Source organism: Malus domestica, chromosome 14, assembly GCF_042453785.1.
Source record: "Malus domestica chromosome 14, GDT2T_hap1".
Classification (NCBI taxonomy): domain Eukaryota; kingdom Viridiplantae; phylum Streptophyta; class Magnoliopsida; order Rosales; family Rosaceae; genus Malus; species Malus domestica.
Genome location: NC_091674.1, coordinates 21,632,281 through 21,704,369, shown reverse-complemented (window position 1 = coordinate 21,704,369; position 72,089 = coordinate 21,632,281). Strand labels below are relative to the sequence as shown.

Genomic DNA, 72,089 nt, shown 5'->3' with positions numbered 1-72,089 from the left:
AGCAAAAGTATCTCATATCACCAGGGTAGAAAGCAAGAGTATCTCATATCATGCGTTTTCTCTGTCCTTTCCTTTGTCCTTGTTCTTACCTACAAAGACAAGGATAAAGAAAACAATATGCCGGAACCTCCACTCAAACTCGGATGCCACATTTGCCTGGAGAACGGATAAGGCAAGTGAAAATGATACCTTGCAGCATGTGGAGACAACGCGCAGAAGAAACAAGCAAAGAAGAATGCAGTCTTCATAGTCAGCTCAGCAGAAGGAGTCCGAGCTGAGGAACTCAAGAAGCTGCCACATCTGCCTAAAGAAACAAGCAGAGAATAATGCAGCCTGCACAGTCAGCTCAACAAAAGGAGTCTGAGCTGAAGAACTCGAGAAGATGCTACATTTTGCCGGAAGAATGGATAAGACAAGGGAAAATGATACATTGAAGCATGTGGAGACAAGCACAACAAAGCACCTGCCGATTTATCCGCTACTTCTTCAAAATCAAAAGTATCTCATATCATCAGGTTTGCAATCACTCTGGGTGGAGGACTCGTTTTGACCCTCCAATTCTTGGGTCGACTTGCTAGGCGTTGTGGGCTACATGTGCCGTTTCACCACCCTTGAATCAAATCCTTAAAGATCAAGTTGAAGGGAAAATTATGAGCTTAACATGTGGGATTTCTATATGACTAGCATGCACATACAATTCAAAATTTATATACATGAGCTACGGAAGCAATTTATCAAATAAAATCAAAGCTATAGTCATGTAAATCCCCTTCAAGGTTCATAGGTTTATATATAATGCATCAAAACATTTTAGTAAAGAACAAAGTGAAAGTTTAGTCTTATACCTCTTGATCTAGACTTGAGACCAATGATGGACCACCTCCAAGCCCTTTGTTCCTTGAAGTCCTTGAGCCTAGCCTCCCTCCTTGCCTCCTCCACTTTGTTAGTAAGAGTGCTTCAAGGTTCTCCTTAAGTCTCCAAAGGAGAAGACCTCTAAAGATCCACACCCACTAGTGTAGTGAAATGGATGGAGGAATAACCAAAAGGGTGAAAGATTGTTAGTAAATTCACCCTCTAGGTGGCCGGCCTTTGTGGTTTTAGAGAGCTATTTTCTTTTGCCTCTTTGTTGTTCAAAACACACAAAAAACCCTAATGAACTTAGTGCTATAAAGTTCCTTATATAGACAAAAGAAACCTAGTCAACAACTTGACTAAATGTCTCTCCCAAAACCTTTAAGTGGCCGGCCCTATAGTGTTTGGTTTGGGCTTTGGGCTTTTATTATTTCAAGTCATCCTATGCTTGAATAAAAGCCCAATGGGTTTAGGCGCAATGGGCCCAATTAAACCGAACGTTTCTTTAAGCCCAAAACGATCCTTTATCGCTTTTATGATTTCTTTAGACTTTCTAAATTAATCACAACACTTAATTAATCCAATTAATTATTTCCATCATCCTTTAATTACTCACTACAAGAGTGTATCGGTGTACAATCATTTTAGGTTCTAATTAGCAAGGCAGTGAGGTGATTGACATCAATCCAATTGATTATATTTAATCCAATCACTTAGTGAATTAAAACTTCATTTTAATTCACCTTTCTTCTTTGATGACTACATTTAATCATCTAGAAGAACTCACAAGCTATGAGTGACATCTAACCATATGTCATAGCTACCCAAGCTAATGTAGAAGTGGTTCGGAGAACCTATTCAGTTGGAATTACAATGTAATTCGATCCTTCTCTAAAACAATACTCTCAATCACATTACTAGGGTATGGATATATTATGTCAAACCCCTAATGTGATTATTCCTTCTTATATGATTCAATTGAGTCGTATAGGAACGCTTTCCTTTATTACGCTCGATACTTCGGCCGAAGATTCCCGAATCATATCTTAGAGTATTCTTCCTCTCTAATCGAGGATTAGAGATTCCTTGTTGCGCATTCACTTGCCTTCATGACTAAGTGGCTTAACCCCAATTATGCCGTGGACATCCGCGAATGGGGTGACTTTGACATAATCAAAGATTAAGTACTTAGCCACAAGACAACGACGATGCCTCAGGTCAAAGGACTACTTACATTATTCCAACCATTAGAGTTACTTGCTTGACATGTGAGTAGACCTCCATGCAAGTACTCTCGTTCGATTGTGTTCAGTGAACTCATTCCCTTAATGAGCACCTACATACTTGTCTTAGTGTCACAACACGAATGGGATGAGACTTTCCATCCTTCCATTTGAAGCGGACACAGTATGTACCGGTCTAAGCATTGTCAGTTTCCCTCTGACAATCCAATGACTAGGAACCTTTTGGACATAATGGTTATGTGAAGAAGGTCTCTGTAGTCTAACATCATTAGATTACTTCTTCAATCAATCCATTATCCATGGATACACTATTTAGGACATATATCGTTTATTAAGATAGTCCTTATTCGTGTCTTTGCCATTTGATGTATAAGAGTCATCCATACATCGATTCATTTGTCCTGAAAGGTTTCTTCCAAAGATTGACTTTCAGGGCATATTTCCAACACAAGTCACCAACTGGAAGAAGAGCCCATCAATCTTGAAGATCATACCGTTGACCAAACTGCTCAGGTGTGAATTAGAAAGATTGAACAAAGCAACAAGTCGTCACCTTCACCTCGTGCCTGCTTGCCATGTGTTCAAGTCAACCTTCAAGAATCAGGCCTCAACGGCCCTTGAAGAAGTTTCCGGCCAAATTCAAGATCAAGCCTCGACGGCCCTTGAAGAAATCACAAGTCCGATTCAAGATCAAGTGTCTACCACTCTTGAATCAAAACCTAGTTCAAGAATAAGCTGTGGAAAATCAACAATTGGAGGAATCCAGAAAATCCTCCAACCCAGTTCAAGATCAAAGCTGTGGAAAGTCAACAAAGCACAAAAAACAAATACGTGCCGATTCATTCACTACCCAAGCCAAAGATCATCTACCACATGAAGCTCCTTGTGGTCCAATTTCAACCTTCAAGATCAAGCCTCGACGGCCCTTGAAGAAATTCCAAACAAATTCAAGATCAAGCCTTGACGGCCCTTGAAGAAATCTCCAGCCCAATTCAAGATCAAGTCTCGATGACCCTTGGATCAACATCTACATTAAGGGACTTCAAAAACGCATCTCCTACACGCGACAAGCACATGTATGTAATGCGTCTTGAAGTGGGGGCATTTGTAGACATCGAAATTTCGGTAAATAAATGTTGACCGATAAATCAAAGTTTCAACGCCCATGTATTACATAAATTTTACACATAGCGTGTGTCTAAACAAAAAATCAAAATAAGTTGGAAAAGTCATCAAATAGGACACGTGTCAACACCTGGCAGAAACGACTTATTTCATCTGGAATATTATATTCAAAATTAGGCCTTGGAAATTTCTATAAATAGAAGGCTAATTCATTCATTTAAGGGGACCAAAATCATTAGGCAAAATTCTTGAAGTTCTGAAGCTCTGAAACTCCGAAGCTCTCGAGCATCCAGGTTCCCGAAGAATCGAGAAAGCTTTCTTCGTTCTTCGTTCTTCGTTCATCGTTATTCCAAGATCAAGTCCCAATGGCCCTTTACACCAACAATCACCCACCAATTCAAGATCAAGCCCCGACGGCCCTTGGATCAACAAGCCACCGTTCTTCAAGATCAAGCCCAAAAGCCCTTGAAGATCTGTTCATCACTGTTCTTCAAGATCAAGCCCAAAAGCCCTTGAAGATCCGCCCATCACCGTTATTCAAGATCAAACCTCAACGGCCCTTGAAGAAACACTCATCCTCAAGATCAAGCCCCAACGGCTCCTTGAAGATTCGCTCAAATCCACCTTCAAAGATCAAGCCCACAACCCTTGAAGAAACTTCCAACAGTTCATCCAAAATCAAGCCTCAACGGCCCTTGAATCAACGAAAGATGCACAAATCAACACCTTACGGAGATCGAATCAGAGGATCAAAATAAAGAGAGATTGTAACCCAAAATTTTCAAATACAAATATTTGTTTGTGCACGTTGTTCTTGTCTCTTTCGTTTCAGGAATTTTCCGTGTTTACAATATTGTCCAAAAGAAATACAAGGATAGGTATAAGCAACAATTGCGCCTACGAGGACAACACATGTCACTTGTGTAGTTGTGCCCTACACCGTGAGAATAGTGCAACGGGCAAAACAACAACCTGGATAAGCTGTGAAGCTCGTGTAAGTGTCAATAACCCAACTATGTGATAATAATAAAACAGGTCCATAGATCACAATTTAGAAACATCAATGGTAAAACCATACTTTATAAAAATCATGAATAACTCGCTGAAAATCCTTAAGGAGTCACCTATACGTACATCGACTTTTCTAAATCAAACCACAAAGGTTTTCAAATCTCTGGTCTATGCTTATGCTAGAAACTAGACCTAGAGTTAAATAGTTCGGCTGAAGCCTACAACTTCTAAGTTTCCTCATTCCAGACCAACTCAAAGGAACTTGAAGAAGTAGAGAGATTCCGGACCACTCAACAGAATCCAACGAATACAGGGTTTCATACCAACTAAATGGAACCAGATATGAGTTGGGATTTTGGACCATTCAATAGAATCTAATAGAGATAGAGTTCTAGACTATTCAAATGGCAGTGGGTGGCAAAGTTGTAGGAAGAGGAAATTCAGACCACTCAATGGAATCCGAATCGAACACGTTTTCAAACCACTCAGCAGAACCTTGTCACGCTGATCCCGAGATACGCTAGGGATTGACACTTGGCAGCTGAAAGTAAGAGTACAATTATACATAAAGTCAGTTGGGACTCATACATAATATATCAAATAATCAACAGAAACAAAAATTACAAATAAGGGGAATAAACTTTATTCTCAAGTGCACTGCATACACCAACTACACCCCTTGAAAACCTCTTTATCTAACCGCTACATGTACTTTACAAGAAACAGCCATACACCATGAGAATCATGCACTAGGCAAAGCAAAAACTCGTATAAGCTGCAAAACTCGTGTGAGTGGCAATAATACAAGGTATGTGAGTTAAAAACAACATTTTACAATCCTTTATATATATAAAATAATCTTCACTCACAACTCTCGATTGAATCCACCTAGTCATCCAACCGTATTTTCATGATTAATTCACACATGCACTAAATCATCTTTTTCATATATAATAAAATCATAGGGTTAGATGCCAAATCATAAAGTTCCACGTTCCAAAACCTCTCATGGAATCATATAACAAGGATACAAAAAGTAGGGTTCCAGAACCTCTCATGGAATCAGATAGAAACTGTGCACAAAGTTCCTAAACCTCTCAAGGAACCGGAGTAGAATTTCAAAACCTCACATGGAATCCGACAGGATGTAGGTCCATAACCTCTCATGGAACCGAACAAATGTAGCATTCCAAAGCCATTTATGGAACCTACTAGAAGTCAAGCAGGATTCCAGAACCACTCATGGAATCAGGAAGCAAAGTAACAAACTAGGGATTTCATATCCCCACATGAAACGAGAAAAAAAGTATACAAGGTATCAGTCATTTACTAGCCCTCTCAGTTCGCAAACATTTCAAATATACATACATATACATTTTGTAAAGTATATCGGTACCTAGGTAATGACCATTTGTAAATCCATGTTATACACACAAAGTATATAACAAGAGTATTTCATATGCAAAATACTTCATCATATAATATTAAATTCAACTCACCTAGAATCCAACGCACTTCCAGAATCAACAGAATTGAATCATCATGCAAAACGAGATGCACGTCACTAAGACATCACATGTCTCTGATGAGCCAACAATGCTCTGATAGAACCTAACATCGTACACAACACTTCACTTAGAAAACTTATCAAGATTGACATGCAAAATGAGGCATAATATTACCTGCAAGTATATCGAGACATATGTAAACCAGAAACGACAATCATCATGATGAGTCAACTAACCTCCATCAAGCCTCAACAACATTCTATTCTAATTTTGCGACGATCAAACTATCAAATTGTTGTTAATTACGAAAATCGTACAGTAATATAATTATACCAAAGTCGAAAATCAAACCATCGTATCAAATTTCAATAAATGAACTTTGGATATAGGCTCAGGACATCGAGAACATCTTTCAGTCCAAAAGCCATGTTTTCAAGTTTTCCCACGCATCGCCACAAACCCATTTTTCCGACTACCTCTAAATTATACTAGACTTTATAGGCATGTAGAGCTCAACATAAGCAACAACTTTTATACTTGTGACGAAGTGCAAAAGTTGATGAAAGACGGTCAAGTCTCCAGTAAAAGTGGCGGGTGCCTAAAACTTTTTGGTGTCAATTGGTCCAATGACGTCAGGGTTAGGTTTTACTCTTGGGATGAAGAGCTATAAAACCCAGGTGGTGGTGCCAATCGCAGCTTTGCAGATTCATTGGAAAATAGATAAAGAAGCCGCCAAACTCGTGGGATAGGCTGAGGAAACCTCAAACTTCGCAACCTCTAACCGCCATGTATGGTGTTTCTTGGGTAAGTTTTGTAGGGGAAGTTTGAGCTTCACAATGGTGGTTGTGACGTCGAAAAAATTTGTCAGCATTGAATTGAATTTGCGTTGAAAAACGTCTAAGTAGCGTGGATCGATGGAGTCAGTGGGTCGCGATTTGGGCGTGGGATTTCTGGTATTTATGGTTTCCTGATATGGCGAGTTTCCAAATTACCAAATTACCAAATTGTCCTTCACCACTGAAGGTAATAACTTCTTTGTTTCAACTCTGATTTACGAAAGGTTTTTGCCTACATGCTCGTGGGATCGAGCTCTATCCACTTATTCTAAACTCACCTCCAAACACCGAAGTAAAATTTAAAATGACAAAAAACCCTTGAAATATTTTTTTTAACTGTAAAATAAACAGATAAATAAATAATTAAATTTTGGGATGAGACATCACACCAACACCACCCCAACACTATCCCTGCCACCATAATCACCACCCCTACTATATCCCCCCCCCCCCCCCCCCCAAAAAAAAAAAAAAACAAAAACCAAAGGCACCAACTTTACTCCCATCATCTTGCAACAATCACCATGTGCCATTTCTACAACTATATTGTCATTACCACCTCATAAGACCACTTGGTCATGATCATGATCACCATTTTAATGAAAACTTAACAATAATAAATGCTACTTAATAAAATGGTCATTAAAAGTCATGACAACTCACATAATTTATTAAGTTCTAGCTTTGAACTCTTTAGAATTATGCAAAAACCTATCATATAACTGTTTGGAACTCGATCTGTCATCTCTCATTCGAGTCAAGTGAGCGCGCGTTTGAGTAGAACGAGCACACGTTCGAGTCGAGTTGAGTGAGCGCGCAATCGAGTCTAACAACGTACTTCCAAATAATGAGCTACATTTGTTATCCCTTGTTCGAGACGAGCGAGCGTACTTCAACGTGTAGTTAATTTCCACGTCGGCTCACTCGAACACTTCTTAATCCAAGTGAGCCCAATTCATTTTCTTACCATGTTCGTGATCCAAATGAGTTTTATAAAGTTAGTGCTTGTCATGAAGCGAGAATAGAGTTTTTTTCAAATCTTAAGCGTGAACTATGGAGAATATCATAGCAAAAGAAGCATATTAATTCCAAATCATAGCAAAAGAAGCATATTCATTCAAACCAGTTACAATCTTCCAAGTCTTGATTGTCTCCATCAGCCTTGATTTGGAATTAATACATGTCTAACTTTTGCTACGATCTTCTTCACATTTCATGCTCAATATTGGAACTTTGAAAACTCTATTCTGCTTCATCACAAGCACTAACTATGTAAAACTTCTTTGAACCACAAACTTAGTAAGAAAATGAATTGTGCTCACTTGAATTAAGACGTTTTTGGGTGGGTCAACTTGAATTTTTACGGAATGATTGTCATTGAATTGAATTTAAAACCCCATTCCTTTGGTTATTAGAAAAAATAGAGATTTCAATTGGATTAAAAAATCACATATCAATTGGTTTAAGAACACTCAATTTTCATTTGATTGGAGGAATCCTCGGATTTGATAGGAAGTTGTGGCTCATAGCCCCTTGTTGTGAGTATATTTATAATTTGTTAAAAACAAAGAAAAAATTATTGATTAAGGAAATCATCGTTTATTACTATGGACAAGGATTGTCTGCCCTCCCACTTTCGGTGCCCTCCCATGCCCTCCTGTTTATGTGGTCACGGTTAAGCCACGTCAACATTTTATATTACTATTTATTTTTGTTTTATTATCTATATATAAAATAATATAAAATGTTGACGTGGCTTAACCGTGACCACACAAAACAGGAGGGCACCGGAAATAGGAGGGTACGGGAGGACACCGGAAGTAGGAGGGCAGACAATCCTTGTCCTATTACTATAGCACTCCAAGTTGGACAAGGATTGTCTGCCCTCCTTGTTCCCGTGCCCTTCCATACCCTCCTGTTTGTGTGGTCACGGTTAAGTCACGTCAACATTTTATATTACTATTCATTTTTGTCTTATTATCTCTATAAAAAAAAATATAAAATGTTGACGTGACTTAACTGTGACCACACAAAACAAGAGGGCAGACAATCCTTGTCCCTCTAAATCTCCAATGAATTGAGTCATGACCCCACCTCACTCCTTTCAATATAAATCATTGACATAGTACACTCATGGATTATAGAGTCAATAAATCGAACCACTCACACATAAGCCAAATATTTATGTGAGGTCTTATAAAGAGCTATCCTCACGTCAGCGACAACATCTGCACTATTCCTCATCATAGTTAGTAACTTAGTGATAAAAATAAATTCTAGTCCTTTGGAAACTGTGCATACTAAATTATGCTAAGTTAATATCATGTTTTATGGTGGCAATTGTGCTTTTATCACACGGACATAAATTACTCCATTTTGTGGATGTACGCGGATCTAAACATTAGAAAATTATATTTTAGTCCTTAAAAATGATCACTTTTAAATAAATACCGTAAGGAAGGGTGTTCATTGGGTTTCTCGGGAACGGCTAAGAATGTAGAAACACAATGGCGGTTTGGGCTTCAAAGACATTCAATGTTTCAATCTCGCCTTTTTGGCTAAGATTGGATGAAGGCTTATTCACAATCTAGAGTCCCTTCTTGCCACTGTGTTGAGAGATAAATACTTTCCGGGGAAGACATTCAGGGAAGTAGGTGGTGGAAGGGGAACGTCTTGGGGCTGGAAAGGCATTTTTGAAGCACGCAAGGTGCTAGATAACGATATTCGGTGTCGGGTGGGTGATGGAACTTGCATCAATATTAGGGAAGACCCGTGGTTTTCCAAACCTTCTACCTTCAAGGCTTAGACGCGGGAGGGCTTGCAAGGAATTATAGTCAGTGAGCTAATTGATCCAGTCTCAATGACTTGGATGACTGACATCATCTCTGCAGGATTTTACAAGGACGATGTTGCACAGATTCTCAGTATCCCCTTAAGCAGAAGCGGGCGCAGTGACAGGTTGGTCTGGCACTACTCTGAGAATGGGTCATAAATGGTTAGGTCTAGATATGGGGTTGCATTGGGGCTTTTGGAGAATGGATCACTGGGGAGGAAAGGAAGGGGATCGCCAAGTTTGAAAACGAACATCAACCAAGTGTGGAACAAGATATGGAGTTTAGAGGTCCCAAACAAAATGAAATTCTTTGTCTGGAAGTGTTGTAATAATGCTTTGGCAATCAGAAGAAATTTGAACAGAAGACATATGCATATTGATAATGTATGTGTGGTGTGCAACCAAATTCATGAGACAGAAAACCACATATTCTTCAGGTGTGAAATCAGCCACCTATTTTGGTTTTGCTCCCCAATGCAACTTAACTCCTTTGAGTTGGAATGTGCTGATTTCTTGGCAACTTGGGTGAGTTTTTGCAACCGAGTCAAAGGGAAGGAGAACGAAGGTGAAATTTTGCAAGAATTTGTTTTTGGGCTCTGGCGTCTTTGGAAAAACAAAAATGAGATGGTTTTCAAGGGTGGTCACCGACAACCTTTAGAGATTCTGGAGCTTTGGAAAAGGAATATTTCCGAGTTTAGAGATGCAAGAATGCAAGGGGACGAGGGTGCAAATCAATATGAGGCCACGAGGGTTGAAGCACCGACAAGATGGAGTGAGCAATGGCGGAAGCCAGGGTTCGGGACCATTAAGGTCAACACCGGTGCGACTTGGTGCAAGGGGACCCTGTGCGCTGGTGTGGGCTGAGTGGCCCGCGATTTTACAGGCCTGTTACAAGCGGTGGAAGGCTCGAGCGGTTTATTCTGTCACAATGCGGTTGCGGTTGAGGCCAATGCAATTCGTGACGCCTTGGAGTTTTGCATTAAGCAAGGTTTCAACACTATGATTGTTGAATTTGATGCTAAGGTTCTTATCCAAATGATCAGGAAGGAGCTTAGCCATGAGTTTAGTTTGGAATGTATACTTGGTGACATCGAGACTCTAGCATGTGGCTTGGAGTTGGTGACTTTCGAATTTGTTTCTAGATAAAGTAACCGTGCGGCTCACTTGGTGGCTAAGTATGTGTTTAAGGAGGGCCGGGGTTTTGTTTGGGATTTTATTGGGCCCGACTTCCTGTTTAACATCTTGGCACATGATGTAAATCTTTCTATCCGTCTATAAAATTTCTACCTTGAGTTAAAAATAAATAAATAAATATTGTAAGTAAGATTAAAAACTAATTTTAATCTTTTGACTCGTTTTCAAATCAGCATTTTGTATTCCACGTCATATTTAATTTCTTTTGTGTAATTTTATTGTTATGTTTTGTCTTCTTATACTACCCCTAAATATTGCTATTAAATGGTTTCACAATTGAATGAATTTTTAAAAAAAAAAATTAAAATGAGCATCCGGCATTTAAAGATGAAACATCAAAGGAATTAAAGATTAGGCTTCTTCTTTAGAAAACGAGATTAGGCTTCTGCAATTGAAAAAGAGATTAGGCAACCATCCATATCTTGGCTGATTTCTTCAGTTACATCTGCTAATTACGATTTTCCCCTTTTTTTCTCATCATTTGCATTAGGTCTCTCTCTATTTTCTTTCTGTTGGTTTTGAATGGCATATGCCTTGTGTATCTAGGTGGATTCCAACAATTTGCAATGAAGAGAATGTGTTCCAACTTCAGTAACTTTTTTGTGGCATTGTGCTTGTGATATTTCTTATTTTATTATTATTTTTGTTATTTTGTGTCTGTTGATTTTATTATCGGGTTTTGATCATTTTGTTAGTGTATGAATTGTTGAGTTTGGAGTTGGGTTTGATCTATTGCATCTGTATTCGATTAGGTTCGATAAGTTAGATACATTCAAATAGGTACAATAATTTAGATAAATTCGATTAGGTACTATAATGTAGATATATTCAATTAGGTACAATGATTTAGGTACGTTTAACTAGGTACTATGATTAAGTGTTTTCAACTAGATACTATAGTTTAGATGTGTTTAGCTATAGGTACTAATATTTAGATACATATACTTTTTTGGTGTATTATATACGTGTGATACCTTGACTTTTTTTATCTTGTAATTTAGGCATGATGATATAATGAAAAATCTTTCCAGGCACTATAATCATGGAAGAAATCAAGCACAAATTAATCAAAGTCAAAATTAGTTTCCTAATAATGTGGAATATACCAAGAAGGTCGAATGTGTAGGGAAAAATTCCATCTTCACCAATTTCTGATAAGTTTTTTGCAAATCACTTAAAGCCTAAACTTTTTATTTTTATTTTTAAAGAAACTGACTTAGACATCAAAGATCCATTGGCGAGATGGGCTCAAACCCTCTCCATCTCGTGTCTGCATAAGACTTTAGCCTTATTCAAAGGTGTTTATTTGTTTTGTAGCTACAATTATGTCAAGACTGAAGCCGGTGAAATTTTACTGCTAGATGACATGTATTCCACTTGTAAAATGCTTGTCCTAACAAAATGAAATGGCATTGTCAAGAATGTGTCAGTGCGACATTAGCCTTCTAGAAACGATTATCTTTTTTCTTAATTAACTGCCAAATAAAACATGTGGAACCTGATAGCTCTTTCATACTATATAAAACTTAGAGGCTTGTAATTTGAGTATCAAACTCAAAACCTAGTGATCTTTAGTAATGAGTACATGGCGCGGTGATGCAAGGAAGGGAGGGGCTAAACACTTTATAAGCCTTTGCAATTTTTTATTTTATTTTAAACTTTTCAATATTGGACAATTCTTCACATATGTAGTAATATAAACATCAAATGTTGTCAGACTACACATTTGGCTGTCACTTACAATCATATACAGTAAAATCTCCCTAAAAGTTATACAGTTGGGGCCAAACCAATTTTATAACTTTAGGGGTGGTTATTACTTAATACAGGTGTAGTTAATGTTGTATTTCCTAAATAGGATTCCTTGGGCTCCTCCAAGTATTTTATTTCTTGCATATGTTTGTAGTCATTGACAATTATAACTACATAGAGGCGTGTTTTCTTAAGATGGGACTAAAAAAAATTATAACTTATCACAATATGGAGTTTATTTCAATACCTAACTGGTCCTAAGTTAGGACTGAAATTTTTTATGACTTTAAAGCACTGTTCTAAAAATCCCCGTCCAAGCGCTAGGTAACTGGCCACTGCCACGAATAATCCCTAGGCATTTGAAAATAAAGAAATGATGCCTAAACCTACTTATGCACTTGCCTGGAGCGCTAGGTGCTCGACTAGCTCGCCTGGACCCACCTAGGCACCCCCGCCTAGGTCATGACTCTTACTTAAACAAAAAACAGATAACTTTCATTTGCAATTTTTTTTTTGATAAATTGTAAGAGACTTGTTAAATACTTAGATTAACACACATTATATGTTTGTTCCCCATGTTTTCATTATGTTCTAATACTTTAAAATCTATATGTCATTATATTTTGCAATTTATATATCTCAATGAAATTATGTATTTTTTAAGTGTAAGAAGGTACTTATTTATATGATATACAATAAATTTACTTAAATTTGTCTAGCCACCTAGGCGCTAGGCTCTAGCCTGCCGTATGACTATCGCCTAGCATCTTTTAGAACCTTACTTTAAAGAGGTTATTCCATTATAGAGTACTACTTTAGAGAGGTCTTAGTGTAACAAGAATGCTGCTTATTTTAATTAAGGGGGCTTTAATGAAAAAGGCTTGGGTTAATTTTATTTTAACAAAAAATCAATCTATAACTTTATTTAATGAAAAAGACTTAAACTTTAACGAAAATGACTTAAATTTTAATGAAAATGACAAAAGTTTAATATAATAAAAAATAAAATAGAAAAAAAATGACGTGCGCTCTTCCATTACACAGGATGTGGATCCTCTCCTGAGCCCAAGGGGACTCCCTGTTTGTTGCCGTTGGATGAAAATCCAACGGCCCAGACTCCTTGGTCAGGAGGATCCTCTCCTTGGGCTCAAGAGAGGATCCAAATCCCGTTACACAGACTGTTTCTGAAATTGAACAACACTACACTATTTCTGAAACTAAACGGTAATGCATTATTTCTGAACTGAACGGTACTACACTACTAGAAATTTTGACTTTACCGATAAAATGAATTTGTCGGCAAAAGTCAAAATTTGTCGATAAAGACTCTTTCACGACGAAAAAATTTGTCGGCCATTTTGTCACGCAAAGCATGTCGTGCAAGACTCTAGCCGACAAAATTCAACATTTCGTCGGCTATGAAGTGGTTCTTTCCCGACAAAACATATTTTGCCGGCATTCTTAAACCCCAACAAAAAATTCTGTCGGAAAAGGATTTTTAAGCCTACAAAATGCACCGTTTTGCCAACAAGATATGTTCGTCGGAAAAGATATTTTGTCGGCATTGCCTTACTCTATCGACAAAATTAGCTTTGTCGGGAAAGAATTTTAATTCATTAAAAAAAAAAAGCTTGAAAACACACAAAATAATTTCTAATAATGCTGCTTTGATTAGTAATATGTATATGTACAATGGTTATACAAAGTATTATATTATACAATAATCCTATTCTACTCCCATTCCTCAATTATCGGTTTAGCAGTAGCTTCGCAATAATATCCTGCAAAAATAATACAAAATCGTAATTATTATGTATGACAACATAAGAAAGAGCATCCTTAAAACCGAAACAATCAAATTGTAGCTAGGAATCTTTCTATAAGTAATAACATTATGGAGCTGCACTGATTCACATAACATCATGAAAAAGATACATTCAATTGAACATACTTTAACATAACAATCTGTTAGAAAATGGGGATGGGCTGCAATTAACACCATAGTTACACTAAACAATGAAAACTTAACCAATTTGTCAACAAGAAAGCATGTAATCCCGTAATCAAGCATATAGTCAGACTTGAATTTCACTTGCATCTTGGATGATAAAGCATGTACTCATGTAATCAAGCACATAGTAAAAGATATTTCAAACCTTGCAATCAACATCTCAGACCACCTGCCATTTGAGAGGTACTCTTTAATCCCTTAATAAGATGCAAATAAAAATGAATGAAAGAAGGTACAATAAGTTACGCAATAATAATTAAAAGATATTCAACTCTGGGATTAATTAGTAGCCCTCAAGAATACAAAGAAAATCCTCAAACATAAAAAATTTCTCACAACTTGATCAAATTGTATTAATGACGACAATTGTAACTTATTGGGGAATCAAAATTGCTTACACAATGCTCCTTGCTCATGTCTAGGATAGACATAATCAAACTATTCGTCCATGTACTTGGAATAAACACAAGGCAGAGAAAGCAAAACATACAATATATTCCTAGCACAATCAAACTTACCTGTACAAAGCTCCTTGCTCAGTGTGTTGTGCACAATAGGGGGACAAAATATACAATATATTCTTGTCATCAGCTGAATGGGAGAGTAACACAAGTTAGGAACCGATGAGAAAACATAACAGAGGGATAATTTATACGATATACTTGAGATAAAATTCACCATCACCAGCCTCATAAGCAAGTGCAACTACATTAACTTCAATCAGGCGCACCTGGAATAAAAATAACAAGACTAATTTAATAGTATTATTATTATAATTTTGATGAAGAGAAGACTAAGTTAATATAGACTTGCACATGTTACCACATCTACATATGAGTTGTGTAACAACTACATATGTTGGATTATTCAAAAGATTTGCAAACAACATGGAGTTTAGAATGGTTTAGAGAGATCCTGGCAAATAGCTAACATTGTACATGTTAACTGTCAATTTGAAGAAGGCATCACTTGCATAAACTAAAGGCATGTCTGGTAAGTGCAGATCAGTTCTGCAAGGCAACACAACCATATCAAAGCAAACAAAAAGTACAATCATCAGTAAGATTGTAAGAGATAAAATTAAGGCTGAACTGAGAAGGCCTACCCCTGATAAGCTGGATCTCTTCCCACAAACTAATATGGCCATTAACTCCGGACAAGATGTTATTAACTGCAGTTGCAGCTCTCGTCTTCTCTACATCACTTGCCTTGCAACATTCTTCAATGTCGGATCCTGCGTGTTACATAGTAAACTAAGACTCAACCACAACAAAATTTTGGTCACAATCAAAACCAGAAACCACGATCAACATAGCTAGAACACCAAAAAGAATGTAATTTAACATTAACATCACAACCAATCATAGATAACAGGAAGCCACAATTGGAAAAGTTATATATTACAACATTACTTGGAACAAAAGAATTGAGATGTGGCATTACACGAATCTTTACTATCAGCATCATCTAGTGCAGATTCCAAAACCTTCGCCCTGTTCCTCAATCCCTTCCACAAAACATTCGCCCCTCTATGTTCGGTCGAGTCACAAATAACATGTGGGGATTAGGAAGTGGATCAGCAATCAAAATTAATAATCCAAATTGTCGTATACACCAAGCCCTGCAACTTAAAAGGTTAAATTAAATTTTCCAACTTAAAACCCTATATTAAATTCTACAAATTGAACTGGCAGACATAGAATTAGAGAGGAGAAGGAAGATAATCACTTAAAGAGATCACTGACCTTCGAGTTCTTGGCAGCTTTGATGGTTTTTTTTTTATCCACCCTAATAAACATAACACACAATAGGCTCGCAACCTAATACAAATTCAAGCCCACAAATTCCATTTCAATTTTGACAAAACAAATCAAAAAAGAAAATTGAAAACCTTAAGAGAATTACAGAGACAACTGATGGGTTTATGCACCAGAACTAGAATTGAAGATGACAATTAGAAGGGAAAGAAAAAAAAAAACCTTTTCGAGGGCTTTGAATTTGACGCCGGTTTCGATCTCCAGCGGAAGGAGGCAGTCGGTCGGTCTGTGTATTTGTAGCGACGAGGGAGAGGGAGAGGGAGAAGGAGTGGGACGGAGAGACAACAGCTTCGTGTTTGACTAAAGCGCTTAATTCTTTTCTTTCTTTTTTTCTAACTCCGCGCTTCTATTTTGAAACCGCGCTTCCAATTTGAAACCGCGCTTTTATTCCGCGCCTCATTTTTGGTTAATAGTTTTACCCTCAGCCGAGGAAATATTTTTTGTTGCCCCGAAATCGTCGTCTAGTATTCTAAGATAGCAGGGAAGGACAATTTACCCGTCAAAATTAAACTAGTCGGGACATTGCATTTATGCCGACAAAATGAAGGTCGGTTAACATTCGAATTTTCTCGGCTAAAATTAATGCTATAAATTGGTTTTGGCTTGAATATTTAGTCGACAAATTAAAATTTTAGTCGGTAGAGGACTCTTGTGCCGATAAAATTTTACTCTGTCGGCTTAGAATTTGTCGGCAAAATAAGATTTTCTAGTAGTGACTATTTCTGAAACTGAACAATACTACACTATTTATGAAAACCGAACACTAATTATTTCTAAAACTAAACACGAGCACTACATTATTTCTGAAATTGAACATGAGTACTGCACTATTTCTGAAAGGTTGTCATGCACTGAGTATTTTTAAAACTAAATATTGTATCCTCCAAGAATTCTCACAACCATTCTTCTCTCTCATCTTCTTAAATTTGTCGGCACTTTCTGACCTTCCAAACACCTTTTATTCTTCTAATTTTCTTTGATTTTCAACCTATTTTTTTGAATCACAAACCCAATAAAGATGTCTTAATGTTGTAAAAGGGTACGAAAAATAAAGATGTAAGCGCCTATAAGCACAGCAAAACAAGGCCACGTTATACTATTACAAACCTATAATACCAAGAGAAAACTCAATAATTACGTTTAGTGACTAAGATATTTGTCTTCGTCCGTTAGGTTCCTAGGAGAATTCTGTCATCCGGCCCAGCTACCATGATCTGCTATGCATTTACCATTAATAATGTCTTCATCAATCATATAATATAACAAGGGACAAGGAAATCGGAGGGAGAATTCTACATGCATTACAAATTACAATTACTATAATGGGAGAATTTTCTTCGATTCTCATCTTTCTTCTTTTTGTCTTTCTTGGGTTTGTGATTCTTATTAGGATTTATTTTCTCGGTTTTTTTTTAGGGAACTTTAATGAAAAACTTTCGGTACTGTTCATTTTAACGAAAAACCACATTTTTACACTAAAAAGTTAATCCTGGTACTATTCACTTTACTCTTTATTTTGTCATTTTCGTTAAAACTCAAAGTTTTCAAACCATTTTCATTAGTTTTTCCTTTTTTTTAGTAGAAGCAAGCTTCCAATTGCTATAAGCGGGGAGTGGTAGATTTTGTTTTTTGTGTGTGTTTGTTTACAAGAAATAATGGGTTTCATTATTGTTGGCCACTTAAAGAACTTTTTGGGACGCGTTTACTAATCCGTAATCAAATTAAGAGGAATTAAATTGAGGAGGAATTGAATTGAGGAGGAATAGAAATGAGGGGGAATCAGAATCAGATTCCTTTTGAAGTTGTTTACTAAAACTGTCTGGAATCAGAGTATGAATGACATTGATCTATATAACTGTTTACTAATTCACATGAATAGGAATGAAAACTATTGTGATTACTAAAATACCCCAAATTTAATTAATCTATTTTATATGCTAATTATTTTTAGTAAATCTTTCATTCATTCTTTTTTTTAGAAGAGAGAACCATTATTATTTTGTATTTTTTAGTAAAACTTTTATTGTTATCTTTTTGAAATTTTTAGTGGAATTCTCATGCTTATCTACTAACCTAGAACCCACTGTCCTCATCCAAATTGGCATTATCTAGAACCCACGGCTCATAGCCTCATCTCGGCGGAGAGATCACCGTTCCTACCGCTTCTTCTTCGGCAACGTGCGGGCGTCGGAGCCTGCACCTCAGCGTGGGACTCCGCAACCCCGAGCTCCAATTCAGGTCTTTCTCAGGTCTCTCTCACATGAACCCGCTCCTCTCCCTCGGCCTCTCTGGTACCACTCTCTTCTCCGTCACTTTCGTTTCCTTTTGTTGCTGAATTTTCTGTTATTATCAATGGTGGCAACTGGGTTTAGATTTTCTGAAGATTTGATTTTTTTTTCTTTGGGTATGCTTGCCATTTTTGGGTTGATTTATTGTGCCGAATCCTATGGAGGAGGAAGTGGAGGATTTTGAGGTGGTGGAGCGAGAGGAGGCGGCAGAGGAGCAAAGAGCTGCTGGAGAGGATGGCGGAGGACAGCAAGGAGCAAAGAGCTACTGAAGGTGCAGGACATTTTGGGAAGGAAAATTTGATTCCGGATGGAGCCTTCTCCCCAGAATCCAAATACTACCTTCTTCTAGGTAATCCAATTCAGACAATATCAAGAGATGAATTCCTGATTTTATGTGGGGCCCGCAGAACTGTTCATTCCACTTAAGTTGGTAAACGGAGGAATAATCAGGAATGGGGAATGATTCTCATTCCGCCATATCCCTTCCCCCTATGTAAACACACCATTAGTGTTTTGCATGTGCTATATGTTGTAAGCGTATTTGGATAGGTGTTTAATTTTTTGTTCTTATCGTTAAATAAAATTATAATATATTTTTGTTAAAAATAAAAAATTGTAAAGTCTTTTTCATTAATTTTTTTTCTTAAAAGTTTCGGTCCCGGACAACATCACATCAGTTTTTAAGAAGCAGCCCAAGAGGTGCTTTTAAGAGCATCTCCAATCCTTAGGCTAAAAGCCACATTTTTTAGCCCGGAAAATTTGGCTTTTAGCCCAGAAACAATTTTTCTGCTCCAACCCTTCTGGCCTAAAATTTTAGCCCGGGATTATTAAAGAATGAACTTAAGCTAATTTTTTTCTTAAATCAATTTAAAAAAATAAATAAATATGTAGACTATTGTAAATTAATTTTGTGAACATTTTAATCTAAAAAAATTTAAATTCCAATAAATATTGAAAAATCATTAAATTTTTCACAAAGCAAGCCTTCAAACGACAATTAATAAACTTAATTAATAAAGCACATAATTCATACACTACATAAACTTAACAATCATATCCACCATCTTCACTTGGTGATGGACTTCGTTGAAATGTTGGGATATAGGGTTCAGAGGATTCATCATCTTGAAACATACTCCTTGAAGCAGACTTTCGCATAATTTCCTTTTACTTACCACGTAAGAACTTCTTCCTCCCTGGAATATATTTGCTGAGGTCCTTCATCATGAATTCAATTTCAAACCTATTTTCCTCCCTATCTGAGATTTCCTTCATTTGCAAACGCATTCGGGCCGCTTCTTCTTGGCGAGCGCTATGAGTTTCGTGCAATTTTGCAATTCCGGTAGCAAAGTCTTCACTCGTCAAATCTTGGGCCTTCCCTTTTCTTTTTTCTTCCTTTTGCTTATCTCTTCCCGGGGGTCTTGATAAAGAAGGAGATGGGGTCATTTCATCGACACCTTCATTGACACCTTCATTTCTCGGTGCAGCTTCAAGTTGAAATAATCTTCCCCATTGTTGGTCTGCATCGGTTGCCCACCTCGGACAATCCTTGAGGACGTCCCAAGCATGTTGCAACTTAAAAACTTGATTTTTTGGTGTTACTCTTGTCTTGTAAATTTCCATTGCTTTGTCACCCTATGCAAAAAATACATAAAAATAATTAGTTGCAAAATAATATTATGTACATGACAAATAAAATATCAAGAAAAAAACTCACAATTTCTATGGCGCTCCTTCCACTAGGCATGCCAACCATGGCTCTCTCCAAACTTCCATTCCATAAAGTGCATGCTTTGTTGATAGTCTTCCACTGATCATAAACACCACCACTGTCCCGCCCGCCATCGTTGCAGTTTTCTTGAAACTTTGCAATGATTTTATCCCACAAAACCTTTTTATTTTGATTTGTGCCAACTGCACCATTTTCGCTAACAGAAACCCATGCCAAGCATAAAGAAACATCTTCCTCACAGGTCCAATTACGACCTCTAACATGCTCTCTTGCCATGTTGAATAATTTGGAAATGGAAAGAAATGGTAGAAAGATAAATTGGAAGAATTGTAGGAGAAAATTGAGTTTTGTGTGGATGTTTGAACAAATACAGAGATATTTATAGAGTTTTTGGGTGAATTTTGAGTTAAATAATTTTTTTTAATTATTTTAGCCGTTGGATTTAAATTTGGGCCGTTAGATCCTTTCTTTTACTGTTAGATTTGATTACATTCGATCTCAGCCGTTGGATTCAATGTATTTTAAAATAACATATTTTTTTTAAAATGAAATTTGAATTTGGACCGTTGGATCAACCAACGGTCCTTAAATGATGGTAGTTGGATGGGGAAAAGAGCCATTAGGCTCGGGGGTAGTGGCCGACAGGGCCTTGGCAGTGGGACCCTGCGTTGTCGGAAGCAAATGCAAACCAGGCCCGTGGGGCGCGTCCGCGAGTGGGCGGGCCAAGAGTGGCCCAAATTGTGGCGAGTCCACGCGGATAGGGGGGAATTTGGGGGGGAATTTAGCCCAGTTTTAGCATTCCCCCTTTAGCCAAATATTTTAGCTTGGATTGGGTGGTGTTTGGGGGGGGGAATTTTAGGCTAAAATTTGGCTTTTAGCCCAAGTTTGGAGTTGGTCTAAAAGTTTTGCGGTTTTTTCAACGCAAGTGGAGGCAATTAATAAATTTTTTGAGCTATCCATATTGCCCTCACTTTTTATAATCAAAGAGACTTATCCTCCACTTTACTCTTTCTTCTTCCACGTTCCAGTTGCAACCCCTCTTCCATTTTTTCAGAGAAAAAAAAAAATAATACCTCCATACAAGGACGAAGAAGTTTTGGTCGCACAGACCGAGAACGAAGTATACATTTGGCCGCGTATTAGCATTGCCCACGTCCACAACGAATTCACAAAGAATGCAGTTAGGTCCTAGATTTAAGTTCAACGCACCATTAGGGGTGGTTTGGTATGGGATCCCAAACCGAAAATTTTTAGGATGGAAATTTGAAAACCAATCCCGAATCAAAATTTCAGTTTCGGAATTTCTGAAATATTTCGGTATTTCTGGATGGTTCGATATTCTTAAATTTCATACAAATTAAAATACCAATCATTCATACCAAGTCAAAACAGCATGCAACCAAAATAAAATAAGTAACAAACCCAAAAGCAAAATAAAATACTAAGTTACAAACCTAATATGTTTGAAAACTAACAATACAATTTTTTGATTTCATGCTGAAGAACAAGACACTTTGGTTGAGAAGTAGTAGTGTAGGGTGAGTGTGTGTGGGAGGTTCGTACTAGTAGATGTGGCGATAAAGGGCTATGGTTACTACCTGTAGATCAAATGTCAGAGTTAAAATTCTGGAAATCCACGAGTCGGATGCATTGAACAAATGGACCAAAGGGCTATGGTTACTATCTGTAGACCATACCAATTATATTGCTACTAGTAGTTAGCAACAATTCAAATTTATAATAATGATATATATATATATATATATATATAATATTTATTTTCAATTCGGTATGAGATTACTGAAACATTGAGGAGACAATACCGATTCGTGTACTGAAATTTCGGGATCAATTCGGTATGTCATTCTAAAAATTTCGAGAATTTTGGTTTGGGACTTTTTAAGTTTGGAATCGGAAATCTTTTTGGTTTAGTTCGAGATTTTCCAGGAATTTTTCCTAGACTTACGCACCACCAAAGTTGGCCATAATTAAGGTTGTGGTTTTTGTTTTCTTTTAGTCCGCCTCGCAAACCTGAATCTCAGATAAGGATATTTACTCGTATTCCATTATAAAACATTTCCCTCCCCAATTATTCTTTCTACTATACTTTTTAGGGGTGTGATATCCACACACTCCATTTTACTTCTCACACATCTTTTTAATTTTCGGCCGTCGGATCGGATGAATTGAAGAAGATCAACGGACATAAATTATCAAGGGGTGTGGGAGAAGTAAAATGGGGTGTGTGGATAGCACACCCCTACTTTTTATACATACAACGATATATTTGCATTAAAGGTAAGGGAAATAAATTGGTTCCAACTCAACATGTACAAGATTTAAACATATAACCTTTAAATTACAAGTGATAAATAACATTACTAAACAATAATACTAAATGATATATCCTAATCAATAATCCATATGATAGCCTTTCTCGTCTCCAGTGGGTCATGACTTGTAAAATGAAAAAGGTGAAGGATCCGTGTTGATATAATTATCACCTAAAGAAGAAAGCCAAAATATTTACTCTATTGGACACATGAAATGCCGTGTCAACCAAGCCAATATGAACATGAGCTAAACTTTAGTTAACTAAACTGTTAATTAGGTTAATTAAAGGAGGATTTGTCGTTACATAGGTTAAAATGGAAAGAATTGTTATTACACCAATATAAAAACCTTTTTTTTAATTTTTTTTTAGGAAAGACCAATATAGAATTAGAACCTGCACATTATCTAAGGGGAAACCGTCTCAATACACTATCCAAAATTATCATTTGTCCAACAAAAGTTTGTCCGACGAACTACATTTTGTTTGGCAAAGTAACTTTATCCGACATAATAAAAAATTTGGTCAAACAAAATTGATTAACGTTTTGATTTTTTTTTAGAGACTTTAGGCGATGCAATATTTTGACGCGCAAAGTTTTCACACCAAAGGAAAAAAACTCCCTTTTTTTTCATAAAACATTCTACCAGTCTTTGAAATGAACAAGGAACTGAATTAAGCACGAGAACATGGTGAGAAAAATAATCCAAGACAAATTATTAATTTCTGGAATAGGACCGATATGAGAGGGGATCCCAAATAACCTACACAAATGAGCCACATTCAAAGGCTCTACTGTGTGGCGTGTTTATCACGTGGCACTATTAGTACGTTGTACAACAACACTTTCAAAAGGAACAGGGCGTGGTCGTGCGTAGGTTAGCGATCCTTTATTTATTCCCAGTCCGAGCACTGAGAGCCCCACTCAATTTCCTCTTCCGTTGCTTCTCACTCACTCACTCACTCAATTTCTTCTTCCGTTGTCTCAAATTCAACTATTAATTTCTGACATTTGCCGCATAATTTTCTTTACATAAGATTCATTTTGCAGCAAGAGAAAAGATAAGCCTTTTGATTCAATAAAACTCCCCCTCGTACCGTGGAGATTTCTTAATATCATGGAGGAAATTATATCCTCTTGTTCTTCACAAAATTTTGGTCAAGAAAACTCACCCACACTTCAACGCCTCCAGTTCTTACTTCAGAACCGCCCGGAAAGGTGGGTCTATTCAATTTTCTGGGAAGCCTCAAAACACAGCAATGACCTAGTTTCTTTGTCGTGGGCCGGTGGCCATTTTCAAAGCACTAGGGACTTGACCTCCCAAAAAACCTACAACAAAGTCAGTCATCACCAACCCAAATTGGGGTTCGATGTTCTGGAGAGGAAGAGGGCGATCAGCAGAGAAGTTGAAGCTCTTTTCCATGAAGACATGGATTTGGACGGTGGAGATGTTACTGACGCAGAGTGGGTTTACTTTTACACCGTCTCTTTAACCCAGTCGTTTACTGCCGGCCAAGGGAATAGTAACATTCTGGGCCGTACGTTTTGTTCTGGTGGATTTGTTTGGCTGGCAGGTGATCATGAACTTCAATTCTATGAGTGTGAGAGAGTGAAAGAAGCAAGAATGCATGGAATTCAAACATTGGTTTGTATTGCAACATCATGCGGAGTACTTGAACTCGCTTCCTTGGATGTGATCAAAGAAAATTGGGGTCTTGTGCAGCTATCAAAATCACTTTTCGAATCAGACAACACCGCCACCACCACCAACAAAGTCTCAAAGCAGCTGAGCAGCAGTCTTGAGAATCATGTTCCTCTCTTAGAAAGTGGAATGTTTTCAGGAGCTGATAAAAACGAGTGGGCAACACAAGGTAATCAAACCAATCCAAAATTTTTTATACAGTGAGCAATACTGCTACCGACTACCAATTTACGGATCTAGTGTTGTATGGACAATGATTTATGTAGATTGATATCTAATACCGATCAATCTTTCCCGTTTAGATGACATTTACGAGTGCATTTTATTTGAAGTACTCACATGATCTCCACTCCAGATACCGATATTTTGTTGATATTTGTGTATTGACTTTAAAGTTCAATATTTTGACATGAAGGTGGTACAAAAGAAGCAGCTCCTGTAAACGTTGGTGGATCATCATCAGACTCAGGACCGTCTGACTCTGTTGGAAACTTAACCTCTAAGAACATAGAGAACATTCGATTAAAAAAGAGAGGAAGATCATCAAACCGTGAAACAGGCAGACCAGAATCACCAATAAACCATGTTGAGGCAGAAAGACAAAGGCGAGAGAAGCTTAACTGTCGATTCTATGCCCTCCGCTCTGTCGTTCCCAATGTGTCCAGAATGGACAAAGCTTCTTTACTTTCTGATGCAGTTGTATACATCAATGAGCTGAAAGCAAGGGTTGGGCAATTGGAGTCCAAAATTCAAGCACAACTTCAAAAGCCCGGTGTTGATATTGGAGGCCAAACAAGCTCCATAGTTGATCATCACCAGACAAGGCCTAGGCTATCATCAAGTTATAATAATAGAGCAGGTGGGGCTTTGGAAATGGATGTGAAGATTGTTGGCTCAGAAGCCATGTTACGAGTTCAGTGTCCGGATTGCGATTACCCTAATGCTAGATTGATGAACGCACTCAAAGACCTGGAGTTACAAGTTTATCATGCAAGCATATCAAGCGTTAAAGAGTTGATGCTTCAAGATGTTGTGGTTAGAGTGCCCCATGGATTCACAAGTGAGGAGGCCATGAGAACTGCTATTTTAGAAAGATGGTACAACTAGAGTTATAGTTCATCAATAATTAGTTTACCTTGCCAATAACGAGTTATTTTGGGTATTTATGATGATCTCATTCTTCTTCGTTGTTATATTGCATGTAACTCAAAACTGAATATGTATTAGCCAAATTTTAGGAGGGAATGTATGTGTAATGTAATTAAATGAGAATAAAAAATACAACGATATATACATGAGGAGCGGAGTGAGGCTAAGCCACATCATGGATTAGGCATACGAATTTGGTATCAAACTGAGCATCTACATAAGTGGAACATAAGACCTCTTACTAACAAGTGAAAAAAAAATACAATTAGTATGACGTGGCAAAAAATTGAAGAACACATGAACCTTTAATTTATAAAATAGAGGATTCGGAACAAAGAGAGCGAGATTTCACAACATTTTTAACAGAAATTTAGATAATTTGTGAGTTACTGGATTACCTTGTGGATATAATATTTCTCTTTAACACTACAACTAATGTTCAAATCTTCCCCCCTCGTTCCTCCAGTTGCGAGTTTGCTATCCCCAATTTCATATCTCCTTTGGGTTTCTTGTTTAGTTTTTTGATACGTGTCTCTCAACTTAACTCCACATCTAACATTGCTAGTTTTACTAAAATTAATTAAACATAAATAAAACTAAAAATTAAACATAACAGATCAATTTGGGCCGTCTATTATTACTCAATTTGGGCCGTCTATTATTACTTGAAAGTTTTGAAGGTTAGAAGCCTAGAAAACATAATATAAATTTTTTGCTGTTGTAAAGTCGACGATATGTGTGCAGTGGAATATAATAAATAAGACACAATATTTATGAGGTTCGGCAAGTGTGCTTACGTTCTCGGGGCAGCAGTAGTAATTTTTTTCATTATCTGAAATAATACAAGTACAAAAATACTTTCACTATTTTCTTTTTTTTCTCTAGTCTGGCTCACTAGTAATTTCTTCCGCATCTCTCTTCTTTCCTTTCTTTCCTTTGTATATTTTTTTCTCATCTCTTTCTTTTCTTTCTTACTTCTTCCTTCCTCTGTATGCTCTCATCTTATAGGCAAAAGATTACTATAGCAACACTATTCACTTTACAAACTTTCCTCAAATGAATAGTGAAATACTGTGCATGAATAGTAACCCATATGTTTTTCTTCATATGAATAATAATTCATCTGATTTTTCTTTGGATGAATAGTAACGATCTATTCATGTGGGCCATCCATATATTATATTACAACACTTCCCCTTAGATGGCCATATGTCAATTTTGTTTGCCTCGTTAAAACCTTGATATGTTTTGGATGCTCTTCCTGATGAGTATCTCCTCCTGATTTCAAATTCTTTAATTTGACTGATTACTGTGTTGATGTAATCTGATGCCATTCAGGATAGTTGGAGTGTTTGCTTCTGAAGGTGGTTCACATGTGCTCCAAATTTTACTAGCCACACGTTTTAACCAAACTCCTGTATTTATGATAGATATGAAGATGTGGCAATAAATGTTGCTTCCTTGATCGTTGTAGGATCAATTTATTTTCATATGTAAATACAAATCATTTCTGAGAGCGATTTGTACGCATGCTAGAGAAATATTCAAATTTTTGCTTGCCCAATAAGACCATGGCTATTAATAAGTTCTTTGAAATAGAATAAGCACATGTCTATAATTTCCTAGAGTTATCAAAGGATAAGCTTTACTTCATTCTAATACCATATGTTGCTATTGTGCTTTACAGGAAATATAACATCTGACTAAGTGTATTGTACTAAATACAGTAAGGCACATACCTCACTAAGATATGGTACTTCTGGATCAAATATCAATTCATCATTTCCCTCATGAGGATGAATGATCTTTCTTAGTGTCTAAATATTGGTTAATCATTTGAGTATTTAACTCATAATCTTCAATCCATATGGTTTTTTAATACTATAAACATTGTGGATAAGATTTGTATTGGCATATTGTTTGATCTGCAGCTCGAGACAATATTTCTTTCAACGCTTTATAATCTTTCTAGACTCTTCAAGAGTTCCAATCTAATATCAACCCTTGCAAGAGATTCAATGTGTTGCAACAATATCATAACGAAAGCACTCATTAAGGCAGTTTATACCATTCATTGGTATTGAGTACATAATTTATGTTGTACCCTTCTAGGGCTTTCTTTAAGCAATTTGAATCCTTCAGGAAATTTCTACACTTTATGACACATTCTCCTTTTGAATTTATATAGAGCAACTTGCTTCCATGTATACTTAAGGGATCCAAAACCACTCCAAACCCAAATCCCACCCACGCCAACATTTCCCCCCTCAAACCCACCTCCTCATTCTCTACCGTTGCCACGTCATCCTCCTCCTCCTCCTCCTATCCATCCCCCAAACCCAAATCCTCAAACCTAATTGCACCCTCCTCTGTAAGCACTCGCCGTCGGCCACCTTCGACCTCATCATCCTCATTCTCGTCCTCTTCTCCAGGACCTTCCTCATCACCTCCTACTTTTTTCTACATCTTCAACTCCATCTCGCTCTTCCTCTCTCACTTCACCCTCTACCTCCACCACATTCCTGTCCCCTACGTCGTCGGCTTTGTTGATGCACAAAATCGGTGAGGACTTTGGTACAACAGAAAGTGTTAAGTTTATGACCTTTGCTAGATTGCCCTAGTCGCTAGTGTGGATAAGTATGTAAATGGATAGAGACAGGGAAGCAAACACAAGATCTACGTGGTTCACCCAGATTGGCTACATCCACGGAGTAGAGGAGTTCTTATTAATTGTGAAGAGTTTACACAAGTACATAGGTTCAAGCTCTCCTTTAGTGAGTACTAGTGAATGATTTAGTACAAATGACATTAGGAAATATGGTGAGAGAATGATCTCTATTTATAGAAGAGAGTTTCTAGTTTCATACTGACATTGACACATGTCGTGTTGTGATAGGTATCTGATGTTGACACATGTCGCGTTATGATTGGCTTCTAATGTCGACACGTGTCACACTGTGATTGGCCTCCTGGTTGGAAGGAAACTCTTTTGGGTCCTTGACGGTATAACGTTGACCAGTGCTCAGTAGTTTCGAGATTGGTCAAGTATGGTACAAACAATGCTCCCCTAAGTTCCCGAGTGAGGGAAGTTCCTCGGTTGGGGACTTGCAAGATCCAAGGCATTGAGTAATCACGAAACTTCTAAGTACCGAAGTGTGGTATCATTTTCACTTGCCTTATCTGTCTCATACATAGATGTGGCATTTTCTCTAGAAGTACTTTTCCTCCATCCAGGGGTGGTATCTTTAACCGATGAAGATGCACAAGGTAATGTATCAATTTTACTTGAAGCTTACATGTAGTTTCGGGCTTGGTCAAGTGCGATACAAAACCCTATAGTAGGAGTCCCCCAAGTCGCCGAGCTAGGAGATTTGCCGAAAGAGGTAACAGATAAGGTAAGCAATCAGACTTCCAAGCAAGCAACCTGGATCGAAGGTTCGACTTCGGCTTCCGGTTGATTGTTCTCTTTCTCCTTGTATCGTAAACAGCAACAAGGATAAGAAAAAGCAAATGGAGAAGAGATGATATGAGATTTTTTTTCTTTTGAATGAGTAACTTTCCACAAGCTTATTCTTGAACTAGGCTGGAGAGTTTTCTGGTTTCCTCCAGAGTATAAGGCCGACTCAAGAATTTGAGGGTCAAAACAAGTCCATCAAATCTAGAGTACGTTCGACCCTGATGATATGGGATACTTTTGATGTTGACAAAGTAGTGGATGTATCGGCACGTGTTATGTTATGCTTCTCTCCACATGCTTCCTTGTATCATTCTTACTTGCTCTATCTGTTCCTCAGGTAGAATCATTCTTACTTGCTCTATCTGTTCCTCAGGTAGATGTGGTATCTTCTCTAGAAGCATAAGATGTTGAAGATGAGTACTCGAGAGCAATGCCAGGTAAGTAATTAGGCAAGGGGTTCCAGGCAGTCGGTTCCTGACTGGAAGCTTGATTCCAAGTGCTGACTGATTGCTCTCTTTCTTCTTGTTTTGTAGGTAAGAATAAGGCCAAAGGAAAAGACAGGGAAAAAGCATGATATAGGATACTCTTGCTTTTAACCCTGATGATATGAGATACTCTTGCTCTGGTATGGCTTGTTTGTAGAGGTATTATCGGGATGAAAAGAAGCTAAGTATTTCAAGAGACTCTGTTGAGAATGCCCTCTCGGATGTGAAGAAAAGTTGAGCATTTTTTTTATTTGCAGGTCTGCCTGGCTGTGGAGGATGGAAGTTGACATATATAGGAGTCTTCCTAACAACAAGTAGTAGTATTATTCCTTTACCCTTCTTGGTCGTAGCAATGTAGTGGGAGCTGCAAGCTTCATGTGTTTTAACTTTGTTAGAGCATTTTGAAAAAGTGGTCTGTGCTATATGGAAAGATGATGTTGCGTGTGAAGATTGCAGACAAGCTTTATCCAAGGAAATCTGGCTTTCGAAGTTCGGAGAACGGTGCCTCTTCAGTTTTTGAACAAGCAATCATGTTGGAAATCTGGCTCTCGAGATTCAGATAACGGTGCCTCTTCGATTTTTGAGAAAGCAATCATGTTGGGAGTCTGACTCTTAAGATTCGGAGAGCAGTGTCTTTTCGATTTTTGAGAAAGTAATCATGTTGGAAGTCTGGCTCTCGAGATTTGGAGGGCGGTGCCTCTTCGATTTTTTAGCACGTAATCTTGTTGAGAGTCTGGCTCTCTAGATTCGGAGAGCGGTGCCTCTTCGATTTTTGAGAAAGCAATCCTGTTGGAAGTCTGACTCTTGAGATTTGGATAGCAGTGTCTCTTCGATTTTTGAGAAAGTAATCCTGTTGGGAGTCTGGCTCTCAAGATTCGGAGGTCGGTGCCTCTTCGATTTTTGAGCACGTAATCCTGTTGGGAGTTTGGCTTTCAAGATTCGAAGAGCGGTGCCTCTTCGATTTTTGAGCAAGCAATCTTGTTGGGAGTGTTTTCTCGAATATGAGTAACGGTTGGGCATTTTTGCCAGTCTGCCTTGCCACGGAGCACGGAGGTTGACACACATTGGGACTTTCTAGTTATCAAGCAGTGGTGCTGTTCCTTTACCCTTGTGGGTAATAGTAGGGTAGCTGGACCTTCAAAATTTATGTGCCTAAATTTTGGCAGAGATCTTTGGCAAAGTTATCTGTGGTACCCGATGAGCTGATGTTGCGTGTGGAAAGTGGTGCCTCTTCGGAATTCGGAGAGTGGTGCCTCTTCAATTTTTGAACCAACGGCCCTGTTGCCCTTTCTTTTATAAGGGCACCAATTGTGTGCAAGAAGTACATTCAGAGAGTTATTTCTTTTAGGAATTTTCCCTTTACTTTAGAAATTTATTGCACCTCATTTCTCCTTCATCATTTCTGAGAATGTCTGGCCCATCCGACCATCGTTTTGACTTGAACTTTGGTGAAGAGGCAGCCATGCCTTCTCAAGACAACATATGGTGCCCATCCTTCTTATCCCCTACTGGTCCTCTTATCGTTGGGGACTCTGTGATGAAGAATGATATGACCGCTACGGTGGTGGCTAGGAACCTTCTCACTCCCAAAGATAACAGACTACTTTCCAAACGGTCTGATGAGTTGGCTGTCAAGGATTCTCTGGCTCTCAGTGTTCAGTGTGCAGGTTTTGTGTCTAATATGGCCTAACGCCTATTTGCTCGAACCCGCCAAGTTGAATCATTGGCGGCTGAAGTGATAAGTCTCAAACAGGAGATCAGAGGGCTCAAGCATGAAAATAAACATTTGCACAGGCTCGCACATGACTGTGCTACAAACATGAAGAGGAAGTTCGACCAGCTGTAGGAATCCGATGGTCAGATTTTACTTGATCATCAGAGGTTTGTGGGTTTGTTCCAAAGGCATTTATTGCCTTCGTCTTCTAGGGATGTACCGCATAATGAAGCTCCAAATGATCAACCTTCGGTGCCTCCTCCTTCTGGGGTAGTACTTAGGCTCCGAATAATCACCCTATGGTGCCTCCTCTTTCTATGGCTCTGCCGACTGTTGAGACTTCTCCTGAGCAACCTTTGTGAAGGCTCCTTCTTGTTTGTTTATTTTGATTCATGTAAATGTACATATTTTTGTAACTTATCGGAGATATCAATAAACAAGCTTTGCTTCATTTCAATGTATTGTGTTAAATACACCAAGGCCTTCTTCACTAAGTTCTTTGAATTTTTCCTTTTGTTGAAGCTTGTATGTTGAAGCTTTGTGAGTAAAACATGTAGGTTGAGGTAGTGCTCCCTTAATTTCCCGAGTGAGAAAAACTTCTCGTTTAGAGACTTGAAAAATCCAAGTCACTGAGTGGTCGTGAGACTTCCGAGTATCAAAGTGCAGTAGCATATGGTAGGAGTCCCTCAAGTCTCCGGTCGAGGGAATTGACGAATGAGGCATTTCCTTTCTAAGTGGTAGCCAAAAACTCATTTTTCATAAATATTTGTTATGAAAGTTGTTAGACCCAAAGAAGAAGAGGCCTAGGCAATATTTTTTTTCGAAATTTTTGTTTTCGATTTTTCGAATTTTTGAATTTTTGAACTTCTGAAAAAAAAAATATATATATATATATATATATATATTTTTTAAAGCTTTGTAGGTGAAGCTTTGGTGTTGGAGCTTTGTAGGTGAAGCTTTGAGGTTGAAGGTTTGTTGGGTACCATGAATTGATTTAGCTTCACACTATCTTGATCAAGATAGTGTGAAGCTTTTGTAGGTGAAGCTTTTGTGGTGGGTGAAGCTTTTGTTGGTGAAGCTTTTGTTGGTGAAGCTTTTGTGGGCGAAGTTTTTATGGACGAAGCTTTTGTGGTGGGGGAAGCTTTTGTGGTGGGGAAAGCTTTTGTGGGTGAAGCTTTTGTTGGTGAAGCTTTTGTTGGTGAAGTTTTTATGGGTGAAGCTTTTGTAGGTGAAGCTTTTGTGGTTGGTGAAGCTTTTGTGGGTGAAGCTTTTGTGATGGGTGAAGCTTTTGTGGGTGAAGCTTTTGTTGGTGAAGCTTTTATGGGTGAAGCTTTTGTTGGTGAAGCTTTGAAGTTGAAGCTTTTGTTGGTGAAACTTTTGTGGTGAAGCTTTGGAGTTGAAGATTTGTAGGTGAAGCTTTGGAGTTGAAGATTTTGTTGGGTACCATGAATTGATTTTGCTTCACACTATCTTGATCAAGATAGTGTGAAGCTTTTGAGAATTTGTAGTTGCCCTCTATTGATGAAGCTCTTGTTGGCACCATAAATTGGTTTTGCTTCACACTGTCTTTATCAAGAGTGTGTGAAGCTTTTGAGAATTGTGGTTGCCCTCCTTTGATGAAGCTCTTGTTGGCACCATAAATTGGTTTTGCTTCACACTGTCTTGATCAAGAGTGTGTGAAGCTTTTGAGAATTGTGGTTGCCCTCCATTGATGAAGCTCTTGTTGGCACCATAAATTGGTTTTGCTTCACACTGTCTTGATCAAGAGTGTGTGAAACTTTTGAGAATTGTGGTTGCCCTCCATTGATGAAGCTTTTGTTGGCACCATAAATTGGTTTTACTTCACACTGTCTGATCAAGAGTTTGAAGCTTTTGAGAATTGTGGTTGCCCTCCATTGATGAAGCTTTTGTTGGCACCATAAATTGGTTTTACTTCACATTGTCTGATCAAGAGTTTGAAGATTTTGAGAATTGTGGTTGCCCTCCATTGATGAAGCTCTTGTTGGCACCATAAATTGGTTTTGCTTCACACTGTCTTAATTAAGAGTGTGTGAAGCTTTCTACGAGTTGTAGTGTTTGCATTGTTACAGAGGGGAAATGTCTGAAGCAGATGCAAGAAGGCTGAATAGCTTGATCTTCGTATGCCATGCACTGAAGTTGTTGTTGGCTTGCAATAAGACTTTGTTGGTGACAATAACTCTTGTTGGGCATAAGTGCTCCCCTAGTTGAGTTGTCAAGCTTGAGGGTTTTTTATTATTTGTGAATGCTAGGAGTTCACATGTACAAGTTGTAACACTCATCTTCTAGTAGGTGGAATGAATGGTGAGTTGCTTTCATCACTTGGTTGGTGGTATGAATGTGAGTTCCTTCATCACCTTTCATCACATTTCATCACCTGGTTGGTGGCATGAGGATGAGTTCCTTATTCACCTGATTGGTGGCATGAATGACAAGTTGCCAAATGATATTAGAGTACGGGTTGTACATTTTATCACCTAGTTGGTGGCATGAAGGAGAGTACGGGTTGTACATTTCATCACCTGGTTGGTGGTATGAAGATGAGTTCCTTCTTCACCTGGTTAGTGGCATGAGTGGCAAGTTACCAAATGATATTAGAGTACGGGGTCATCACCTAGTTGGTGGCATGAAGAAGAGTACAAGTTGTACATTTCATCACCTGGTTGGTGGTATGAAGATGAGTTCTTTCTTCACCTGGTTGGTGGCATGAGTGGCAAGTTGCCAAATGATATTAGAGTACGGGTTGTACATTTCATCACTTGGTTGGTGGCATGAATGGTAAGTTACCAAATGATATTAGAGTACGGGTTTTACATTTCATCACCTGGTTGGTGGCATGAAAGAGAGTACGGGTTGTACATTTCATCACCTGGTTGGTGGCATGAAGATGAGTTCCTTCTTCACCTGGTTGGTGGCATGAGTGGCAAGTTGCCAAATGATATTATGTATGGATGTGTTGGAATGTATGATGTTTATGTATGAATATGTTGAAATGTATGATGTTTATGTATGAATGTGTTGGAATGTATGATGTTTATGTTGATTGATATGAGTGATGCTTATGAATGTTTTGCTATGCATGAAGGGATCCATGTTTTTAATATGTGAACCATGTTAGTTGTAACCCTTAGTATCACATACTTTGTGTCAAAGTACGCATGTTGAAGCTCTGAGTTGGAGTATAAGGGTAGGTCAACGTAGACAAAATGTTTTAGTGTTAGGAACGCAAATGACTCAGAAGAAGTTGTCTGAATTCCCTTTTCTTTAAATATTTGCCAAATGGCTTGTGTGACAAAAGATCTCAAGCGGTTGAGAGTCAAAACATTTGTAATGTGTATGCCTCCTTATAATAGCATTTCCTTCAGTACCTAGTTGTCCACTTTGAAAGAGTGAGGCTTGGCCCCATAGTCATAATAGTCGACGGTACGTTCACCCCTGGTTGTCTTGATAGGAACTTTTATCCCTCTTGTTGTAATGGGCTTGCTGAGAGTAAAAATCATTTCTCTTACCAAGAGACACATACGTTTGGTGACTTAGCGAGTAGCTAAATGAGGCAGGAGATGATGCAATGGGTGTCTGAATGGCCAAGATCTCCTCACTTGGTAGAACTTGATTTCCACTTCCCACTTGTTGATAAGGGTTAACCATATGAGGGTTCTTTTGGTATGTCCTTGCTTCGGCGGAGGTGTGGTTGTAAGTCTGGCGAATAGTGTACAAGTCATCTGCATAATGCAAGTGTCGGTCTAGAAGATGTGTTGAGAGACAAACAATTTCCTCAATTCCTCAAATGAGTCTACTGTCTCATGTGGAAGACGGCAATACCAGTTTAGAGCTCCGCCAGAGAGGGTGGAGGGGAAGAGAAGACATCGCACTTTGTCGGTGTGCATCCAATATGCCATGGTGGACTAAAAGAGGTTAAGGTGTTCAATTGGGTCCTCCCTTCCAGTATAGAGTTGTAAACCAAGCTTTTGTTTTGTCTTCACTTGAAAAGGGGTGTTGAGGATCATTCTTGTGAGAGGGTCATGCCTGGGTTGGTTCCAGTTAGGTATCTTAGCCTGAAGTTCGGCTTTCAACTTATTTACTTCCTCAAGGAGCTGTAGGACAATGGAGTCCTGAGTGGAGTCATGTACCACTGGAATTTTCTTTCGTAAGTTTCCATCGCCTCTTGGAAATAGGAAAGTTTGAGTAAGAGCATGTAGTTTTTCCTTGGACTCGCCGTACTGACTTCTAAGACGAGTCTGTCGGAATACCTTAGAGTCCCCTGTACCTTCATGTTCTTCTGGGACCTGTCGTTCCTTCTCTACATTGGCAGCTGGCATAGGTCGTGGAATGGGACTGAGTCTTTTAGAAACCCTTGGGTCATTGATCTTCGAGCATAAGTGGAGGGGATTCTCTCGACGTTGCTTTAGGAAGCCTCGGCATTCATGATAAACGACTTTCGATCCTTCCAACCCTTCTGCAAGGAGATGTCTTCATCTACTTCTCCTACTTCGGGTCGAAGCATCTAGTTTGAGAGAAGTCTTATGTTGATCAATGTTTTGATGATTAGCTCGCTCCTCATCAAGGATACCCATGTCGAAGGGAGGTGACCCTCCGTGTTGGTGGGCACCCAGATGATGGTTGATGTCCATAGGGGCAACGAGCTCGCGTGTTTGAGTACGCCTAGTTTTGTGGAACGTCTCAAAGAGCTTCTCATACTGCTCCTGGAGGACCTCATTCTTCATTGCTATCTTATTGTTCTAAGCTTCTAGCTCATCGACTTTAGCTTGAAGAGCAACCTTCTTTCCTTCCTTCTTTCGTTGCTTCGCACTAGGTGCAAGAAGGGTGTCATTCTGTGTGTTGTGGCTTCCTTCGCTCCCCATGTTGGAGAGGGATGCCTGGTCAAAAGAGAGTGTACGAATGGTGAAAACCACATTGACAAAGCTGAAGAGAGTGGGAATAAATGTCGTTTCCCACAGACGGCGCCAAATGTTGATGCACAAAATCGGTAAGGACTTTGGTACAATAGAAAGTGTTAAGTTTATGACCTTCGCTAGATTGATCCGATCACTAGTGTGAATAAGTATGTAAATGGATAGAGACAGGGAAGCAAACACAAGATGTACGCGGTTCACCCAGATTGGCTACGTCCACGAAGTAGAGGAGTTCTCATAAATTGTGAAGGGTTTACACAAGTACATAGGTTCAAGCTCTCCTTTAGTGAGTACTAGTGAATGATTTAGTACAAATGACATTAGGAAATATTGTGAGAGAATGATCTCTATTTATAGAAGAGAGTTTCTAGTTTCATTCTGACATTGACACGTGTCGTGTTGTGATTGGCTTCTGATGTTGACACGTGTCGTGCTATGATTGGCTTCTGATGTCGACACGTGTCACGCTGTGATTGGCCTCTTGGTTGGAGGGAAACTCTTTTGGGTCCTTAACGGTATAACGTTGACCAGTGCTCAGTAGTTTCGGGATTGGTCAAGTATGGTACAAACAGGCTTCGTCACCTTTTTTGCCGCCATGCTATTGGTAGTCGAGTTCTGCTACGTCAGCGAGGGCACTCGTAATTACGAGTGCCTCAGTACTGAGCTTAGGCGGATGGCACTGATGAATGGCCGTGTTGTGCTGCTGTTTCGAGCGCGATGCAAATGCTCGGTGGCCAAGCTTGAAGGCTTGGGGGTTAGATAGGATGAAGATGAAGATGACATGGCAGTGACAAAGAATGAGGAGGTGGGTTTGGGAGGGAGATGTTGGTGTGGGTGGGATCTGGGTTTGTGGTGGTTTTGGATTTGGGTTGCAGGGAAGGGGAAGAGGTTGGGGAAGATGGGTTTTTTTTTTTTTTTTTCTAAAGGTAAATTATTATTTTTTAATATTTTAATAGGGAGTGGGCCCCATCTCAAGTCACGTCACTATTTAACAAAAGAATTGATAGACAAACTAACGGAATGTATGAAATTATAACAAATTCGTAAGATGAGGTATGGCATTGATATTTTTTAAAGATGGGGCTGTGACTGGCCCAATAGTTGAGGTAGTTTTATGTAATTTACCCTTAATTGTTGCATGATTAAGCTTCCAATTTCAATTGACATTTATAATTGTTTCAACCATACATTTTAAACATTAAAAAATTTAATAAAAAGAAGTTGTTATTAGCAGTTCAAATAAAATTCACCAATATGCGCTCTCTCTTACAAATGTAAAAATAAATAAACTACACTGGTTCATGATAATCTTTTAAGGTTCTAATCAAAGTTGCCTAATTGATAAATATTTACACATATTAATCAAACCGTTACAGTGCCTACAAAATTGTTGTTGGTAATATCAAACAGACAAAAAGTTCCCCATCTTGTGCATGTTTAAAATCGTTTAAATGTTGTACTGTGAAATTATTATAGCCGATGATACTACGGAACTTCTTACGTAACTAAAGAAAAAACTATATAATCCTACATATTGTGATCGAGTCACGACTAGGTTACAGCCAATATTGAATTTTTGAAACCTCTTTGGACTACTATTGTCCCATTCTCTATTGAATCGAATTCAAAAGCAGTCATTTTTCTTGTTAGAAAAGACTTCTCGGAGTCCCGCCATTGTTGCTTCCCCACTATAACAAAGCAAAAGGGACAACCTTCATTGGTGTAGAAATCTTGTATAAGACTGCCCTTATACAGGTTCTCCCTAACAAAGGGTGGGATGCATACTGGCATGTAGGTATCATATCCAGAGCCCACCTCAGCCATGTGCAGCACCTCTATGCCATAAATCCCACCTTATTTGTTGTCATTTCATGACCCACAACTAAAGGAAACCAATTATTTCTTGTTTTTCTCTCCGTTGTATATGCAAAAGTTCATCTTAAACATCTCTAGTGAAGGTAGCAATGTGATAACAAAATTCAGAAATAAAATTTGGCTCACTATTGAGTGCATAAACTTATACTTTTACGCCATCTTTTACTTAGGTTTTTTACTTAAAATCTCTATGCATCACAAAGTATTTTGTTGTTTGTATTGTATTTCAGGATGAAAGTAAGGGTTTCAAGAAATCATCTTATTTTGAATATTTTAAGAGCCTAGAATGGATAGTTTGAAGCTTAACTCGCTCAAGACCAGACCATAGCCCACAAGTGGCCTAAGATCCGTCAGAAAAGGCCCTTGCAGAACAGCCAACTTGCGAGTTTTTCCTCGAAGTACTCAAAACGAATTAGAAAATGGGCTATATATGGTTGGAAAGCCCTAGAAGTCTTCTTTCTGATGATCTTTACAGCTTGTGATTTGGAGGTTTCGACTAGAAATTATGACAGAATAAAGAGGAGCTGTTCAGTTACAAATTCTGAAAACAACTAATTTCCTGTTACTCCTATACTAAAAGCTTATTGTAATAAGCTATAAATGAGAGTCAATTTAAAGATGTAAATATGTCAGATGTTAGAAAACTCCTAAGCCTTTTAATAGGAAAAAAATACACAGAATCTAAAAGAGGAAATGGAGGAGATACACAACATCAAAGAGGAGAAGAAGTCCTCCACCTTGAGCCGTTTCTAGGTTCTAGCTTTCCTAAATTTTTATGTTTTTAATTTAGGTTGTGGATACTTAGGGTTGTTTTGAAGCCCTAGACATGATTATTTCATTTGCAAGCTAGAATCAGTTTTCTGTCTCAATTGTTTCAAGCACATATTTTCAAGCTTAGCTACCTTGTTTATGTTTGCTTTCTATTGAGAATGATAAAGATGATTGTCATATCTTATTTCATTCATTAGCAACATGTGGTTATGTTCAGAACTAATCATGTAAACTGATTCCATGAAAATCTAGGATAAATGCCATGTTCTAGGATTCATGTGATGTTCATAATCCTCTTCATTCTTAATGAGTTTATAGGTGCTACATTTGAGTATATGTCATGCTAGGTTACACCTACAAATATAAGTTTGATGTATATGCCATGCATCTCACATGCAAAGAAAGTGAGGATTCATACAATCTAGTTATATGCCATGCTAGATATGTGAACATCTTAGTTGTGCATTTGAAATGGATAAGTTAAAAGATCATCTCATTGATTTATGAATGTTTAGGGGAAGACCTTAGCTCATTTGTGTCACATATATGTCCTCAAAACATTTCTAACCTATTTCATGTCTTAGGTTTATTTTTAGGGAAGTGTTATTGACATTCCAAAAATCTTATTCTATACTCCTCACAAGTGTATTTTTCTTTCCTAATATAGAAAGTTTGGAGTGTAGAATGAGATTTTTGGAGTGCTAATAATAATTCCCTATTTTTAAATAGTTATAATTTTTCCCTTTTCTTTCTGTCTTTATTTCTTTTCCAAAATTACTTAAACCCCCCAATTTTAAATCATAGAAGTCATTAACTGATGCTAATATGTAAGAGTCAAAGGTTTAACTAAGTTGTTTATTAGTCCCTGTGGTTCGACACCATTACTTGTGCCACTATATTATCCTTATATTTGCACTCGAAAGGAACTTCAACACTCACTAGATAAAATAAAACGTAAAATACTATTATTTTAGGGAATTATTATTGGCACTCTAAAAATCTCATTTAGCACTCCAAACTTTCTATAATTAGAAAGAAAAAATACACTTGTTAGGAGTGTAGAATGAGATTTTTGGAGTGCTAATAACAATTTTCTTATTTTAATGTGAATATAAACATTTGATGAGTTGGTTGTGAGTTAGAGTGACAAATTTTGACGACAGGATATAACTGTCACATAGGTAACAAATTACACTTTTGATGATAAAGCTTGTTGGCTCTCTCTTAAAGATGTTGTAATGGCTTTCACACATGTAATTGTTGAATGATTTGAGTGTTTCTAAATGGCAGAGGTACTTCTCTTATTTTAGGTCAGGTGAAATTAGACATCAGAAATATTTTTGGTCTCTATCGTACGAGGAAGCATTTAACCCTCACGACCATTAAAGTTCACACGTGCAACATGCGCGCGCGCACATATATATACATCCAGAAATTAGTAGCACTAAAACCCAAAAACAACTGAATCACTGTTCCGTTCATAAGAACAGTGTAGTTCCGATTTTACCCTTACTTAGTTTGTGTTATTACATGTCTGCCATTCGGTGTTGAGTTATTGAGCTGTCGTTCACTCTCTTCGACAGCACAGCAAGAAAACTCAGTTTCCTCCTTCATCTGTTCATTCCTGCTCACTTCAATTTGAACGAAAAAGATCCCCATCGAGTCCGGAAGGCCCCTTCCTGCAGCCCGTCCCCCGTCCAAAAACGAAGGTTGGAGTTGCTCTTAGTTTGTGTTATTACAAGTCTCCATATCTCTTCCCTCCGTGACTCAGCTGACGACGACGGGCTATTTCTGTTTGAAAGCCGGTGAATCGGACCTCAACGTTTTACCAATCGTCTCCCTTTCATCTCAGGAACAAGAAACACTCGTTGCATGCCTCGATTCGTTACGGTTTCGATGAGGATTTTTTTAATACTCCTCAGAGTTTTCCTACGTTTATGCGACGATTCCGGCAAAGGTCGGCGTCGATGTTGGTCTCAAACTATTCCTCAGCACCTCAGGTACCTTCTTCATCTATTGTATGTAAAGATTCTGCTTCAAATATTTGATTTAATATAAATGGGTTTTATTTAATTTTTCGTATTTTTTTCCTTCAAATTTCTGGGTTGTGCACAAATTTTCGTTAAATTTGTGGGTTTTTTGGTGTGATTTTATCTGAAAGTTTTGGTTGCTATGAAGGATGTTAAGCCCCCTCCCTCTCCTCTCTCTCTTTAAACTCTCTGTAGATTATGTTGGTTCTTAAAAGTCTCCAATTTTTTTATTTGGTTTCCTCTTAATTTTATTTATTATTGATTGTTGCCTAAAAATCTATGAAGGGTTTGCTCCTTTGATTGTGGACTAAAAGATTTGAATGAATTATGATAATCTCTTTAACTTTAAATAGCTTTGATCATTTTCAATCAGAAGCCCAAAGTTTTCATGTTGGAAAAATTACCCCCAAAAGATCCGTATTTTATAGTTAATTTATTTTGGACCCTTGAGTATGAGTATCAAACGCTTCATAGATTGCAACTTCCAGTTCATGCTGAAACCAGAAAGTGCTTTTGGCTCATACATTAAAGCAGTTCATAAAGTTGTTCTCTTGCTTGATAGTTAGTTCATATTTCGATCTTTGATCATATTCCCAGAATCAATCCAACATATATATGTTTTTCATTACTCTTTTATTAGAGTACCCTTTTGTGCATATAGTTCATCAGCAGGTCTCAATCAAAGTTGTGTATGCTTTGTGCAGAAAGAGAAAGCGGCTGGGATATGAGCAATAAGCGTTTTTACAAAATCTTAATATACCAGTGCGAGTGAAGTGTGTCTGTTTAGTACTAATATTTCAGTTCAAGTAAAGTTTACTGCATTTTTCTACAAATAGGTACAATAATGGTTTATAGATTCCCTATTTGTATCATTGGAATATATTTGTTCAAATTAATATTACAATGATTTCGAACAAAGCTTAACCATAATAGGCAGTAGACATTATATATCTGCTAATTTGTTGAACTATTGGTGCTCTATAAAGAGATAATATATCTGTTACCCACAAATATAATGTGAAGATTATAAACTGTGAAGGGGATCTCTTACTTCATTGGAACAGGATCTGACGCAGAACTACGGATTGAACCCCGATATCTACTTATATGTTGAGTTACACACTAAATCTATAAATACTTTTTACAGATAACATGCAAATTTCCTTCTTTCAGTCTGTTGTATGCCTATGACGTGATAAACATATAAAAAGTTTGCGAATTGATGGCTCATGTCATAACAAATACTTTTTCAAATTCTAAGTTTTTATCCGCTTTGTTCTTTTTTGTTCAATGGTTTCAATTAATTGCTTTTAGTATAACATGCCTATCTGTTTTGTTGAGGTATTTGTTGTGCATAAAGTAATATAGCATGAAGTAGAGTCCTTTTTTGGGTGATGTGGCTTGAAATTATGAATTAACTGGTTCTATGTTACTGAGTATAGCTTGAGGTTATGAATGTCCCTAAAAGCACCTTAATTTTGTGTATAATTTAAGTTTTTGCGTTGTGAAGATGATATTGGAGGCCTTGAAGGTAGAATCGTTCAGGTCATTATTTGAGGATTTGATTTGATTTTTTTTTTCTCACGTTGAAATGAAGGAAAGCTTATTTATTGATATCCCCGATAAGTTACAAATATGTACATATACTTGAGTCAAAATAAACAAATAAGAGGGAGCCTTCACAAAGGTTGCTTAGGAGAAGTCTCAGCAGTCGGTAGAGCCCCAGAAAGAGAAGGCACCGGAGGGGGATCATTCGGAGCCTCAGTACTGGACAGAACCCTAGAAGGAGGAGGCATCAGAGGTTGATCATTTGGAGCTTCATTACGCGGTACAGCCCCAGAAGACGAAGGCAATAAATACCTTTGGAACAAACCCACAAATCTCTAATGATCAAGTAAAACCTGACCATCAGACTCATTCATCTCGTCAAGCTTCCTCTTCATGTTTGTAGCATAGTCATGTGCGAGCCGGTGCAACTGTTTATTCTCATGCTTGAGCCCTCTAATCTCCTGTTTGAGACTCATCACTTCAGCCGCCAATGATTCAACTTGGCGGGTTCGAGCAAATAGGCGTTGGGCCATATTAGACACAGAACCTGCACACTGAACACTGAGAGCCAGAGAATCCTTAACAGCCAACTCATCAGACCGTTTGGAAAGTAGTCTGTTATCTTTGGGAGTGAGAAGGTTCCTGGCCATTACCGCAGCGGTCATATCATTCTTCATCACGGAATCCCCAACGGTAAGAGGACCAGTAGGGGAGACGAAGGATGGGCGCCATATGTTGTCTGGAGAAGGCGGGGCTGCCTCTTCAACAAGGTTCAAGTCAAAACGACGGTTGGAGGGGCCAGACATTTTCAAAGGTGTTGAAGAGAGAAGAGGTCGGACAAATCAAGATCTTAGAAGTGCAAGAATGGAGCTTCTACTGGTGGATATTCAAGTGTGCTTTGGAACTTAATGTCAGCCCCTATAAAAATCTGCACTCGACGAAGCTTCAGAAATCGAAGAGGCGCCTGCTCAGAAATCGAAGAGGCGTTTGCTTTCTCAAAAGCTGGGCTGCTCAGAGACCACGAGGGTCGATCTCAGAAATCGAAGAGGCGTTTGCTTTCTCAAAAGCTGGGCTGCTCAAAGACCATGAAGACCGATCTCAGAAATCGAAGAGGCTTGCTTTCTCAAAAGCTGGGCTGCTCAGAGACCACGAGGGCCGATCCCAGAAATCGAAGAGGCACCTACTTTTCCAGCCTTGTCAGCACCTGTCACACGCACACTCAGCTTTGCGGAAACTATGGGCATTCTGTCGAAGATTTCTGGCAAAGTAGAAAGCACATGAATTGTACTGTTCAATCACCCACTTCCCACACGCAACAGTAGCTCATGGGTACCACAGATAACTTTGCCAAAGTTCTCTGACAAAGTTGAGACACGTGAAGCTTGCAGCTCCCACTACATCGCTCTGACCAAGAAGGGTAAAAAAATAGCAAAGAAACAACACTAACAAAGTTTAGACACATAAATTTTGAAGGTCTAGCTACCATATTATTACCCACAAGGGTAAAGGAACAGTACCACTGCTGGATAATTGGAAAGTCCCGGTGTGTCAACCTCTGTGCTTCGTGGCAAGGTAGACTAGCAAACATGCCCAACCTTTACTCACATTCGAGAAAACACTCCCAACAAGATTGCTTGCTCCAAAATCAAAGAGGCACCGCCCTCTGAATCTCGAGAGCCAGACTCCCAACATGATTACTTTCTCAAAAATCGAAGAGAGGGTAAAGGAACAGTACCACTGCTGGATAATTGGAAAGTCCCTGTGTGTCAACCTCTGTGCTTCGTGGCAAGGTAGACTAGCAAACATGCCCAACCTTTACTCACATTCGAGAAAACACTCCCAACAAGATTGCTTGCTCAAAAATCGAAGAGGCACCGCCCTCCGAATCTCGAGAGCCAGACTCCCAACATGATTACTTTCTCAAAAATCGAAGAGAGGGTAAAGGAACAGTACCACTACTGGATAATTGAAAAGTCCCTGTGTGTCAACCTCTGTGCTTCGTGGCAAGGTAGACTAGCAAACATGCCCAACCTTTACTCACATTCGAGAAAACACTCCCAACAAGATTGCTTGCTCCAAAATCGAAGAGGCACCGCCCTCTGAATCTCGAGAGCCAGATTCCCAACATGATTACTTTCTCAAAAATCGAAGAGAGGGTAAAGGAACAGTACCACTGCTGGATAATTGGAAAGTCCCTATGTGTCAACCTCTGTGCTTCGTGGCAAGGTAGACTAGCAAACATGCCCAACCTTTACTCACATTCGAGAAAACACTCCCAACAAGATTGCTTGCTCAAATATCGAAGAGGCACCGCCCTCCGAATCTCGAGAGCCAGACTTCCAACATGATTACTTTCTCAAAAATCGAAGAGACACCGCTCCCCGAATCTCGAGAGCCAGACCCCCAGCAGGATTGCTTTCTCAAAAATCGAAGAGGCATCGTTCTCCAAATCTCGAGAGCCAGATCCCCGACAGGAGTGCTTGTTCGAAAACCGAAGAGGCACCACTTTCCCAACTTCAAGAGCTGGATCTCCTTGGATAAAGCTTGTCTATAATCTTCACACGCAACATCAGCTTTCCAGATACCATAGACCAATTTTTCAAAGTGCTCTGACAGAGTTAAAACATGTGAAGCTGGCAGCTCCCACTACCGTGCTATGACCAAGCAGGGTAAAGGAATAGCATTATTACTTGATGTTAGGGAGACTCCTATATATGTCGACCTCCATCCCTAACGGACAGGCAGACCTGCAAAAATGCTCAACCCTTCCTCTTATCTGAGAGGGCACTCCCAACGAAGCCTTTCGAAATATTCAACTTTCTTTCCCCCCGATAATACCTCTGTAAACAAGCTATACTAGAGCAAGAATATCTCATATCATCAGGGTTAAAAGCAAGAGTATCCCATATCATGCTTTTTCCCTGTCTTTTCCTTTGGCATTGTTCTTACCTGCAAGACAATGAGAAAGAAAGCAATCAGTCAGCACTTGGAATCAAGCTTCCAGCCAGGAACTGACTGCCTGGAACCCCTTACCTGATTACTTACCTGGCATTGCTCTCGAGTACTCATCTTCAACATCTTATGCTTCCAGGGAAAATACCGCATCTGCCTGAGGAACATATAGGGCAAGTGAGAAGGATACAAGGAAGCATGTGGAGACAAGCGTAACAGCACACGTGCCGATACATCCACTACTCTGTCAAAAGCAAAAGTATCCCATATCAGCAGGGTCGAACGTACTCTAGATTTGATGGACTTGTTTTGACCCTCAAATTCTTCAGTCGGCCTTATACTCTGGAGGAAACCAGAATACCCTCCAGCCCAGTTCAAGAATAAGCCTGTGGAAAGTTACTTCTTCAAAAGCAAAAGTATCCCATATCATCTCTTCTCATTTTTCTTCTCTTTATCCTTCATGCTGCCTGCAAGATAGGGAGAATGTGAACAATCAGCCGGAGCTCTGATTGCTTACCTTGTCTGTCACCTCTTTCAGCAGATCCCCTAGCTCAACGACTTGGGGGACTCCTACTACATGGTTTGTATCGCGCTTGACCAAACCTGAAAGTACAAGTAAGCTTCAAGTGAAATTGATACATTACCTTGTGCATCTCCACCAGTTACAGATACCACCCCTGGATGGAGGAAGAGTACTTCCAGAGAAGATGCCACATCTACCTATGAGACAGATAAGGCAAGTCAAGACGATACCACACTCCGGTACTTAGAAGTTTCGTGGTTACGAGATCATTCTCCCACAATATTTCCTAATGTCATTTGTACTAAATCATTCACTTGTACTCACTAAAGGAGAGCTTGAACCTATGTACTTGTGTAAACCCTTCACAATTAATGAGAACTCCTCTATTCCGTGGATGTAGCCAATCTGGGTGAACCACGTACATCTTGTGTTTGCTTTCCTATCTCTATCCATCTATATACTTATCCACACTAATGACCGGAGCAATCTAGTGAAGATCACAAAAAGTGACCGTTTTCGCTACCTAGGATCTATCTTGCAAGAGAACGGAGAATTAGATGGAGATCTCAACCATAGAATACAAGCTGGATGGATGAAGTGTAAGAGTGCATCCGGCGTGTTGTGTGACCGTCGTAGGCCACTGAAGCTCAAGGGAAATTTTTTATAGGAAGGCAATAAAGCCAGCGATGTTGTATGGCACAGAATGTTGGGCGGTGAAGCATCAACATGTACACAAAATGGGTGTAGCGGAGATGAGGATGCTTCGTGGGATGTATGGGCACACGAGAAAGGATAAGATTGGGAATGAGGATATCCGAGGTAAAGTAGGAGTAGCCAAAATTGAAGGAAATATGAGAGAAAATCGGTTCCGGTGGTTTGGACATGTGCAAAGAAGGCCTACTGACGCTCCGGTTCGAAAATGTGACTACGGGACAGAGGTTCAGGGCCGAAGGGGTAGAGGAAGACCTAGGAAAACTTTGGAAGAGACCCTAAGAAAAGACTTGAGTACTTGGATCAAACGGAGGACATGACACAAAACCGATCGCAATGGCGTTCTAGGATTCATATAGCCGACCCCACTTAGTGGGAAAAAGCTTTGTTGTTGTTGTTGTTGTTGTTGTATTACTAAGATTTTTCCTAACCACTTTACATATGGGGCTACCAAAAAACATTGAATTGGCACAAAAATGGCCGTAATTTTCATTTTACATAATTTTTGCAATCCTTTTGTTGAAATATGCAGGACATGGTAGGAGATAATTCTTCTTCATTGTGAACATTCAGGTAAATCTGTCTTTCATGGGTTTTTCTATTATTCTTTGCAGTTTTTCCCTGTTGCCTGCCATTAATTACCAAATTATCTATGTGAACTAGGTCCAAGTTCAACTACTTATGGTTTGGCACTATACTATATGATGAATTCTCCAGTCGAAGATACACCCTTGCTACAGAGTTTTATCAAGGGGGATGATTTATATAAAATTCAAGGTTTAACTTCTAACTGATTCTTCTCTCCTCAGGGTTCATGGATTGTTAAGCAATGTGTGGGAAGAAAGCATGCCCCATTGATCAGGCACTTGAAATCAATTATTTCCACGAGAAGAACTATTTGGAGGTATATCAATTTTTAGCATGCTTTTATATATGTTCTTTGATCACCCTACTTTGTGGACAACTTATTGATACTTCACTGAAATTCAAGGCCTTCTGTTTTCGGGTTCAATTTGTTAGAGTATATAGAGTTAAGGTGATTCCAAGTGTCACATGATTTGTCTATATGTTTGTGAGGTTCAATCAATGTCATATGAAGATGGTAGCATGTGTTACAAGATTAAATCATCTCAGTGTAGTGTCAAGATGCAGTTAGTGAGTCAGTTATTTTAGAGGGATATAATCCTCACTCATTGTGTAGTATTGCTTTTGGTAATTAATTAATTATTTTAAATGCACTATCATGAATATTTATTTTCATATATATATATATATATATATATATATATATATATATATATATATATATATATATATATATATATATATATATATATATTGTAAAGAACATCGGAACACACGAATGTAATAAATGTACATATTAAACACTACTCCTTAACACATATTTTCTACACTTTCTACATTTTCAACAATTTTCTAAACCCCGCAGCAACGCGCAGGTACACTTGCTTGTTAGCTACTAAAAGGGCCACTTTGAACAAATTTTTTTCTTTCGATCAAGCACTTTGTACAACATTAGGACACATAAACATTACTCATTGGTCACACTTTGTACAATGTTGTCTTTTGGTCAAGCACTTTGTAGAATACTAGGGGAAAAGGTCCCTGCTCGATCATTTTCCTGGGGATCCTAGAGATCTCACGATCGTGACCATTCATCGTACATCGTGCGGTTAGTTTTTATTAAGTACTATTTATATTTAATTTTAAATTTTAAATTTTGAAATGATTTCTGATGGCACGATGTACGATGAATAATCACGATCACTGGATCCCTAGGATCCCCAGGAAAAAGATTCGGCGACGATCCTTTTCCGAATACTAGGACATATAAACATCATTCATTGGTCCCTTATGTACAAATGTATATTTTTATATTTATATAAATGTGATGCGTGTGTGCAGAGTCAAGCTTACAAATGGGATCAGGATCCTCTCCTGAGCTTAGGAGGCTAAGCCTCCTGAGCAAATCACATTGGCCGTTGAATCAAAATCCAACAGCTACAAACAGGGGATCTCTGTAAAAGTTATAATAATTGTAGTTGTTAGATTTTGATCCAACGGGCCATGTGATTTGCTCAGGAGACTCAGCCTCTTAAGCTTAGGAGAGGATCCTGATCCTTACAAATGGTCAAAAGATAAAGCATGGCTAATTATGTAAAGGCCGCTAGCTAAGGCTTTTTTTTTAGTAGATTATTTAACTTATATAATTTCAAAGCACAACTCATTTTTAATGAACTACAAATCTAAGATTTTATACAATTCCTTGTAGGATACATGAAGAAATATATTCTGCGCAATAAGCTAAATTATGTAGTGTTCTAAAAGGTAGTTTAGGTGGTGGTTAGTCACTGCGATTAATCTTTAATTGGTCACTAAATAAGTTTATTAGGCGGCTGCTTAGGCAGGGGTTAGGTGGAGTTAGGCAGGAAGAGGCGGAGCTTGGCAAGCTGGATTAACACTCTCTCCTTTAGTGGGTTCAACATGTATTTGCTCCAAGTGTTGCTTTTGGTTTCACTATCAAGGGATGGCTCGAGAGAAAGAGAGAATATGCAATGCCACTGTTGGAGGCTACTAACATTCAATGTTTGTGTTTGAGTGTGTGTTTAAGTTGCACACAAATCTGACTTTTTAACTAAATGTTTGTGCATTGAGTGGGACACTGGTTCGGTTAAGTTTGTGCAGCTCGAGTGAATGAGAACTTAAATTTCAGTGTAACTTTGTGTGTTTTTGGCTAAAACATAAATAAAAGAGAAATGGAAACTAATGCGAGAAACATAATGTAATTCATTTCATGATGAAATTAAGATTACAAACGTTTATAAAAGTAAACTCTAGGCCAATGGGCCGAGCTACATGACATAAAATGTAAATTGACTAGAAATGTAAATAAAGTAGTAAAATTCTAGCTAGATTCAGGCCGTGTAGAGTGAGATAATGCTAGAGGAATCTACATGGTGGCAGATAAAATCAGGGTGGTTAGAATTGCGCGTCAACCAAATCATAGCATAGGGTGGTAGATCTATAAAGGTTTTAAATCTCAGGAATCATAGACAATGTTTGCTTCAAGTGAAGGCTTTGAGACTATAGATGGTGAGCAATTATGTTTGTTTTAAAACTAGTTGGGTTGATTGAAAAAATCACTCAAGGTATATATAATCGTATAGACTGAATTTGACGAAGGTCCAAAGCTTCTAGGCCTCTGACTCTATTTATAGACAATGGAGATTGAGCAACCTAGATCTTATCGCTGAGCTAGAGTATTTAGCGTTGCAGTGACTATAATTCTTGGTTAGCACTGCATTCAGATGTGTCTTGTGGCGTTTCGCAAGTTCACTTCGACGACATCAGCATGTTGGATGACATGTCCATTGGTCTTTAAAGAAGCAAGATATTCTCGAGTTTGGTCGTCCATGTAGCATAAGCACTTCCAGGAGGAACCTGTCTGAGCCATCGGATGGGTTGGAGTGATTTAAGGAGGTTGTCTAAAGCACAGGATACGATCCTAAATTGGATTTCGGAGTTAATAGACCGTAGTCTTGCGACTTTATGTAAATACAAATAGATTAGTCGAGTAGCAGGTCTTATTTTTATTTATGGTCCAAACAACTTTCTTTTTCTCTTTCGCCTGAAACCCAAAAACAGAACAAAGAGTAACCATAAACGAGAGACCCAATTGTTCGAACCCAGAAGCTGAAATCCATAATTAAGACATGGGTTTTTCTTAATCACCATGTTAATTGATCTGCTTCTATTCTCGGGTCCGCATCGGAAAAATTAGCCATGCTACTTACTAGAGGTTTCCATGGAAAGAGAGAAGAGCTTCTAGGTTATTCTATACTGAGTTCACGAGCAGACGGGGAGGGATTGAAATGAGTAGAAAGAGAAATTGCTTTGTTTTTCGCGTTTAAAACCATAAAGTTAATAATGATATTATTATCTTCTTCTTCATCCGACCATCGGCTAGTGCCTTTTAAAACCATAAAGTTAATAATGATATTATTATCTTCTTCTTCACGGTTATCGTACATATAAAGGATCAATAAATCGTGTACAATGTGCAAATAATGTACAAAGTGGCCTTTGAATAGCAACTTGCACATGTGTGAACTAAATTGTAGTGAGGCTTAATTGTTTTCTTGTCGTTTTCTTCGAATCCATGTATATACTAGCAACAAATAACCTGTTAACCTGTAAATTATTAATTTTCCAATCACTTTTATTGATTAAATGTCGTTTCCTTCTTTTACTTTTTCCACATGATGAGACGATATTAATCCATATTTTACTCTACTCTTAGTTACATTTTGTGCTTTATTTTATTTGTAGGACATGCAAATCCATTTTGAGTAAATAGTGATCAAACAAAGAAATTTTGAAGTAATTCCAATTGGAGTGGGTTCATGAGTCTTTCAAGATGATTGTGTCAAAATTTCAGATTTTTACTTCATGCCATTTGACCATGGTGAAGAAATAAGTGCTGATTGCGTGGCTTTCCCAAATTGACCTTTTTGGATGTTTTTGGGCATTTTGACGATCAAGATGGCATTTTTAGAGGAAAGGTACTTCTGAGGTTTTGAAAAGGGCATGCCTAGCTTTAAAAATAAGACCTTTTGGGACCAAATCAAAGCTAATTTGTATGGATGATCTTCACTATGAAGATTAAGAAATTAAGTTGTTTCGATTATGAAATTTCTACAGTGAAAATATGTTATTTGCAAGTGGGAGAGTGAGCTTATCTCCAAACGGGATAATGCAAGTACTATTCTTCTTTTAATCAAGTTTATCACTTTTGAATTCACAAGAAACCTATGGACGTTTTGATATTTGCGCCTAATTAAATTTCTAAAAAATTTGGTACCACATGTATGTAAATCTAGAGAGAGAAGAAAACTAACAAGGATTTTAGAGTACGTTAATCTGGTATTTCTTTCTTAATGAAGTAACTACATGAAGACTATTTATAGGTGCAGTTGACTGTTGGATATATGCCCTAAAATCAAATCTTTAGTGAATACAGGGATTAGTCCATAATCTAATTATTGGGCAAGACCACTATAGGTAGATTATCAATGTAATCTCATTAGTGAGTCCATGGATAACACATGTAAGAGGTAAATTAATTATGAGATAATGTTAAAGAGACCATCTTCATATGTTCCTAGTCGTTAGACTATTTCGGTGGACATCTTATAATCCGATAAGGCTAGTACACACTATGTCTATAGTATTGTAGAACGAGATGCATGACTATTCTCAAGCCATTAGAGGAAGTCGCTAAGACAAATGTGTAAGTGCTTAATAAAGATTAAGTTCACTAAATGTGATCGCCTCAAGATCTTATGTATGTATACCAGATACATGTTCATGTCAATAAGAAATCGATTGTTGCAATAATGCAAATTGGTCCTTGAACTTGAGGCATCACATTTGTCTTGTTTTTAGGTCCTTAATCATAGATTATATTAAAGACAGTCTAGTGTGAGAGGGTGTTTGCGACATTATTGGGGTTAAGATACCTAATCAGGGAGGTAAGTGAATGTACAATAAGGAATCTCTAACCTTAACAATTAAAGGAGAATGCTCATCAACATGATTCAGAAGTCTTTGACCATATCATCATGATTTGGAATAAAGTTCCAAATCTATTGAGTTGGATCATGAGTTGATCACTTAAGCAATTGACATGAATACCCTAATCAATGTGAGCGAGAGCATTGTATTAGAGAATAATTGTATTGCATCGTAATTACAACATAATAGGTTCTCTCGTGAATAGTACATTGACTAGGAGACCATGGCATGCGGCTATGCGTCTCTTATGGTCTATGAAATACTCGAAAACGATCATTGTTGTCTTCACAAAGAGGTAGATTAAAAGATGAGCTTTAAATCCGGTAAAAGAATTAGAAGAGTCTAATTCATCTCACAACCTCATCAATAGAATTAAAAGATCGCACAACCTATTCTGGGATTAATGTGATGAATATAATCAATTAGATAAATTAGTTTGTGAAATAATTAATTAAATTGTTTAATTATTATGATGGTTATATGTCTAAAATGCGCTTCGAAATAGTTTCGAGAGGTGCCTGGTCCATAAGGCCCAAGCACATTGGTCTTATTTCGAATTATAAGTTGACTTGGAGGTCACTAGTGGCCCAAAATAACCCAATACTCATTTTGGACGGGAATGATAGACAAAAAGGTGATAAAGGCAACTCGCCTTGACGTGGTGGTGTGTGGAGGAAGATTGGTGAGTAAGAACTTCCACAAGAAGCTTTATACACATGCAAGCTTCCTATACATGTGTAAGAGTTTGTCTTCCACCCATCCTTGAACATCCTTGAAAAGAGAGAGTTGTCTTCCACTCATTCTTATGAGAGATAGAAGCTCTCATCCTCACATGCATTTTCTCTAACTAATAAGATAATTGTGAGAGTTTTCAAGAGTGATTTTTCTCTCTAACTAAGAAGATATTGTGAGAGTTTACAAAAGTGAGTTTTCTCTCAAAGTCTCGACAAGAGAGAAAACTAGAAGAGTGAAAACACTGCCACCAACATGTATATAATGAGTACTAGGACATCACCATAGATTGCTGAGTAATAACTTCCACTAGAAGATTTAGTCTCACTTATTAAACACATCCAAAGCCATCCATCTCTTTTGAGTGTGTCCTAGTTTAACACTCTTGCTCCTCCTCCATCCTTACGTTAGTTCTGAGGCTGAAATACGACGGTTTGATCTTTGTTGGAGATGAAGTAAGTAGGCAACCTACTCTTGACAAGGCTAGGTGCAACCGAAAATCTATGAAGGGTGTTCTTGGTCTTTAGAGATGGAGCATGCACACAAAGGAGGAAGGCCCTTCATTAGAGTGATCAACCTTGATGAGAATCAAAATAGTGCTCCAAGAAGTGTAAAGTTTCAATCTCATTTAAGTTAATACGTCAACGTAGAATTGAAGATTGTGATATCCCCTTTTTTTAGTATGTATTAATTTGTAGATAATACCAGCTCACTAACGAATTTGAGTAACTAACATTCCAATCCTTTGACAAGTGGCACAATTTAAGCCATAGAATATATTTCTCAGTGTATTATACCAAACTTTATTTTTTACCCAAATTACAAGACCTATCACTGCTATAATCAGAGATGATGCCCCATAATGATCCTAAATTCTTCACTACTAAAAATCCCTAAATTTTTGCTAACTTATACCATAACGATCCTAAAAGATGAGAAGCATTTGTACACAAGTCCATTAAAATTTCTAATAAACACATCATACTTAAAAATTCTAAAAACATATCATACTTAATACGTGTTTAACATGATGTTTGCTTCTTATATGCACTAATTTTTTTTTTAGATTCACTTGTACAAGTAGCGCGTATCAACATTCCAATCAAAGTGTATATCCTTTTTTTGAGTGTGTATGTTTTTTGGATTCGAATATGAAAACGAGAGCGAGATTGGAGGGCGAGATTTCCAGAGGAAAGTGTTTTTCTTGGCTTTTGGGGTTTCAACTTATAAATTCAACAAATAAAATTGAGAGGGGGAACTGATCAATTTACAATCTGGGATGAAGAGAAAGAGAGAGTGAGAGTGGAAGAGTTGGAAATGTAAACGACGTCGGCGAAATAACGTTGATATTTTGGTACTAATAGATCAAAATTAAAGAGCATTATTAATATTTGGTACCACTTTCGTTGTTACAGTAGTGGGTCACCTTTGATCAACTCGTATTGTATGTTTAATCTAGTTTTAACTAGAGGACACCTGCAACCCCTCACAAAAAACCCGACAAGAGTATGGGCTCTTCAAAGGCCTAGTTACTCCTAAACCCTTATACCTTCTTTTTGGGCACTTTCACCAACTCAATCAATGAAAAAATATACAATGATCTTTACTTTTTATTTTTTGGGCCTTTAGAACCCCATCAAACCCAAATAAAAAGGAATAAGGATAGGAGTATTTCTCATGATCATATGTGCAGAAATATGATTTATTTTTCGAACAAACGATATTATCTACATTAAGGGAAAGAGGGAGGGTGAGCTTAGTCTCATAATGAGCTAGCAATAATGTGGTTCAAACTCGTATTTGGTGAGAATCGAACCTAAGACCTCTCACTTATAAGTGTTGAGGAATACCGCTAGAACGTGGTACTAAATGACAAAAATATAATTTCTTTGAATAAACATGTATACAAAGTTTATAAAGAGGAAGGTTACAAAAAATTATATAGTTAAGATGAGTTTCATCAACAAACTTTCAGAGGTCATGGTCGACGAGAAAGGGCATATGACCTGACGGAAGCCAAACTGAGTAATTTGATTTGGTGACTTTCACAAAATGAGTGGTGTTGGGACCGGGGAGAGAGGTAGCAGAAGAGGAAGCCAGGGGAGGACTCAAGGGAAGAAACAGCCGGCTAAGGTGAGGAAGGACTTAACTTAAAACCCTAAAAAAATATCGAAATGGGGAGAGAAAATAGGCGAGAAAAACTCTATGGGACCTAATAGTGGCGAAGCTACAGAGGGGCAAGGAGGGGCGACCTGTAACATCCCACATCACCCAGGGGAGCGATCCTTAAATGTATATTCCCATCCCTATCTAGCACGAGGCCTTTTGGGAGCTCACTGGCTTCGGGTTCCGTCGGAACTCCGAAGTTAAGCGAGTAGGAGGCCAGAGCACTCCCAGGATGGGTGACCCACTGGGAAGTTGCTCGTGAGTTCCCAGAAACAAAACCGTGAGGGCGTGGTCGGGGCCCAAAGCGGACAATATCGTGCTACGGTGGTGGAGCGGGCCCGGGAAGTGATCCGCCCCGGGCCGGGATGTGACAATTGGTATCAGAGCCTAACCCTGGCCGTGGTGTGCCGACGAGGACGTCGGGCCCCTAAGGGGGGTGGATTGTAACATCCCACATCACCCAGGGGAGCGATCCTTAAATGTATATTCCCATCCCTATCTAGCACGAGGCCTTTTGGGAGCTCACTGGCTTCGGGTTCCGTCGGAACTCCGAAGTTAAGCGAGTAGGAGGCCAGAGCACTCCCAGGATGGGTGACCCACTGGGAAGTTGCTCGTGAGTTCCCAGAAACAAAACCGTGAGGGCGTGGTCGGGGCCCAAAGCGGACAATATCGTGCTACGGTGGTGGAGCGGGCCCGGGAAGTGATCCGCCCCGGGCCGGGATGTGACACGACCGCCCCTCCACTCGCCTGAAATCAAACCCAGAAGTGGTGGTTCCGCCCCTCTGATCCCGCCGGAAGTAATGGCTGCTCATGGAGCTGTATGGTGTTCTGGGTTTCTGCAGCTGCTGTGCAGCAGTGTTCTAACTTTTCTTCTTTTCTGAAAAATCCCTAAATGAAACGACGCCGGTTCTTTTAGTGATTAAATAAAAAATTTAAAACAGTCCTCAAGTAAACGACGCCGTCCATTTAGTTGGTTGTTAAAAATAATAATTAAAGGGGTGACCACTAGTTCCCCGTTACCTCTGCCTTCACAGCGTTCAGGCATTATACAATTCACTTGCAGCTGCAGGCTGCCAAATCTTTGTTCTACCATTGGAGAGGGCGACAATCAACAACAAAGGCTGCAAGAGTCTCTCCCGCGCCACCGCCATCCACCCATTTGAACACCATGCGCCATCCCTTATTTATTGTCATTTGCATAATTTAAATTAATTGATGATTTGAGATCTCTGTGAGATGGGTTTTGTATGATTTAGTGTGAATTTATCTGGGTTTAGTGCTAATTGTGGTTTCCAGGTTGAATTTGTTCTCTCTAGATTGAATGGGGCATTCTGTTGTTTTGAGTAAGTTTGGATGGAATCGGAGCTAATTCGGTATTTTTTTTTGAAACAAAGAGCTAATTCGGTATTCTAGTTTGAATTATCAAGTGACATTCATTCTATTTTGTTTTAGGATTTTTATCCATCTGTTGCTTCCTTGTTGCAGGTTCTTCTCCTATGCTTCATCTTGTGCGCCATTAGGATTTAACATTAGGGATGTCATATTGATTAAAATCCTTTGTTTATGTTACATATGTCCAGGGAAGTTATTATCTGAGTCAATTCTTAGAGGTGGATAAATATAAGATTACTCTACAATTTGATCAGTTAATGAAAACTGTACAATGAAATGCTACTTACAAAAGAGGGCCAGTAGTTTCATTTCTACAGTTTGGCAATGGATTTTAGTGGATTTAGTTTGTCAACGGATTTGTAGGCAATTACGTGTAGTGTTTAATACGATTGGCTTGATAAATTATGATATTGTCTACTAACTAAAAGAATTGATTGTCTAAAATTTTATGAAATCTTTTACCCTTATAAATTTTGCCTCTCCCCTTGACAATTTCTGACTTCGCCACTGGGACCTAGGACCAATTTAGAAATATGATTTTCTTAATTAAACATGTGTACAAGTGTACAATATATAAGTTTAGACAAAATTTATGTGGTAAAATTTCTAAATATCATTTGATATTCTTTAAAAAATATGACTCGACTGTTGAGTGACTTTTGTTATCCTTATTGCAAATGAACGAAATTAAAACAGAAAGAGGAATAGTTACATGTGAGAGAGACAACGTGAATAAGTGGAAGTATGGCTAGGTAGTAGCTACTATGTATATAATGCCCTTAATGTGGTATCTTTTATCAAGCTTATTACATTCAAAAGGTGTAAAGATTGTAATTTACATGTTTTAGTATTTCACATATTCTGATTGACGTATATATTTTTGTAATAAGAATACTGATCTCTTGTCATTTGCTTACGTGTGTTGCAATTGACTTTTTTATTTTTATTTTTGTAATTTTCCTTATTTGAAAAAATGAATTAAATTTGTTTTGAGTAATCAAAAGAAATTTTTACTTTTAATGGGGTAATTAAAAGGAATTAAACGAAAAAAAGTATATAGTAACATAGTAACTACTATTGCGTGGGGTTGTTTTATTTTTTAAATTTTTTTTTAACAACGATAGTATCTTTACCAAGGTAGTGTGGGAATGAGATAAGCCTTAGAATAAGCTAGTAATAATATGACTCAAATTTGCTTTTGGCGAGAATCAAATCTAAGATCTTTCGCTTATCAATAAAGAGTAATACTATTAAGCTGTAGTACTAAGTGACAAGATTGTTCTAGTTTTTAATTTTAATTCAAACATATATTTTACTATTTTACTATTATACCCCTTGTCAATTAAATTTTTTGCTCTAATAATTATAAAGATAAATGCTAATAAGATATTCTTAAAAGCCTGCAAGATAAGACATAACAAGACAAGATGCGAGGATTGTAGAATAGTATTAGATGTGAACAATGCTCCTTTTCATATTCGATAGCCGAAGCTTTATCTAGTATTCTGATAAAAAAAAAAAATTAAAAAAAAAAAGCCTTTATCTAGCGTGATTTTGCTTTTGGGTTTTTACGAAAATCATCATTCGGTGGATAAAAAAGGTCCAGACCAGAGTACAGGAAACTGCAAAGAGAAACATGTTCCAGAAAATTTGATTAAATTTCATGATGTATACGAGCCAGCTGGCTTTGATTGCAATGTGATGTGTTTTAATTTATTCAGACAGGCCCTGTAGATGAGCCAGCTGCCTTTGATTACAATGTGATGTGTTTTCTTATATTATCTTCAGCGAATCTTATCTCATTGCATGTCCATCACACAATTTAATTTGTTTATCTTTATTGGGGATGAGAATCTTCCAGCTTAGATATGAAAATTGGATAACGATTTGATGACGAAAAAAATCTAATTTTCTATTATACGAAGGCATGTGTGCAAATTATTACGTGAAGTGAGATCAGTAACTAACCATGCAATAACATATGTTCCAATCTCAGCTTTGGTTGCCTGGTTAGCTACAGATTTCATGATTGGATTAGCTATGTGCCATGTCAGCATGATTGTTAGGTTGTTTGTTAGAGTATTTTTAGTTTCCAGGTAATGAAACACGACCTCTCATTTCTAATTTCTCTTTCTTTCTCTTTTCCATTGTTTTTGTCTCTGAAACTTCTATAGATTCATGACTGTTATGATATATGGTGAGTTTTCTGTAGCGGGTTATTTTCCCTAAAGGTTGGAAGAATTCAACTAACAATTTATCTTGTAAATTTCTCAACCAAACATTGAAAAAGTGATACATTTTGATAGGTTGACTAGTGTTCTCTGAGGGGAAAATGAGAGACATTTTGTTCCACCACAAATAATTATTTGGTTTTTGCAACATTGCAATATAATTTAACTTTGTGTTACAACTTTTTAAATATAAGATATTGGAACTGAAATTTGTGGAAACTTCAAAGGTTCAGAATTATATTAACCCAACTTAATAATACTGCCCGTGGATGCAAATTTTTGTCTTCTTCTTTTTGGGCAAAATTGCACCTATAAAACAAATAACACCTTAGGTCAAGGCCAAGAGCCTTACGCGCTCATGATGAAGGGGGGGCTTTGGCCAAAGAGTTTCCGATCCAAAGTTAGAGTTTTGAGGGAAAAGTGTTTGGAGAATTTAAAGAATTTAGCAAGAGTGTAGAACTTGGGTTTTGGAGAAAATGAGGGTGTTTATATAGGGGTGTGGCCGGCCCCTTTGGGAGGAGATGGATCGGGCACTTGGATGGTTTTTTGGGTGAGATTCATGATTTGTAGCTAATTAATAAATTAATTGAATAATAAATCAACTAATTAGCTAATTAATATAATTAAAAAGAAATGATTTGGGAGTTACCTTGTGGAGAAGATTTGATGAGGATGGATGAAATAGGTTTGAAATCAATACCTATTTTGGGCACTTTTTGACTTGATTGAGGGATGATTTCCCACTGCTTGAGCGTAGAAATCCTGGTGTGTATCGAGGGTAATTTTATCTTTTTCACCCAAAAATCCACATGTCGCCTCCATATTTTTGGCTCCACAAATGCTCCCACATCTATTGGGCTGCTCGCAGGAAAGGGTAGCAAGTGTTGAGATCTTCTTGCTTTAGGAAACATAAGATTGTTTCCTATTTTGATGTAAATTCCTTCTTTAATAGGAAATTAGATCCTTCTAGGAAAGGGAAATAAATTTCTCTCAAAGCCTATTTAAGTCTACCTTAAGTAGATGATTAAATCAACTTCAGAGAGCAATTATTTCTACCTTACAAAAAAGAGAAAGCTAGAGGATATTTGTTCCCCCTCCCCTAGCAATCTTCTACACTTGCCCGTGCAAAGGACCTTCTTTCGTTGCTTTCTTCGTCTCCTCCGCACTGTACCAAGGTAAGAAGAATTTAATTTTCCTTGTCTCCTTCTTGGTAGGGACCACTACTTGGGCTGCTCGGCTCGGCTAAAGCCAAGGGTAGCTTGTGCGGCTGGGGTCGAGGATTGAGGCGTTGGGGCGTAGTGCTAGGCGAGCCGCATGGCTCATGTCCTTTGGGCTCTTGGACCTAACAGGGGCTAGGCTGGCGATTGAGAGAAATGAGGAGGTTGCGGGCCTCATGGGCTGCTGGAATGCTGGGCATGCAGACCTCTTGCCTACTGGTCTGAGAGAAAAAAATGAGGGAAAAACTAGTATGGGTTGAGTTCCCCTGCTAAGTACTGTGAATGGCGTTGGCTGCTTTGTCCTCTTTGCCAGGAGAAAGATAGGCTGTTGTCGAGAGAGGAAGTAAAGACGATCAAGGCGAATGCATTGGCAAGTCTGATCGCTGTCATGGAGCCTACTATGAATGAAGGTGGAAAGAAAAGATCTTCCCTGCCTACTTAAGAGATGTCGGTTAAGAAAACACTGAAGACTTCCTCCGTTGCTCGTGAGGGTCCGCCTATTGCCGAAAGGCCTGTGAATGACATGATTTCTTCCAATGGGAAGAAAAATGAGGCTGTTAGATCCGAGCATGTGGCACCTGCCATGTCAAGAATGGCTAGTATGACTGCTGATAGGATTGCTCAGCGTAAAGGTCCTGTTATGCCCCCAGTGTCGAAGTCTGTACCAAGATGTCCATTGGGAGCTAAGTTCGATTCACATTTGGAGAGGCTTGCTATTATGAAGAGCGATAAGGTGGACTTTGCTGCTAAAATGGTGCCAAAGCCCACTCCCCCTGCTGCTGAGACTAATTCGCCTGTTGGGAAGGGGGAGACTGCTTGCATGGGCAGCTGTGAGAAATCCACTAAGCCTGCTTCTAGGAAGGTTGCTGAGATCTATGCATTTTTTAAACCACATCTGTTTGAAGACATGCATGCTTGTGCCAAGTTTGTCGATGACGTTAAAGGGGTTGTTTACCCAAGTTTCTTTGCGAAGCATACGACCAAGTATAAGAAGACTACCCTACTTGCCATGATGTAGAAAATGATTATTCAGGCAACTGAGTCTATGCTTCTTGACCAACAAGATACCAAGGCTGCTAGGTGGCAAAGGTTGTGGCAGCCGAAGCTTGTCGAGAAGATTAAGATGTTGGAATCTAAGCTCGTCGCTTTGAAAGGGTCTAATATCTATGCCTCCACTTCTCTGCAGCTTGAGATTGCTTGCCAAGAGATCGTTGACTTGAAGACTAGGCTTGACGCGATCCAACTTAAGTATGAAAGTGTAGAGAAGGAGATCGGATGTCACATACCTCAAATTAAAGATATTGAGCGTGCTGTTTTTAAGCTTCATTCCGTTGCTTATGCAAAGGATAAAGAGTTGATTGTTGCTTATAACCAAGTGATCCACTTCAAGAAGGTAGTTGATAAGCTTGAACCCCTAATGTTGGAACTTCAAGGTACATTGAAGATCAATGAAAGTCTAAAGAAAGAAGTGGATGAGCTGCAGCGCGTCTGTGTTAGTTTGCTCGAGGAGATCAGGCAGCTGAAATGTGAGAAGGCTGGGCTCGAGGCTCCGCTTGTTCAGAGTCAGGCCGATTTCTACAAGCTGGTTATGTAGATCATTTTTTTGGTAGGCTGTCTGACTTCGAGTTTGCTGGGAGAGACTTCAAAACATTATCTATTTCTTCGAAAGACTTACTTGCCTTTACTTTTGAGGCGTCCATTGGTGAAGTAGTCTGATATGTTGGTGACCAAGCTGGAACAGCCGGGGGTGAATCACTGGTTGGTGCTGCTGCTGAGAATGTTGCGATTGCTGAAGGTATGGCGACCGAGTAGTCGTGAAGTGTCCAAGCTGCTAAAGAGTAGTCTTCTAGGTAGTCTTTAAGATTTTCTTTGTTTCCCTCGTTGCTTTTTGCTTTGCTTGAACACTTTTGGTATTTGCTAGTTGTTTATCAATTTTGCTAGAAAATTTAATAAATTTGCTTCCTTCGTTTTTCTCCATGTTCGCTTCTTTTGTTCATACCATAACCTTTAGACTATATAGACCAGTGGCAGGCGTGCTACTTTTTTATAAGTAGACATGCCCGCGTAGCTGATGCAGCCGTAAGTGTTGGTGTACAACTTTGCAAAGTTGTTAGCCATAGGGTCGGCAGCCGGACGCCTTACTTATAGAAGCAGACAAATCCGCGTGACCACTAGGTTGTTAACCTTGGCTTTCTCCAATTATGTAGGTTGTATAGCAAGTATCACAACACTTTAGGACTTGGTGTAAGTCGTTCCGCGCTTTAGCAGAAATGAAGCCTATCGAAGGACAAGCTGTAGGCTGTCTTCTGGAAATCGTAGGCTACTTTAGTGTACTAGCAGCTTTAGGGTTCCAAGGTAGCCGTCCATAGGGCGTACTGCGTAATATGTCCCCTCCGTCTTTAGGGCTTAGTTCCCTGCATATTAGGCCAAGAGACCCAAAATCCTTCAGTTAGCTAAGCTTTGAAAAAGACCATTGTGGCTACTTCTAGGAATCCTAACGCAAGCCATCGTGCACCTAGTTATACTAGGGCAGCCTGGGTCATACACATCTAGATATTTGGAGTGTAAGCTTATCCTCCCGCCTTGGAGAGCGACCCATGCGGGTGTCGGGGAATTGGTTTACCCTTTCGCATTGGAGATCAATTAGTTTATCCTCTTGCACTGGAGAGTGGACCCAGATGGGTATCGAGGAATTGGTTTACTCTTTTGCACTGGAGAGCATGGTTGGTCAATCGGGGGCACAATTCCAGCGATAAGTCCCTAAGAAGGGTGCGGTCTTCTTTTGAAGTGCAGGAATGATCAGTTGTTGTAAGCATGTAACTGAGCCAAGTTGTAGATTACTTCCGAATTCCTCATTGAAAAACGAGTGAAATGAATGAGAACTTAGCTGTAAGGTAGGAACTGCATAACAACTGGATAGTTCTCGGCTTGCGAGGTGGTGCCCGTCGAGCTGCTTGAGTCTTCGGGCCTTGATGTAGCGGGAGGTCACACATGGTACTTCCTTAGATTGTAAGCATTCCATTACTTTTCAATCTCTTTGTCGTTCATGGTGGCGAGGGTGTAATACCTTTGCCGCATACTTTGCTGATCTTACACAGACCTTCCCAGATGGGATCCATAGTTTTAGAGCCTTCTTTGTGGGCAGTAATGAAGGCTTTTCTTAGGACTAGATCTTCGGGCTGGAACTACCGGATCTTGCCCCTTTTGTTGTAGTTAGAGAGGAGCTGCTGTTGGTAGGCTGCGATGCAGGTGATGGTTTGCTTACGCTTCTTCTTTGCTAGATCTATGTTTGTGGCCATCTCCTTATTGTTCTTCTCAATGCTTGGGAATAAAGTGCTAATACTTGGCACGATGACATCAGGAGAAATGATTGCTTTTGAACCAAATGCCAAAGAGAAAGGAGTCTCACTGGTTGCTCATATTTTCGTAGTGCGATATGCCCATAGACATCCGGGGAGTTCGTCTGTCCATTTTCCCTTCCTGTTGGAGAGGGATTTTTTGAGGGAGTCGATGATCGCCTTGTTGGATGCTTTGGCCTTCCCATTGCCTTGAGGATATCTCGGCATGGACATGTGCTGTTTGATGCCATACTTTTGGAAGAACTTTGGCAGATCTTTGCTCACGAACTACGGGCCGTTGTCGGTAACGATGAATTGAGGGATGATAATCGATAAATGACATTCCTCTATATGAAGCACTCTATGTTCGTTTGAGTCGTGGTTGTCATGGCCTTTACTTCTACCCATTTGGTGAAGTAATCGGTTACCACGATCATCATACCTCTGTCCCCAGTAGCGGTGACATTGACCTTACCAAGTCTATTGCCCACTGCATGAACGACCAATGACTCGTTTGTGGGTGTAATTTGCTGGCAGGCAATGTTAGTACTGGCTTGTAGTGTTGGTAGCGGTTGTACTTTTGTACGAACTCCTTAGTGTCTTAGTGCATGGTAGGCCAACAGTAGCCTGCGTTTAGAGCCTTCTATACTAAGGATTGGCCTCCGGAGTGATTTCCACAAACGCCTCTGTGGATTGAGCTTAGAACCTTTAGGTCGTTAGGAGACGCTAGGCAGCGGAGATGTGGTCCAGTGTAGGATATTCGGACGAGAATGCCATTCCATATGTAGTAGCGTGTAACTTTTCTTTGGAGCTTTCTAGACTCTAATCTTTCCATGGGGAGTGTGTCATTGACCAGGTAGTCTATAATGGAATCTTGCCAGTTTGGAGTTGTACTAACTTGTGACACCTCGGCTGATGGCTCCGCCTCTATGCTTGGCTTGTCTAGATACTCCACCGGAATAGAGCGTTTGAGTTGGTGGTCGAGGAAGAAGCCTAGGCCGACTAATGTGTTCGCGTGAGTGTTGTCTGCTAGCGGAACTTGAGTGAGGGTGTAAGTCTGAAACGTTTCAAGTAGTCTGGCTAGTGATTAGTTGTGAATCAGAATGAACTGCGAGCATTTACACCGCCAAGTCTTTTACCATTCAGAGGCTTGTTAGTAGGGCCTCATACTCTGCTTTGTTGTTGGTTGCTTTGAAGCCTAGATTGATCGCCTACTCGGGCATCAAATTGTCTGGGGTGACAAGGGCCACGCCTATTCTCGAACCTTTGTAGTCGGATGCGCCGTCGACATGCAAATGCCAGAAATCTCCATCGGGTGGAGCAAACGCGGCTAGGGTGTGCTCAGCTACCTCCGGGGTGTAATTGGGCTGCTCTGTTTGAAGGATGATTTTGTGAAAACATGTTCATTTGAATAACATCTATAACATGCAATTAACAATTAAAAGGCGGAATCATGCTTGCATGCATTAAAAAACAAAACATTACCCATGAAATTCAAAGCCTAGTAGATTGGTGAACCAAGACTCAACTCAAATCAAAGTGAGTTGAGAAATAATACCTTTGTAGATTCCTCTTTGCATAAGCAAAGGCTAATCACCCAAAGAGAGGGCCTTCATTCCTTGCATCTAAAATATATGGATTTGGATGGATGAAAAGGTTTCTCCAAGTTCCCAAAATTGAGAACCTCTAAGTCTCCACACCAAGGTAAGATTGGAGAAGAAATGAGTGACCTTGGAGTAGTGGGATTGCTAGATGCACCCTCCAAGGGGGCCGGCCTCCTAGAGAGAAAAGGAGAGACAAGTTCTCACCAATTTTCTCTAAAAGAAACCCTTTTATGAATTTAGGCTATAAAGTCCTTTATATAGTCACTTCAAATAAGTGACCTAAAGAACCAAAAGGCCATTCTCTCTAACATGGCCGGCCATAAGGGTTTTATTGGGCTTTTGGGCCTTTGTGAATTAAGTTGTCATACAACTTAAGTCAATGAGCTTGACGTTCGAAGCCAATTGGGCCTTGAGGCCCAAAACTAACCCGTGGTCTTTTAACGAACTTTATTCGTTTGATTAATTAACATATTAATTAATCCTTGCCATAAATAATTAAACCATTTAATTATTCTTACTCATCTCCATTGTTTCTTCAATCTCCACCTTACACGGTGTACGATCCATTAGGTTCCTTTTAGCGAGGCAGTGGGCGATTAAAACCATTTCACATCGATTGTGAATTGAAACTTACTTTCAATTCTCCCTTTAGTGATTACACACGTTTAGGGCTTCCACAAACCATGAGTGACACCTAGCAGCATATTATGGTTACCCAAGCTAATCAGAAGAGGTGGAGAACCTATTCAGTTTAGGATTACAAATGCAATACGGTATTTCTCTAATACAATAATTTTGACCACATTGTTTGGTTTGATAGTTTATTTATTCATGTCTACTATCCAATGTGATTCGTGTGCTTATATGATTACCTTGAATGTGATTTGGAACGACTTCCTAAATCTCATTCATACTCTGGCCAGAGATTCTAAATCATATCATAGAGTATTCTCCCTCAAACGGTTTGAAGGTTAGAGATCCCTTGTTGCGCATTCACTTGCCTCTATAGCTAAGTGGCTTAACCCCAACTATGCCGTGGAGACCCTCCTAATGGAGTGACTTTGACATAATCAAAGATCAAGGACTTAACCACAAGACAACTGTGATGCCTCAGGTCAAAGGACTACTTTGCATTATCCAAACCATGAGTTCTCATGTGACATGAATATGAGAACTCTTCGTTGATCGTGTTCAGTGAACTCATTCTCTACTGAGCACCTACGTACTTGTCTTGATGTCACACACACCAATGACTCGAGACTAGTCACTCTCCCTGAGAGAAGACACATCACGTACTGATCTTAACGGACTATCAATGCCCAATTGGCAATCCTATGATCAGGAACGTTTAGGATGTGTCTACGAAAGAATGGTCTTATGAATCTAACTTCTTTAGATCGTATTCTCCCAATCACATATTCCTTGGACTTATTGTTTAAGCATATAACATTTATATGAGACGGCTTAAACAATAATATTTGCCCTTTATATTTAAACTAGATTAGTTTAACATGTGAAATGTCCGTAAAGTATCATCATATGATTGGCTTTAGGGCACATTTCCAACACTGTTGCATCGCCTAAGCTAAGTGTGAAGGCATAGTAGGGAGCCGTGCAGGCATCGTTGGGTTGCCCTGTTACGTCGTAAATGCGTGGTAGGGAGTCGTTGAGCTGGGGCCATGTTACACGTAGCAGGAGATGCTTAACTGCTGGTATTAGGCCACTCTAGAGTTGAATTATGGAGCAAGGGTCGGTTGGGGCCGTGTGACATGTAGCAAGAGGTGGCGTTCAACTGCCGGCATATGTTTCTCCTATGTAGAATCTTTTAGGGTGACAAGGACAAAACTTGCTTCTAAGTGTGTCCTTCTAGTATTCGTCTGCCCTTGGCCCGCCTTTTAGGCCGAGTTGTTGCATTCGTCTGAAAACTTTGCATCCACCAATGTCTACATTTTTATAGTTGCACGTCTGGATTGGGTGGGATAGTGTGTCATAAGGATGACTGCGTGCGTCTGAAGGTAAAACTTGAGCTTCCGGGTTGCAATAACGATCACCAAAGTTAGCTTTTGAATTTCTGGTAGCATCGAGGAGAGCTTTTGAATTGTGGAATATAGGTAGTCGGGCCCTCAACTTTTCTCATATGAGGATAGAGCTTATTGCTGTGTCATGCCCCAGACCCGGAGTCGGTAATAAAAACTTAAACCTGAATCCGAAACACGAGTTAAAAGTAAAAATAAATCAAAGGAAATTGACACGGGTTGGAAAATTAAACTCCTCTTATTAAAATAACTCCAAAATCCTTACAGGGTGTACAAAAATAATAAATTAAAATCCTTAAACTTCTCCTCAATCACAACCTCAGCTCTTCTAACGCCTGTCTTGCCAAATAACATTTGTCTTGCCAAATAACTCATCTGTAAAATAATAGGTGAGGGGTGAGCAACAACCACCGTATCTCAGTGAGTAGAATATGTAATATGTCAGTCAAGCAATGCCTTTTTACACACACTAGAAAATACAATAATAATATCAAAGCTTTAACCACATAATTTCATGTCACATCATCCCTTTACGTGTTCATTACATCCTTCATAAATTGTAACACACCACGTGACCCCTACTGGCCTTTCCGCCTTAATCTCCCCGTGTGCAGTTTACATTTATCCCTCGGATTAATGCAACACTAAAGTTCTCATGCTCCATGAACATATCCAAATAATCCACATATCACCATATTAATGATTCCAAAGGTATTTCAACAAATCCAACATGCTTGACTTAAAATAGATAGAGATTTATAAATAGATAAAACTCATGATAGTTTGTGGTTTTCATTTATCAAAAAATAAGAATATTTTGAAACACATTACATAAACCACTCACCTCAATAATCCAAGCTTTGGCAAGACGACCCAACTAACATCTCCGCACACCTCAAACTAGCTTTCCCTTTTTCTTTTCTTTCTAAGCTCTCACTCTAACGTATATATAAATATATATGCACAACACACACACACATACATACATACTTGTATATATATATATGTATGTATGTATGTATATATATGTATATACACCAATCTCTACTTAATGCATGCTCTGCATGTTTCCTTCTTTTTATGCTCCAAAAACAATGGAGCAAAGCTCCTATTTGTAGTGAAATAGAACGGCTCTAAGACTTGACGTCCAAGGAAAATATACAATAAAATATATGAAGTCATATCCGTAAACTCCTACGTGTGTATGAATTGCGACACCCATTGTAGTATCAAGATCTTAGTCACTAGTTATGGAAGGTGTCAATTGCATGTGTGCAAAGGATGACACGTCCAGGTAAATAGCCTTGTAAAATCAGCACACTAGAGTGCTTACTAATCACCCATTTCTCTTTCCCAAGATAATTAAGACTAGTACTGATAGGAGCTAGGCATGTGGTATATAACAATAATAACAAATATTTACTTTTAAAATATGGGGTCTTACGTGCTGCTTCAGATATGGCTGCTCGTACAGTCAGACCTTGAATCTTCTTCAGAGTAGTAAGGGACTTCATATTCAAGATTGCTTGGATTTGCCTAGAATGTGCATCGGTGAACCTTGTCCCAAAGTGCATGCTTCTCTGCCAGAACGGAAGAGTTTGCCAGAGTTAAATCTTCTTTCATGATTAACTCTCCAAACAACGGGTGCTCTGCTGGGAGTTCTTTTTAGAAAGCTGCTTTAGCTATTGAGCTGTTGCATCCGACTATCTTTGCCTTCTTTGCTTTGAACCTCTTCACATAGTTGCGAAGCGACTTTTTTGGGTTCTTCTTGATGTTGAACAAGTGGTATGACTTTTTCTTGATTGAGCGATATGATGAATATTCTTTGCTGAAAACCAAAGAAAATTAATCAAAACTCTAGATGGATTGTGGTGGCAGGGTGTATAACCAATCTTGCGCCTCGCCTTGTAGAATGGTAACGAATATCTTGCACAGCGGATCACCGTTGTTTCGATAGAGGTTCGTTGCACTTCGGTAGTGCTTCAAGTGTCCATCCGGGTCTTTATTTCCTTTGAAAGATGTGAAATGTGGCATGCTGAACTTGCATGGAGGTTCTGCCTGCTCGATCTCGTCCGTGAAGGGTGACTTGCTTATGTTGGTCATGTCCTATCGTAGTGCCTCATTAGTGACCTTGTTGCTTTGGAAATCGCGCAATCGCTGAGTCATGAACCTTTTTACTTCTTCCTGAATTTGCCTTTGTTAGGGTAACGGAGTTTTCGGCTGCCCCCGATCGTGATCTACTGGTCTAGGCTGCTCTTCTACGTGCTCGGCTTGTCTATGCAGTGGTTACAGTGCATGTGGTTCGTTCCTAGCAGGCGAGGGAATTCTTCGCAAGCTGTTGGTTGAGCTTGAGCCAGATTGAGTGATTGTTTTTCTCCGTCCTTCGTATGCCTACTCCGATGTGAGATGGATGATGCTTATTGCAGGCCTAGCTGTGAATGAACACTTTGCCTGGAAGGTTGCTCATGTTGACTATCGGAGTGTGGCCCCAACCGTGAATGTATGCTCGTCCGTGGGCCTAGTCGAGAATGCATGCTCATCCACATGCTAAGACGGGAGTATACACTGTCTCGGGGGCCCAATCGGGAGTGTACACTGCCAGAACGCTAGGTTTGTGGCTGGTAGAGTGGCTGTTTGCTGGAACGCTACTGGAGAGGTTTTTCGTCTGCCATTGTCCTACTTCGGGATACCTCGTATGGGGCACATTACATCTCGGTGTGCTGCAAGGTCTGATTCACCAAGGTCGTCTGTTGTGCGATGGCCGACAAGTGTTGTTCCCCATTTGGGTTAGAAGAGCTTGGAAGGAATGCGTCTCATTGAGCAGTGGAAGTGTGGTAGACTCCGGGGGCGAGATTTGAGTTAGGAAATGTCAAATCCGCGGAGAAATGTGGTGAAAATGCCCATGGTTCAATCATAGGCCTCTAAGTTTGAAGCCAGAACGATTGAACTAATCTTGGATCGATTTAGGCTGCTTGGAAGGCCACATGAGCAGGCTGGGCCGCGGGAGCAGACTGGGCCGCTGAAGCAATCTGGGCCACGAGAGTGGGCTGCTCGGTGTGTGGCGCACGTGGGTGCGAGGCTAGAGCACGGCTTGGCAACGCGTTAGGTTCGGTCGAGCTTAAGTGTTTCGGGTTGTCTCACCTTGGGCTTTGCACCCGTGTAGGCTTGAATGGCATAGCTTGGGCCGTGGTTGTGGCGCTGTGGTGGTTGCCATGGTGGTGCCCTATGGGGGTGGTTCCGCTCCACTCATCGTTGTGTTTATAGATCGTCGAGGTCCTAATCCTAGAAAGTTGGAATTTTCGTTCGTCGAGGTTTCCGAATCTCTTACCATTGTACTTTTCTTTTACGTTTTATCGAAGAATTTTTAAAAATAAAAATTCCAAGAATAAGAACGTACGAAAAATCTACAAGTGAACTTGAAAACGAAAAACCTTGAATGTGAGAATCTTCTATGAGTGTGTGACTTAACTCTTAATGAAAGCACCAGTTTGTGGATGCAAATTTCCGTCTTCTTCTTCTTGGACAAAATTGCACCTACAAAACAAATAACACCTTAGGTTAAGGCCAAGAGCTTCATGTGCCCCTGATGAATTTGGGGGGGGGGGCTTTGGCTGAAAAACTTCCAATGCCAAAGTTAGAATTTTGAGGGAAAAGTGTTTGGAGAATTTAAATAATTTAACAAGCGTGTAGAACTTGGGTTTTGGAGAAAATGAGGGTGTTTATATGGAGGTGTGGCAGGCCTCTTTGGGAGGAGATGGACTGGCCACTTGGATGGTTTTTTGGGTGAGATTCATGATTTGTAGCTAATTAATTTAATAATAAATCAATTAATTAGCTAATTAATATAATTAAAAAGGAATGATTTAGGGGTTACCTTGTGGAGAAGATTTGATGAGGATGGATGAAATAGGTTTGAAATCAATACCTATTTTGGGCACTTTTGACTTGATTGAGGGATGATTTCCTACTGCTTGCGCATAGAAATCTCAGTGTGCCTCGAAGGTAATTTTATCTTTTTCACCCAAAAATTCACGTGTCACCTCCATATTTTTCTTGATTATTTTTGGCTCCACACTACCAACATGTTAAAACTAGCACAAAACTTTTTGCACTCATGTCTAAATAGTTGTGTGTTTTCTCTTTTTACATCCAATTTTAAACTTTTCCTTTTTTTTGTTTTTTTGGAAACTATTTTAAACTTTTCCTTATGTAGTTTAAAATCTTTAAGTTAAATTAGATTATTGTTCGAATAAGAAAAGTAATTGTTCGCCATAATGAGCACCCTAACTATTTTATTGCCTATTTATTGATTGTCTAATATAGTTTATCCAATATATGTGAGAATCGAGAAAAACTTATGTGGGGCTTGGCTTGTCGCTGAACGCTAAATGGCACTACAATCCACTCAAAACTTGCCTTGTGGCAAGTCTTAAATATAATCTTCTATTATTATTTTATATTTAAAATTCTCATAATTATTTTTGTACAAGATTAATGTTTCCTTTTTTTTCTTCTTTCCCATTTTTTCCCCTTCTTTCTCCGTTTTTTTTTTCTTCCCAAATTTCCCTCCACTTTGTTTTGTTGTTCTCTTCACTCCCACTTCTTTCTCTCTCAGTCTCTCCCAGGTGTGGTTCTTGCTTTTTATGAAATTCTGCACTTCTTTTCTTCACAAAATTTCTTTGCTTTCTTTCCCTCCCAATGTTTCTCTCCTCTCTCCAAATACAAACCTTTATTTTCCCCCCACTGTTTCTCTCCTCTCTCTAAATACAAAAATGCACACTCCAGATTATCAAGTTAATTTTTTTCATAACCTATTTGTTATCTTTCACTTTGTTTTGATCGTAGTAGCTTTCTATTTTCATAAAAGTATATCTCTACTAAATATAATTAAGAAAAAAAAATAACCCTAATACGCATATATATGTGGGTTATTCATGTCAGGTTCACATGATTAAAGCAACTATTTATAAAGAACAAAAAGTAACTTACAGATTCTTGGTTGCTTTCCATGATAAAATCGGAGTGGGTGTTGAATTTTTATTTTAAGGAAGGTAAGAAACAAAACTGGGAGAGAGTACTAAAGAACTACGGCAAAACAAAGTGGAGGATAATTTGGAAAGAAAAAAAATAGGGGGAAAAAAGAAAAAAAAAGGAAACATTAGATTAATATATATTATTTAGTAGAAAAAATAATTATGAAAATTCTAAATATAAAAGAATGATAAAAGATTATATTTAAGATTTGCCATGTGGTGAGTTTTAAGTGGGTTGTAGTGTTACTCAGCAAAGTCTAGTGGCAAGCCAAACCCCACACAAGTTTTTTTCGTGAGAATAAACCCACTATAGCGTAATCCAGTGGGGACGAATTTTAGGCATGTAATCCACATGACACAT

General features: G+C 38.8%; 3 protein-coding genes and 1 long non-coding RNA gene across 4 annotated transcripts; 3 read left to right on the top strand and 1 right to left on the bottom strand.

The window, feature by feature from the left end:
- The first annotated feature begins 9,883 nt into the window (after window positions 1-9,883).
- Window positions 9,884-10,555, top strand: LOC114822904 (uncharacterized). Its single transcript, XM_029098061.1, has 2 exons — window positions 9,884-10,229; window positions 10,293-10,555. Exons 1-2 carry the CDS (start codon window positions 9,884-9,886, stop codon window positions 10,553-10,555), a joined length of 609 nt encoding a protein of 202 aa, XP_028953894.1.
- Window positions 10,556-23,416: 12,861 nt separating this feature from the next.
- LOC103433533 (transcription factor MYC4-like) lies at window positions 23,417-25,536 on the top strand. Its single transcript, XM_008371798.4, has 2 exons — window positions 23,417-24,407; window positions 24,654-25,536. The coding sequence occupies exons 1-2, from the start codon at window positions 23,654-23,656 to the stop codon at window positions 25,343-25,345; spliced, it is 1,446 nt and encodes a 481-aa protein (XP_008370020.3). The 5' UTR covers window positions 23,417-23,653; the 3' UTR covers window positions 25,346-25,536.
- A 13,006-nt stretch (window positions 25,537-38,542) lies between these two features.
- On the top strand, window positions 38,543-50,912 carry LOC114821177 (uncharacterized). The gene is made up of 5 exons (XM_070811796.1): window positions 38,543-38,594; window positions 40,173-40,329; window positions 40,473-40,620; window positions 47,194-47,288; window positions 50,735-50,912. The coding sequence occupies exons 1-5, from the start codon at window positions 38,543-38,545 to the stop codon at window positions 50,760-50,762; spliced, it is 480 nt and encodes a 159-aa protein (XP_070667897.1). The 3' UTR covers window positions 50,763-50,912.
- Window positions 50,913-54,657: 3,745 nt separating this feature from the next.
- Window positions 54,658-56,671, bottom strand: LOC139191553 (uncharacterized). Its single transcript, XR_011575602.1, has 2 exons — window positions 55,610-56,671; window positions 54,658-54,963 (listed from the first exon to the last, which is right to left on the bottom strand). It is a non-coding gene; the product is annotated as an uncharacterized lncRNA (long non-coding RNA).
- Between the last annotated feature and the right edge of the window lie 15,418 nt (window positions 56,672-72,089).

Coding starts and splice junctions, on each gene's coding strand:
- LOC114822904 (XM_029098061.1), top strand. CDS start 9,884: ATGCAACTTAACTCCTTTGAGTTGGAATGTGCTGATTTCTTGGCAACT. Junction 10,230..10,292: donor GACCATTAAGGTCAACACCG/GTGCGACTTGGT, acceptor GCGATTTTACAG/GCCTGTTACAAGCGGTGGAA.
- LOC103433533 (XM_008371798.4), top strand. CDS start 23,654: ATGGAGGAAATTATATCCTCTTGTTCTTCACAAAATTTTGGTCAAGAA. Junction 24,408..24,653: donor AAACGAGTGGGCAACACAAG/GTAATCAAACCA, acceptor TTTGACATGAAG/GTGGTACAAAAGAAGCAGCT.
- LOC114821177 (XM_070811796.1), top strand. CDS start 38,543: ATGGAGGAGATACACAACATCAAAGAGGAGAAGAAGTCCTCCACCTTG. Junction 40,330..40,472: donor TCCCCCGTCCAAAAACGAAG/GTTGGAGTTGCT, acceptor CTTTCATCTCAG/GAACAAGAAACACTCGTTGC. Junction 47,289..50,734: donor ACGAGAAGAACTATTTGGAG/GTATATCAATTT, acceptor TTTTATTTGTAG/GACATGCAAATCCATTTTGA.